Source organism: Vicugna pacos, unplaced genomic scaffold (genome assembly GCF_048564905.1).
Source record: "Vicugna pacos unplaced genomic scaffold, VicPac4 scaffold_19, whole genome shotgun sequence".
Classification (NCBI taxonomy): domain Eukaryota; kingdom Metazoa; phylum Chordata; class Mammalia; order Artiodactyla; family Camelidae; genus Vicugna; species Vicugna pacos.
In genome coordinates, this window is record NW_027328740.1 from 24,925,816 (window position 1) to 24,997,904 (window position 72,089).

General features: G+C 41.6%; 1 protein-coding gene across 1 annotated transcript; it reads left to right on the forward strand.

The window, feature by feature from the left end:
* Positions 1–17,330: 17,330 nt before the first annotated feature.
* On the forward strand, positions 17,331–52,037 carry LOC140693366 (uncharacterized). Its single transcript, XM_072957273.1, has 5 exons — positions 17,331–17,344; positions 21,465–22,751; positions 27,171–27,380; positions 28,766–28,935; positions 51,775–52,037. The coding sequence occupies exons 1-2, from the start codon at positions 17,331–17,333 to the stop codon at positions 22,663–22,665; spliced, it is 1,215 nt and encodes a 404-aa protein (XP_072813374.1). The 3' UTR covers positions 22,666–22,751; positions 27,171–27,380; positions 28,766–28,935; positions 51,775–52,037.
* The last annotated feature ends 20,052 nt before the right edge of the window (positions 52,038–72,089 follow it).

Sequence of the window (72,089 nt, forward strand, 5' to 3'; positions counted from 1 at the left end):
GGGGAGACGGAAGTCATACAGTGGCCCGAGCAGCCTTGTTTCTAAGAGACTGGAGGGAAAACATGCTGAAAAGGCAGGCTAGGTACAGACCCTGTGGTGAGTCATGAGTGACAATAAAGGACTGTTCAGGCAGGCACGAGAGAACTCTGTGGGCGTCCCAGCTGGGGCGTCACGCTGGAGGGAGGAGCAGAGTTATAGACTTTGTCACTTATTATCTGTGTGACTTTGAGCAATATCACCCTACCTCTCTCTATATATATCTTCATCTCTAAAGATGACACAGTGACAAGCTCGTGTCATCAGAAGGCTTAGTTTAGCTCTGATCCTCTGTGTCCTGTCTTGTCAGTGCTGCCCTGCAAGGTTCTGCAGCGGCTGCTCTTACCCTGAGATGGGAGGGCGTAGAAGGAAACTGTAGCACCCGAGGGCAAAAGGAGTTGCTTTAAAAACAGACATGCAGCCGCCTGCAGCAGCAGACCTACAGGCAGTTTGGCTGATGGTCGTGGAGAGGTCTTTGGAGGCCTTAGCATCATCTTAAGACTTGTTTTCCCTTGGGGACCGGAATTGTCTTCGCAGATTAATGCTGAAGATTTGGGCTTCTGGCAAAGCTGTTTTCAGAGATGGGTATATACGTAACACAGCGTATAAAATAAAATGTTTTTATTTAATATGTGAGGCTTTGCAGCTGTTGGGAACAGCTCTGTTGGCCTGGTCTCCTCGGTGGACACTAGGGGTCAGCAGAGCGTGCGGGAGGGCAGGCAGCCAGCCCTGCTTCTGCGGGGGGTTCTCCCCAGCAGGGCACTCTGCAGAGTTGACTCTTGTCTGAGTTTTGTTCCCAGATGAGCAAACAGCAAAATAATGAGTTCTGGTGGGATTGTATAATGACAGGAAGAAAGAGGGAGCCGTAGATTTTCGTGACTAATACACGCTTTTGGTTCCTGTGTGTCCCTTTACAGAATTGACGATTTGTGTCTATTCTGGGACTTGATTGAAATAAACATGCAGCCTAAAATTTAAGAGTTATGTTTTATTTGTCGGGAGGACTCGAGCCAGGATGACCGCCTCTCAGAACACTCTGAGAGACTGCTCCCAAGAGTAGGGGAGAAGCTAGGATTACATAGGAGCTTTACAACAAAGACCAGGTAGTTGGAACAATAAAAGATTGCTTGTTATCTAAAGAAAGCCAGGTATCTCAAGTTCAAGTGTTTAGTGCTTAGCCATGTATGGGATAAAGCAATCATTTGGGTCTTTGAATCCACACATTTGACAAGCACCTAGCTGTCTAGGGCCAGTATCCTGTTGTTTCTTATTTGAGTCCACTCAGAGGGCACCACTGTGAGTGGCTGAGAGGCTGGGCTGCAATCCTGTCCTCACTGGGGCTGGCAGCACCCGCTGATGACTTGGTTTCAGCATTCTTTGTTTACAGACATGGTTGCAGTATTTTCATTCACATTGTAGTATTTTCATTCACAGTGCTCCCCCATGGTCCTAAATTCGACCAATATTTTGAGAGACATTTCATGACCAATTTTGTCCCACGGTGCTAGGATGGCTCATTCCTAGTTCAGGTGAAGAATCTTCGGAGCTGCCATTCAAGGTGTTTGGTTTTTTTTTCAGGCCCTGTTGATACTGAAAGTTCTCTGGATCGCCTGTCTTACTAGTCTATTTTGATCCAGGAAATGTTTGCCCTTCGTTGCTTATTCCCATACCTAGAATCACACTATTAAATTTATTTTATGCAGGGTTCTAAGTTTAATCTATTTCTTCAAGATGCTTAGCCATCATCAATCTTGTAGGCCTAGTTACGCATTGGGAAATGTAAGAGACAACAATTTTATAAAATAGACAGTATATAAGTAATACAGCTAGTAACGTTAATAATGTCACGAGTAAGAATTTAATACTCGAGAAGTTATATTTTGGGTTAAAATTTTGCTTGTGTTTCTGATTGAGTCTGAATGATCTTATGAGGAAGTTCATATTTATGATCAGGCTCAGGGAAGTTATTAATTGGCCAGGTGATGTCTCCCACCATGTAAGATGAACAGTGGCCTAAATAGAACTATAATTTCTTTTTAGAATAACGTTTCTCAGGGCTATCTAGTTAGATACCTGGAGTAGGGAAACCCACCAAGGTAAAACAGAAGTAATAGACATAGTTAATTTACCATAAACTTAACAATTGTTGTAGTTCATAATCAAAGGTTGGAGAAATTGTCAAAGTAATTAGTATACAGGCCTGGTCCAATGTCTTGGGTTAGCTGTCTACCTCAGATGTCGTCTTCTCATCCTGACATGGTAGCTTTTTCTCCAGTTGGGCATTGCTTTAAGGTGGGCAGTGCTCTATAGGCCATTGCACTGCAGGGAATGTTTCTTATAGGAAATGAATCTGAAAGTCCGTTTCCTTCAGCTTTGCTGTGTATGGTCTAGTTAAGCATACATGATAAAGGGTCCTTCCATTCAGGTTGGAGACAGTTCTTTAAGTCATGCCTGTTCCAGGATGTATAATCCCCTGGCTGTAGGTCATGGGGCATTGGAACTTTACCCAAAGTTAGATTACTGAGGTTCAGAAACAAAGCTAGGGTATCCTTTTAATAATTCAATTAAACTTTTCAGCAATTTCACATAACAGAAAGGAATGATCTGGGAAGTGTCTTACTAAATAAAGACTTCAATTAACAAAACTAGAATTTAATATCCACTAAAATATAAACTTTTTTCTCTATAAAGTTACCCTCATTTTTCTCAAATATAGCCAAATAAAGATTTATTTGTTTACAAGTTAATTATGATTATTTGATCATATAGGCTTTTTTAAATTGGCTGTGTTGGAACTTTAAATAAGGAGTCTCAGGGTAGAATGTTAATAAGGTTTTCTAAGGCCAGGAAAGCCACGTCAAGGGCTTGACATGGATTTCTGCCGTACAGATTTAGGTAAATTATTTTCTAGTTAAATTCCTTAAAGTGCATTGAGATTCCTATATCTGTTAGGAGATGATCTTCCTAATTTGTCTGATAGAGCCACTGGGGACCTAAGAGTTTTTAGTCTCTTGAGGGATCAGATAGAAAATATAACTGTTCCAAGGCTGCTTACATAGGTATAATTTATCAAATTGCTGTGAATCATAACTAGCTTAAGGAGAAGAGATTCTTTATGTCTGGGAAACAGGTTTAAAGCGAGTAGTATTTCAGACAAAATCAAAAATTATAACCATATTCATCAGTTTACTCAGTCCCATGTAACTAATTCTTTTAATCAGAGTTTTCTTTAGACCTTTAAAATTTCTTCCCCAGTTTAGTTCAGTGGTATAGTTTGAAGTTTATTCGAAACCAGTAAATCTTCTTGAAGAGCAAGCATTTTGCAAAATCATCAGAAGAAAACAATTAACTGTCTATAAGTGACAAAAGATTTAAAAGCATGGTAAAACACCATTACACTATAATTGGTAATGTAACCTGGTCACAATAACCAGAATTATGACTGGTAACATTTCAGATATACCAGAATTTTAGGGAGTCCATAAAATTTCTGTAATATCTATATTAATATTTTCTCATACAATATAACCTAGGAAGACTTATTATTCATTTGACAATACCATGTTATTTAACATGCCAAATGAAATTTACTAGTTTAAAATCTCTCTTTGGGATGTTTCAGGGGCCCTCTGTAGCATCCCAAACTTAACTGGAGATTAAAAGAACTTTAATTAAAAATTGATATTTGGGGAGCTTTTTGAAAGATTTCAAACACTTGGTCAGATAAACATATAGATCACTGTAAAGTAGTACTTATTCATTAACAAGATAATTCGTCAAAGGTAAAGGCAGAACAGATCAGTTAAGTGGTATAAGAAGTTTTACAATTTGTTTCTGAGGGTGGATTATCATTTTAAGAAAATTTCGTCCTCTTAACAGCGAGAAAACCAATTCTATTCTTGTACCAGCTTACCTCTGAGATTCATTTACATTGACCAAGTTGATTCTAAACTTAGCCAATTTCGACCACGTACAAAACCCTTTCCTCAGGTTTCCTCTTCCACAAGCCTTCCACAGCTTTCTATATTCATATTAGTGTGTCCCTTATTTTCTCTTCCATTCAGAAGTAACCAGCTTCAGTACAATGTCACTATTTTTCATTAACAAAATATAATTCCATTTCTTGTATCTTCCCTTACAGATTTATCTTACTTTCCTAGGATAATGAGATCTTTCCCTTAATAATAGAGACTATTTCAGTGTGGCACCAACCATTTATTAATATTTCTAAACACCTTTAGTTTCTCTGTAAGAGGAAGTTAAATGTTATGTAATTCATATTTCAATCTTATTTTATCTGAAAATGGCATATCTATTTAATAAAATCCTATCATTTAACTTAATTTAGCACAACTCTAGAATTTAAAGATACCAAAGATTTAGAGATTATCTTATGCATACATTTTAAAAATGTATTTGAAAGAATTTACCCAAAGTTCTCATCTCATTTGCATTAAATTTACTTAAAATTTTACCACACCATATTAATACTTTTTTTGACAAATCTGCAATGAATGTAACAGGATCTTATTTGACTTTCATTAAACCTAGGTACAGTAAAGGTATTATACATAATATTGATGACTTTAAAGATGTCTATATTAATTAGAACATACTTAAACAAAACAATATCAAATATTATCTTAATATTGAATATTTTCCAGTTCACGTGAACCTTAAGGTAAATTTGGTCAGTTTTTATTTTAAAAATACTTAAATTGTAACCTCTTAGTTTTTACATCAATTAAGCAGAGCTCTTTGACTTTGTGTTTTTTTTTTTTTAGCTATAGAAATATCTCACATATATAATGTGTACGCCAGCTTATAAAGAGACAAAAGCTAGAGATCTCATACCTTGACTTTAAAACTTACCTATGAGATAGGGATAATAATAGTTGGAGTAAGCTGAATTTGCTTGCTCAGATCACTAAGGCTTACTATGTATGAAACAGACATTAAAGATTTCTTGACAATGTATGAAGGACCCGTCAGAGTTCTCAGTTTTAAAATGCGAAAAATTTCTTTGGCCTAAAGTTTTATCTCGTTGAGCTAATTAGGCTCACCCCTAGGTCACTGCTGTATTTACATTTCTGATATGCAAGACAAAGACACACGCGTCCAGTTCTCCAGACAACTGCTCTGTCACCCAGTCCCAATTGCATCTCCTTAATTTGCTTTTTTGTATCAGTGTGAAGAGCTGTAAACAAAGAATTCCATGTATTAAAACTTTAAAGTTTACTTTATCTTGTCTTCCAAAGCTTGCATAAGGCATTAAGCAAGTTCTCTTTCCCTCGTTATAAGTTAAACTCAGGGTAAAACTCTTATTATATTTTTTATTAGCCACTGAATACTAGTTTTAAATTTTACGTTATATTGGACGGCTCATGTAACTCTATTGGTTTCCTTTACTTTGTACATTCAATATTTTCAGAGGGACAGATATGTGCCCAGCCTTATAATACCAAAAAGGTGAATCGGTTTTCCATTAAAACATAGTTATCCCACAACATAATTAAGTAAAAGGTTTATATAAATCTGATTTAAATATACCAATTTTAGAAACTTTTATCTAAAATTTATTAAAACTTATACCTTTAATTTTAATATTTATTAGGTTTAATGAATAATTTTTATTTCTAGAAGGAGTGCCAGAAGCCTTTCTTTTGTTTGTTTTTGTGCATTGTATCTAATTTTATAGAAAACTCTCTGGGATCCCCAAGTTTGAGCCAAAGAGCTTACACCCTTCCCAATTTTTAATATGATTAATTGGTCTGTTGTCCCAATCATTGATGAAGTATCTCAGTATATAAATATATATATATATATATATATGTATGTATATTTTAGCCCTATACATACATACATATTAAACTGTGGTAAATAAAACAGACTTGTTTGAACTTGAATGTTGGGGGGCAGTAGGTGATCCCTTTGGCCTTTTTTTTAATTTTACGTAGTGTAGTATCAAAATCATGCATCTAAATCCAAAATTGTCCATTTTATTTATCTCATTCAAAATAACAATATAAAAATAATTATCCATTTGGGATAAGCCCCTTAACTTTTTTTTTTCATTAAGAAAAAATCGAAATTTTTACAATCTATTTTCCAGTTATTCAACCTAATTAACATTAATTGTTCAAAGTTTTTATTAGCATCCCTAAAACCATTGATGGGAAAGGAAAAACACAAATGTAGCTTTTCAAACCAGTTTTTTTTTACCTAAGTTCTTAGGTTAACCATTAGATATATTTTTCTATCTTTAAACTTGATTTTAATAGGTACCAAGAAAACAGCTGTTTATATTGAGAGCTCTTTCAACTTTCACCAATTTAAAAGCTTTTCCAAATTAAAGGATCCATCATATGGCCATCAACTTATATATATATATATATATATATCTCTCTAAACCAAAAAGATGAAGAGGATTTTCCACATGAGGGTGGGGGTGTTGCCTAAATAAAATTCAAAAGTTTACTCTGCAGAAGCTAAAGGCCTTTGTGGTCCAGGCTGATGCATAAAAGGTTAAGATGGCAAAATGTCTGAAAAATGGTACAATCAAAGGATTGTTGAGAATCCCAATTTACTTGCATGGCCACCATATGTGCACAATATTTGTACCTTTTGCATGGCAGAGTCCAAGATTTCCTTTAAAAAAAAGGAAACACATACATACATACATACACACACATAAAATACCCAGAGAAATATAAAACGTTTATATTACAAGGACACAGGAAGAGAAATCCAAGTTCCCCCTAAAGGGGATTTTGTTTTTATGAGTTCAGAATTCCAAAAAATGTTTTTATCAGGCCTGGTTAGTTACTTTCACAGTGAGTTTTTTTTTTCTAGTTCCCAATTAAAGTTATAAGTTTTCTACGTATATAAACCTGGCTGGGATAATAGTTGGAGGCTGGCAATCTGTCATTTCTTTTTCTTTTCATTCCTTTTCTTTTTTTTTTGAAAGTTCTATGCCCCATTCTAAGGCAAGGTTGTCATAATAAAATTGCTAGTAAGATTTCCCACAGGGACAACTCTGTGACATGATGTCTTTGCCTCTACCACTCCTTCAAGTTTCTTTCTCACCCAAGAAAGCTGTTATCAGCCAGGAAGAGGGTCCCATTTTTGGAATTGAAAGGTTCTTCATAAGACTTTTACTTTTATACTGAAAAATTCAATGCAGGTAACCAAATTGAAGAAAGCATTAGACCAGCCTCTTACCTAAACACCCAGTCCTGACCCCAGTGTCTTTCAGCTTGGACCCACTCAGGACATCTCCACTGGGTGAGTATTTTCCATGTATATTTCCACCAGCTCCACATCGGGCGTCTCTTCAAGGTGGGTATTTCCTGTTACCTTTCAACAAGGCCCCACCCAGCATGTCTCCACTGGGTGGGTAATTCCCCCCACTCTTTTAACTGGGTGGCCAGGTACCTGGATACACTGCCAAATAAAACTCAGGACCATCAATCAATATGGGAGATCCGAGAACCAGGACAGACTCACACAAATTCATCTGGACTCCCCGAGGAGGCAGATGGGCACAAAGGGCCACTGCTGGTACCAAGGCTCCGGTTACTCGGAGAGTCCAGGTGGAGAGAAGTCTGCTCTGGGTCCCTTCATGGTGGTCAAAACTGTTGACTGAAATACATGTTTAGCCTAAAAGTTTAGAGTTATGTTTTATTTGGCGGGAGGACTCTAGCCGGGATGACAGCCACTCAGATCACTCTGACAGACTGCTCAGAAGAGGTTGAGAAGAGCTAGAATATATAGGAGCTTTACAACAGAGACCAGGTAATTGGAACAATAAAACATTGCTTGTTATCTAAAGAAAGCCAGTTATCTCAAGTTCAAGAATTTAGTGCTTTTCAATATATGGGAGGAAGCAAACATTTGGGCTCACTGAATATATTTTTTAGACAAGCACCTAGATATCTAAGGCCAGTAATCTGTCTTTTCTTATTCTGAGTCTGCTCAGAGGGCACCGTTGTGAGTGGCTGCAGGCCTGTCTTCACTGGGGGGTGGCGGCAGCGCTGATGACTTGGTTTCAGCATTCTTTGTTTAGTGACATGGTTGCAGTATTTTCATTCACATTGTAGTATTTTTTTCACAGGAAATTATGATATTACACTGATTATGGATAATCTGGAAACTTGGAAAGGAACCGAGATGGAATTACTACAGGTACCTTTTACTTTAATAAGACGTGTGCAAACGTAAACACGGAGGAGGCATACAAAAGGATTCAGTGGTGAATGGGAAGGGTTTCTGCACGTTACAGGAGAAGGCAAGGCAGAGTTCCTCTTCTTTGTGGGCAGGGACGTGAGTCCAACTTTTCTTTCTGAAGTGCTTTCTGAGAAGTGTTTATGGTTATTAACCAACATTGACAAACGGTGGCACACATTGCATTTAAGAGCTGGCCGGCTGCAAACTTCGGTATTGGACAGGTGGAATTCATAGGAAAGTGGTCAGGTGGATGGGATAGAGATGGAGCGAAGGCCTGGGCCCAGATTCTGGTTTAAATCGCCATTTCCTCACCATTGGGCCTTGGACTAGAATGTAAACTCTCTTAACCTGTTGGAGAATCTGTGAAATGGGCATGATAATATCCGTTTCTTCCTGGGAATTTTGTATGTTCTAAAGAGTATTATAGCACTCATGAAGCACTTAAAACACTGGAACTTAGCAGTGTACAATTTGTGCTGCCACGACGCTTGGCGTGTGTCAGAGCCGTAAAGGCTGTATTTGTCTGATGAGGATGCACTGGTAGCCCCTTGGCTAGGTTGTGAATTCGGTGATTTACTTTAATCCTTGTAAATCTGTGTGCCATGGACAGTTATTTTCATGGACAGATGAGGAATCTCAGGGTAAAGAAGACTGTGTAATTTGCCCAAAGTCAGACCATAATATTGGGTTCAGGGGCCTCGGTTCAGCATGGTCCCCTGGGCCTTCTGCCCTCTCCGTTCAGCACCAAAGCCAGATGTGGGATCGGCTGTTTCTCAGCCCAGAATATCCGGCAGGCCGCAAGACACACCTGGCCCTGTGCTGCTTGAGGAAAATCTCTGGAGGAAAGGCAGTTACAAAAGGGATAAACATAAAAAGAGACGACTGCAAACTGTGATCAGCTCTGAGAAAGGAAGGAACAGGCCTCGCCGTGTAGAGCTGGGAACTTTCCCTTCGGGGCTACTCTGGGGGCGTTCATCTCAGCTAAACAAGCTCTGCTGCTGCACCAAAGCAGGAAGGCAGGGCGCGTGTGGCCAGGTAGACAGGGCCTCAATGTTCGTACTCATTCCTCATTAAGCGGCAGCTGTCTCGGGCAATTTCCTAGTAAAAAGATGTCGGCCATAATCACCACGCACTTTGCTTGGTAGTTTTATTGGCCCCACCTTTGAGATGAGGTCATTGAAGCTGCGGAGTTTGCTGCATGCCCTTTTATACCATGGAAATACCCCCACTGGTCTTTCAACCTAGATTGGTGTGGCTGTCATACCCAGCCTTGTGAATGGCATCGTGTAGCTTCTCCCAAGTGGCCCAAATGACTGACATTGATATGTTTAATTCGTAGGAAATAGTATGTGACAATAGGAGAAATAGGTAGTAAGAAATTGTTTGGAAAACTAGAAAAAAACCTATTCTTCCCCAGCTGGGGGAGTGTGCCCTGTATCACTCACCCCACTCAATGCCTGTCACCTCCTCCCTGCCGATTCCGTGTCCAGGAGCCACTCTGAGCCTTTGAGGAACATTTTGCCTCATGACACTTTTGACTAGGACCTGCGAATTCTCTGTCCCTGGTTAACTCTCTCTTCAAAGCCATTTAATTTTTTGCAGGCTCCTCCGCTCAGATGTATGAATAACCTCTTTAAACTTCTTGATGCAGCTCCTTAATGAAGATCTTGCGTAGGAAACATATTCAAAACCTGGGAGGTATGCACACAGTGACTGCAAACTCAGCACTTTGTGAAGTTCAGAATCAGAGGGGTGGGTGACTCAGGAAAGGCTTTTTTAAGGTAACAAGGGGAAAGTGAAAGGACGCAGGCTGTGTGAGAAAGAAACATGCCGGTCCCAACCAGCAAGGCACCTTCGTTCAGGATGGAGTTTGGCGAGTGCAGATTTCTCACAAAGAAAGAAGTGGTGAGATGGGAGGGAGGACAGTTGGATACTTTATTGGGGAGGAAAAAAATGGGCTGAACATTTACTGGTTGAACAAGAGGATTCTGACATGATGTGCTTGTATTTTGGAGAGAAGGGTTTTGTGGGGACAGGCCTAGGAGTACGCTGTCAGGCTGGGGAGTCAGCACAACAAAGAAACACAGAGAACCGGGCAGACGCCAAGGCCCATGTTGGGGGAGAGGCTGGCCGCCAGTTGGAGCTCTGGAGGCTGCTTCTGTCCCTTAGCTGGGGCTTCAGACTTCCCTTCACAGCCCAGTCCTGTTGATACAAGAATAAAAAACGTGGGGCATGAGAAGGGCTGTGTCCCATGCTTTGGTTGAGCCCCTGAGATGTGCCCCATCGGATTTTGTTCCTTGGCTTCATGCAGTAAAAATTTCAAGAGCAAGCCAGTGTTGATTAAAGGTAGATTTATTCAGAGAAATACATTGAAATGCAAGAGAAACTTCACGAGGTGTGGGGGTTTGATGCTCAGTTTAAAAGTAGGTACATACACTCCACAGACAGAGTGTGGGTCTTCTCCGAAGAGGGTGAGAGAGTGGTGACCGCGAGGTGGAGCTGTGTTGCTTGTTTTCTTGAGCTTGGTGGTTTCATATGCTAATAAGTAGAAGGACCAGCCTTAGGGCAAGGGGCTGGGATTCCCAGGGAGTTGGCCTTTTCCCACCCTGTGACATTTTGTGGCTAGCCTTTGGACCGCCATGGTGCCTGGGGCATGTTATTCACCATGTTACTATTACAATGGGTGTTTACTGAATCTCAAGCTCTGCTAGAAGTTAAATCTCTTCATCCTGAGCCTCAAGGCCTATTGGGGGTTGAATCCTTCACCATTTTGGTGTTAATTGCTGTGGCCTTACTTAAATGGCTGTGCTCTGCCCCCTTCCATCCTGTCTCACTGTGTTAACACAGAGACAGCAAAGGCCAGTCCCTGCCTGTGCTCCTGCATTTAACAGCAGGATGGGTGGGGTGGGCTTATGATGACTCTGAGTGGTGAGAATGATGTTTCAGATTTTCCCACGTGAGACATGGGGACCTGCCAGCAGCTACCACAGATTTATCTCACGGGCATTATTGCTTGTGTTGTTATGGAAACAACAGGCCAGCCAAGAAACAGGCACCACTCAGAGGGTGGGAGTAATGAGATTTATTACGCTGGCGGGCTCAGAGGGGCTTCTGTTCCGAAGCTCTGAGCACCTCCAAGACCTGCACATGAAGTTTTATAGGGTTAATTACAAGTATGGTGCTCTTAGCCAATAAGGCTCAAACAACAAAAAGGAAGGAATCAGTACACTGAAGCTTATCAACTTGAAAAAGATCACGTTATTGACAATTGTTGACCTTGGATTTACCAGTAAGCTTATTAACCCAGTAAACTGACACTAAACTTCAGGTTTACCAGGTAGCTCAGCAAAACTTAGATCAGTAAACCGACACTTATCACACAGATTTGTGACTTATCTTGTTAGCCCAGCTGGGCTTTTTCTTCACAGTGTCACTTATCTTTTCTATTTTTCTTGTTTACTTTTCTTAAGTATTTAAACCAAATTTAATATCAGGGTTTTTTGGGAAAGAAATTTCTCTTTTTCTTTTCTTTGGGGCTGTTTTGGTGGGGAGTTAATTAGATGTATTTATCTGTTAGTGGAGGCCCTGGGGCTTAAATCCAGCACCCCTTGCACGCTAAGCACACGCTCTACCTCCCGCCCCATCATCTTTTTCTTTTTACTTTAGCTGCCAAGAATCTTACAGCTGAATTCCTAGTCGGCCTTTAACATTTGCCCTGACTTCATGGAATCCATTTTTATGAGTTTATCTCCCCAAGGTTTCATTTAACTATTGAATCTCAATTTTCTCTTCACTCTCAGTTTTGCCTTTTTGTTGTTTTGGTTGTTAAGCTGTGTTTAAAAAAATTGTTTAAATTCTCTTTAAGCAAGAGTCTGAATGTAAATAAATATGTAAACCAACAGCACAATTAAATGCTTTTATATTTTCTAAGCTGTTTAGTAGTTACTTAAAAACCGAATTGAATATTAAAGTGATAACATTTTAAAATTATTTTTTAATTTTTTATAAAGTTATAGCTGAGTTAAAATATGATAGTAGTTTCAGGTGTGCAATAGATGCTCCATTTATGGTTACTCTAAAACATTGCTGTATTCCCTGTGTTGTATGATACATCCCTCTAGCGTGTTTACATTACATGTTGCAGTTTGTATAAGAAATTTGGGTAACGCAGAGTCTGGGACGTGGCTGTGTCTGACCCAGGTTCACGCTCACCCTGCCTGTCAGAGCTCAAGCCCTCACAACTGTCTGCAGGGGAGCGAGTGGAGGCAGCTCTCATCAGCGCTGGCACCACCCTCTGAGTGGCAGTGACAGCAGTGATTGTGTGTGGACATGCAAAGTGTTGTTCCAAGAGGTTTACGTGCGTTTCTGCATTTAATAATTAAAGCCCTCCTGTGAGGAAGCGTTTTAAGTTTTTAAAGTATAATACATTTTATTTTGATATTGATAGATTTCAAACCTCCGGAAAATTTACAGGAGTAGTACAATAAACGCTTAGATACAGTTCACCTTAAAGGTCATTATTTGCCTTTTTGTGTCTGGCTTATTTTAGCATAACGTTTCGAGGTTCTTCCATATTGTAGCCTGAATCAGTACTTTATTCTTTTTGATTGATAGTATCCTTTTTCTTTGTTTTCGTTTTTGGTCTATTTAAATATATTTTCATTGAAGTCTAGTCAGTTTATAATGTTGTGTCAGTTTCTTGTGTACAGCACAACACTTCAGTTAAATAAGAACATACATGAATTCATTTTCATACTCTTTTTAATCATACGTTACTATAAGAAATTAAATATATTCTCCTGTGCTATACAGTATAAACTTGTTGTTTATTCTTTACATACTCAGTATCTGCAAATCTTGAACTCCCAATTTATTCCTTCCCACACCCTCTCCCATCTGGTAACCATTGTTTGGTTTCTATGACTCTGTGTTTGTTTCTGTTCTGTAGATAAGTTTATCTTTTTGTTTCTTTTTTTTTTTTTTAAGATTCCACATATGAGAGATCTCATATGGTATTTTTCTTTCTCTTTCTGGCTTACTTCACTTAGAATGACATTCTCCATGTCCATTGATGTTGCTACAAATGGCATTATTTTATTATTATTTTATGTCTGAATAGTAGTCTATTGGACAAATATGCTACATCCTCTTTATCCAGTCATCTGTCAGTGGACATTTAGGTTGTTTCCATGTCTTGCTATTGTAAATAGTGCTGCTGTGAATATTGGGGTGTAGGTGTCTTTTTGAATTAGGGTTCCTTCTAGATATATGCCCAGGAGTGGGATTGCTGGTTCATATGGGAGGCCAAGTTTTTGCCTTTAGAGGAACCTCTATACAGTTTTCCACAATGGCTCCACCAAACTGCATTCCCACCACAGTGTAGGAGTGTTCACAATTCTCCGCAGCCTCTCCAGTATTTATTGTCAGTGAACTTCTGAATGATGGCTATTCTGACTGGTTAGAGGTGATACTTGATTGCAGTTTTGATTTGCATTTCTCTGAGAATGATATTGAACATTTTTTCATGTGCCTACTGGCCATTTGTACGTCTTCATTGGAGAAATGTTTCTTTAGGACTTCTGCCCATTTTTGAATTGAATTGTTTGTTTTTCTTTCTTATTAATTGTAAAAGCTGTTTACATATTCTGGGAATTAAGCCCCTATCAGTTTCATTTATTGCAACTATTTTCTCCCATTCCATAGGTTGGTTGTCTTTTTGTTTTGCTTACTCTTTCCTTAGCTGTGAAAAAGTTTGTAAGTTTAATTAGATTCCACTTGTATATTTTTGCTTGTATTTCTATTGCTTGAGTAGACTGCTCTAGAACAACATTGCTGAGATATATGTCACATGTTCGCCTATGTTTTCTTCTAAGGGGTTTATAGTCTCTTGTCTACATGTTTAAGTCTTTATCCATTTTGAATTCATATTTGTGTATGCTGTGAGGGAGTAGTCTAACTTCATTGATTTACATGCAGCTGTTCAGTTTTCCCTACACCATTTGCTGAAGAGCCTGCCTTTATTCCATTGTATGTTCTCACCTCCTTTGGCAAAGATTCAATGACCAAAAATTTGTGGGCCTATTCTTGGTAATTTTGTTTATTCGTTCATTGATGGATGGATATTGTTAGTAACTTTTGGCTACTCTGAATGATACTGCTATGAATATTGATGTGAAATTTTTTATGAGAATTTGTTTTCATTCTGTTGGCTGTACATTTGGCCCGCCATACCTGTAGTTTCCACTACATGGATCCAGATGGCTGATTGTAAAGGGACTCGAACATCCTTGGATTATGGTTTCCAGGGTGTGGGGTTCCTGAAACCAACCCCCCGAGGATACTGATGGATGACTCTATATGTAGGAGTGGAATTGCTGAGCCATATAACTCTAAGCTTTTGAGGAAATACCAGACTTCTCCAAAGAAGCTGCACCATTGTCCCTTTCCTCTGGCCGCAAATGCGGTTTCTCTGCCTCCTGAATGACATTTGTTATTGTCCGTGTTTTGGTTATAACCATCCTAGTGGGTGTAAAATGAGATCTCATTTTAATTTTGATTTGGCTAGTGATGCTGAGCATCATTTCATATGCTTTTTGGCCATTTGTATATCTATTTAAATTCGTGGTAAATTTAAAATTTGGGTCTATTTTCTTGTATTGTTCAGTTGTAAGCATTTGTTATATATCCTGGATGCTGCTCTCTTATTAGATACATGCTTTGCAAAATTTTTCTTCTATTCTGCACATTGTCCTTTCACTATATTTTTTTTAAACTTTAAAACAATTTCTTTACAGGGGTGATAATTAGATGTATTGATTTATTTTATTTTTCTTGCTAAGCACACACTCTATCACTTGAGATACCCATTTCCCCTGTCATTTCACTTTCTTGATGATATCCTTTATAAGAAAAGGGTTTTAATTTTGATGAAGTCCAGTTTACCTGCTTTTTTCTTCTATCACTTGTGCTCTTGGTATTGTATCTAGGAAACCAAAGCCTATCCTAGGACCACAAATATTTATGCTGTGTCTTCTTTCAGAAAGTTTATAGGTTTAACTTTTACATTTCTGCCTGTGATCTATTTTGAATTAGTTTTTGTTTGTTATATAAAATATGGGTGTTCAGATTCCAGATTGATTCTTTTGCCTGCAGATACCCAGTTGTCCCTGCACCATTTGTTGAATAGACTATTCTTTAATGGAGTGTTGTTGGCCCCCTTGTGGAAAACTCTCTGTAAATGTAAGTTTTTTCCCCTTGGGTTTTTATTGTGTCTCATAGATTTATTTATCCAAACTTATGCCAGTACCATACTGACTTAGTACTATAGCATTTTATTACCCTTTAAAGTGAGTCCTCCGACTTACTCTTCATTTTCATGGTTGTTTTGGCTGCCCTTTGCCCCTTGAACGTCCATATGAATTTTGGGATCAGTTTTTCAATTTTTACAAAGAAGTCAGCTGGAATTTTGATAGGAATTCCACTGAATATGTAGATCACTTTGAGGAGTCTTAACATTTTTAATAATATTGTCTATGATTCCATGAAATTGGGATGTCTCCCATATATGTAGATCTTTTAAAATTTATTTTGGTAATACTTCAAATATTTCAATGTACGTATCTTGTAAATTTTTGTTAAATGAATCTCTCATTTTGTTTTTAATGCTGTTGTAAATGGAAAGGCTGAGTTTCTTATGGGTGGGACTATATTATCAATCTTCTTATTTCTAGAATCCCTTTACAGCAAATACCCTAGCTATATACTTGCTACATATATCTATCCACAACTATTCCCTGCATCGTGTTATAAGAAACCAAGACCCAAGTTAAGCTACCTGAACCCCTATGTGGAAGTGAGAAATGAGACCCTTGGGTGGGGCTTTTTGCAGATGATACTGAGAGCTTATTCAGGATGGCTTCTTCTTAATTTCTTTTAAACAACCCTTTCGTTGCATTTAGTCAGATACATTAAGAACATTCCCTTTTGATGTGCAGAGGAGCTAAGACTAAAGTTTTCAAATAATTTCTAGTGAGAATGTTGTACTTGAAACAATTTGCATCAATCTTTGAAGATTTATGTTTCAGGAGCTTTGACTAAAGAACACCTGTCTTTATTCAATAACGACAACTAAATGCTCAAGCAACATGTAAGAGTTTGAGCAAACTGTCCCCGCCCCGTACTGCTGGGTGGCTGCAGCTGTAACTGGATTCCGCGCTTACCTCTCCTAGTACCCTTGTGCTGATCTGCTCAAAGGGGCTCGTCCAACAGTTTATCAGTAGTCGGTTGGACAAATTCATAAAACATTGATTGAAAGTTGCTAGAATGCAATATATTCTTATTAATATTAAGTAAACACATATTGAGTGCTTACTGTATGATGGAATTGTCCCTCAGCCTCACATGAATATTATTTCTCTTAAAACCTCACATATTTCCCTGTTATTCTCACTTTACTGATAAGGAGACTGAGAATTAGGTCTTCTCTCTTTTGGTGGGGGCTCATTATCAATGATAGGAAGTTGTAAGGAAAAAGATATTGATTCATCCTAAGAAAACATTTTTCTGAGTGTCAGCAATGAAGAAGATGAACACTGAAGAAGGTGTTCATTGTTCGAGTGAGACAAGTCCTTGGTTGTACGGAGTCAGCATCCCTGTCCTGGACACGGTACGGGTAGAGCTGCGTGGTGGGTGAGGCGGCGCGGCCGCGCAGGGAACGCGGATGCTGAGCCGTTGGGCTGTGCTCAGGCCAGGTGGGGCTTTCTCCTAAGGGCAGTTGACCGTCATTGACAGATTTTAAGTAGGGGAGTGGGGTGCTCTCGTAGTTCACTTTTGTCTCGTAGAATGCTTGGAAACATTTAGAAGGCTCGGCAGGAGATGATGTGATGAGTCATAGTAGAGTGGCTGCGATGTGTAGCAGTGTTCAATTTTCAAGTGGTTTTCAGGCCCAGGCTTGTGGCTCAGTCGCCGTGTCACTTTGGATGACGCACTCAAGGAAGTGAAACAATTTATCTAATCAATTGAAGCAGTGATGTACCCAATTCCCAGGACTGTTGTGGAGATCCAGTGAGATGACGTGTGCACAGTATGCAGCGTGGTCTCCAGCACAGTGTCAGTGCTGAGTGAGTGCCAGTGAGTACCAGGTAGGTCAGGTGAGGTTGGTGGGACTTGGTGACTGAGGATATCTGGGCCCTGAAGGAGGAGTCCGTTCACATCTGTGAGTGATGGGACTGAGTTGGGAGAGGCAGGGAGATCTTACACCCCGACCAGGTGCCCTGGGTGGGACGGCTATGGGAGGAGCACCATGAAGTCAGCTCTTTGCAGGTGGAGTTGGAGGTGACCTTGAGACATCTAAGTGCATTGTCACGAGCTGAAAGAGGAAGTCTGGGCCCAGGCTGTGCATTTTCCTATAATCTCAACACGTGAGGACGCCGAAGTATTGATCACTGAACATGAAATCATACTTTACAGGAGAAATGAATATTAGTATCACCTCTGTCATCAAAGCTCACGTCTATTTATTCATCAATCACGTTGCTAATTGGGTACTTACAGAGCTCACTTCACCGTCCTCCCCGTTGGCTCAGGTTCCACAGAAAAGTGCTGATGAGTCTCCCTCTTTTCCAGAAGAAGACACATTTAGGTTGTAGGCTTCTGTACCTCGCCAGAATTAAGATATTAGTTTGTTGGTTTAATTGTATTTTCTGTTGGCCATGTCCTGACAGGAGAGAAATTTGACCTCATCGTCATGTTTCAATTAGCTGTTACTGAGAATTGCTGTTCTGATACATAGTGTATGTATTTTATTAACTTTGTAGAGTAGTTATCATTTTTCTGTCTTTGCCCTTTAATTTTGTTTGCCCCTTCAATGTTCTATCCTATTTGGGGCCTTATTTTTTTTTAATTAAAAAATGTCTGTTAACAGTTAAGAAAACAAAAGCAAAGAAAAAATGCATATGAGAGCTAAATTTAGAAAATGTCTAGTGTGTTTTCTGTCTCAGCAATGGAGGGTTCTAGAAACTCGTGGAAACCTTCATTACACAAGTTCCTTAAAATGCTGATTAAGAAATAAAACCTTCCTTCCTCATCTTTCAAGCTGCACAACTAATTGTCAAGAAAGTGATTGGAAATTTTCATAAGCCAAGACAAACGAGAAAGCAGGGATTCTCGGAGATACATGAGCCTTAGAAGCCCTGGGGTGCTGGTTGGCTCCTAAACTGATTTTCAGTTGCCTTGACAGGAGGGCAGGGGGTGAGCCCCAGGCCTCTCACACTAGGAGTTGGATGGGTGATCATATTATGGGCCAAGCCCATCCCGAGAATCTTGCTTTACTAAAGGGTGAAATTGGAAAAAAAATTCCTCAAGGCAAGAAAGTAAGGAAAGTCACTTTTGCTGGAAGAGGGTAAAAATAACAAATCCAAAGTAAGGATATAGGTTAAAGCTGTTCTGGCATGAGAGTGACCACAAACTCCTGGCAGAAATTCACAGCTTCTCCTTGACTGATAAGTTGTGTTTTGAATGAATCAGTGAACAGCCATTCCGAAAAAGGTCTCCAGAGTCTTGTGGATCAAGATACTGGACAGCAAACACCTCTCTTCCAAGGTCTTATTCAAATAACCAGAAAGGTTTTAAAGGAAAGTAGCAATAATCATAGTTCTATTTATTGACATTACTATATGCTAGGAATTCAGAGGTGACTATGCAGTTGTCTCCTCTTTTATGGACCTTACTTTCTCTTTGGGGAGACAAAATGACATAGTTGGTTAGCTTGGTGGAGGGAGGTGTTAGTCTTTTGCAATTAGCCAGGAGAAGAGATTAAGAAAACAGTGAAGGGTGGGTGAACTTTTTAGCTGAGGACAGTCTTGTTCAATTGGCTTTTAATTGCTGGCTCAATGATCTGTCACTGGAGGGAATAGATCTTACGGAGGATGGACTTAGCTCAGGCCTCTTTGGAATGGACAAGTGAACCCGGAGAAAGACAGCCAAATCTGTGCAGACATTAAAGTTCACTTGAACGTGCTCCATCCCTGAGCCAAAGATAGGACAAATATGCAGGACTTCTTGAGGAGAGAGGAGTGGTTTTTAAGGTTCTCCAAGAATAAATCCCAGGGAACAGAGATGGCCAGTTGTCAAACTGAGACTTTGCACTTTGGACGGTGTACTCAGCAAGGGTATTGGCCTTTTATATGTTTCCATTTCTCTTTAATACATGTCTGTTGATGAGGACGTGGGCCCAAGTGTTTGACACCTTGTCGAGGCGACTTTGGATACCTGCCTAGAAGTATGGGCACAGTTGCGGCTGCATCATACATCTTGCAGCCCATCCCTTTCCCCGGCTCCATGATCACGGCAGTGTGATTCCTTGTTGACCTGTCCATCTCCTCTGTGACATCATAACCCATGAAAAGACCAGAGTATATTAACTTGTCTTTGTTAAAATCAAAGGAACAGATCAAATATGGAAACAGATTTGTTCTTTCCTAGTTCAGTAGTGCCATGGAGAAGGCAGTTTTGGCAGCTTTTTGTAGTGTCCTGGAGGCTTTCTCTCTCAGCTTCTGGGCGCCTCTGTTGAAAACCCTTCATAGCTATCTGGCCTGCTGGAAAAGCACTCTGCCTGTTTTGCCCTGAAGATGTGTTCTGTTTATAACACATCTCTACTCCTTGGAAAACAACTCAATAAAAACCCAGTTGGTTTTCCACCAGCCATGGGCAGGGGTGAGGTATACCATGTTATTATTTCATAAAATAAAAGTAATAATAGTAATAGTAATAATAATAATAATAATAATAATAATAATAATAATAATAAAAGAAGTCTTAAAACAGGAATGAGCACATTGGAGAGAGTCAATAAATGCTTTCTGGCTTAAATCAAAAGGGATGACTCAGTGATTCCATGGCTACTGTATTTGCTAAGCTAGTTACTCCTTTGCTCCATTACACATTTTTTTAACTGAAAAAGAAATACAAGCAAATGGTTAAAAAAAAAAACTCAAATAGAGCACAAAAATACACAAGTGAAAGAAGTTTTCCCTCATCCTCTGTTCTTTCAGCCCTCTCTGGAGATGCCACTGTTTACTATCCTTTGGGTGCTTTTCCAGGTATGCTTTGCACATTCCCACCTATGTGTGTAAATTCCTTTAAACTTTTACTTATTTTTAACTTAAAGTGATTTAAATCCTCAAGTGTCTTCTGCCCGGGTAATAAAACAGAACAAATCTGACCCCATATTAGATCTGTTCCTTTGAGTTTAACCCTATGCTCTGTCTCCTAGGCTTCATTTTGCTTCTAAAACAATGTTGCCTAGAGCCTGAAATATACAGGAGAGCCTATTCTGAAGGCTCTGACCTTTAAGGATATTTAACACTTTTTCATTCATTAAAAGATAACAAATTGCAGAAGAGAAAATAAAGTTTGTTTTGTTGGAGGTTGACAGGTATCTGACCCAGGCAGATAGCTGCAAGAACAAAGGATTCTAACAAGAAGGGATTCCTACACTAAGAAGTTTGTAACAACCAAGCACGTAGGAAAGGATCCTGAATTGTGACTTGGGGAGATGGTTTTCCAGGACATTAGTTTGCCGTCTAAGTCTACAGAAACTTGCTGTTCCATGCCCCAACCTCTGGTCTCCCAACTTACTGGCCTGTTCTGCACTGAGGAGAATGAATTTGGACATGGTAACACTCCTATCTACCTTGAAAGCTGGGCACTGGAGCTGAGTGTTATGGAAACAAGCCAGCCAAGAAACAAGCACGAATCGGAGTGTTGGAGTACTCAGAATTATTATGCCGGCGGGCTCAGAGGGGCTTCTGCTCCGAAGTTCTGAGCACCTCCAAGACTTGCACATGAGGTTTTAAAGGCTTAATTACAAGTAAGGGGGTATTAGCCAATAAGGCTCAAACAACAAAAAGCAAGGAATCAGTACACTGGAGCTTATCAATTTGTAATAGATCAAGTTACTGACACTTGTTGAGCTTGGATTTACGAGTTAGGTTGTAAGCCCAATAAACTGACAATAAACTTCAGATTTACGAGTTAACCCAGCAGAATTTAGATCAGTAAACTGACACTTATCACACTTAGATTTGTGACTTAGCTTGTTAGTCCAGCTGGACTTTTCCTTCACATGAGGACAGCTCTCCCACACCCAGGGAACTACTGTGAGCCCTTGATGTTTCCACTAGTGTGGGGTGTGGTTTATCCAGAAGGGATGGGGACTCTGCACCAACACTCAGGCAGTCTGCTCCGTCTGGGGCTCTGATCTTGTACCACCCTGCTCCCCGCCAGCCCAACACCGGGGACAGTGGAGCTAAGGCAGAGATCGTGCCTGCCTGTTTCCCAGCGTGTAAAAGGGGAATATGTACTCTTCCCAAGGTAGTTCTGAGTGACAACACCTGGGGGTGCTTGGTTCCCAGAGCAACAGGAAACCTAGCTCCCCGTGGGGGCAACGGGAGTGATACCCGTAGCTGTTCTGCAGAAGCATCGGATGGAGGGCTGGATCAGGGAGGTAAAACTTCAGCTGCGGGTCTTGAAGGGTTACAGAAGGGTACAGAGGCAGGTTTGCTGCCTCCTTCGGGGTGCCGCAGAGGTAAATCATTTTCTCTCCATCTCCGCTATGACCCTCCCCTCTCCAGAGTCCTCCCTTCTCTCTGCTCCTCCTGTCCATCTGTCTCCCCCCACTGTTACCCTCCTCTCCACCCGCTCTCATCTTCTCCCTCCCTCGCTGTCCAACCTTCTCTCACAGAACCAAGAGCAGATTGCTGGTCCTCCTGCGCATGCGCAGTCGGTGCTATCTGGTCTGCTGGTTGGAAGCTCCATCTCCAAGCCAGGGATCTGCCCAAAGGCTTCTCAGCTGTGTCGCCCGGAAGGCCTTTGTCTCCTGCCTGGGGCCGGGGACTCTTGCTGTGGAACTGCAAGTTGGGGGGCCCCCGGGAAAGGGGTCAGGAGGCTGCGGGAGGGCGGTCCGCCTGTCACAGCCCCCCAGGGCGCCAGTTAGCCTGTGTTCAGCTGAATTGCTCAGGCCAGACCACTTTGCCGGCGCCACCTGCCCCGGCGCCTCGGTCACACCTGTCCAGGTCCAGGTGTGCGCCTGCCACCTCTCACCCAGCCGGGATCCCCTCAGTCCGCGGCTGGCGTCCCCTTCCCCTCTCCCACCCGCGAGTCCTCTCCTCCCGGGCTGCCTCTCCTCGGCCGCCGGCCCGTCCCCGCCCCTGGGCGGGCTGTGTCCCGGGCGGGCGGGGTCTGCGGACCTGGAAGGGAGCGGGCGGCTGGGGCTGGGGCTTGGGCTGGCCTTCGAGCGGGCCTGCAGACAGCGTTTCCACCGCCTCTGCTTTCCCTTTCCCGCTCTCCGAGGACCAGATCAGCGGCGTGGGCGCTGCTCCCTGGGCTGAGAGCCTCAGGCTGTAACGCCCAGCTTCTCCAGTTGGAGTCCGGAAAAGGGAGTGTCAGTGCTGAGCGAGCTTCGGTCTCTTCCCTTAGTGTTTCTGCCCCAGGTAAGTACCTTGAACACTTTCAGGTGTTATGATGGCGGTGCTTGTTGATGTCACGTGTTTTTATATTGCGAGGGTTTACAGTGTTGAAAGCAAGGCTTGGTTCATTTAAAAATGAGCTGAAGGCATGAGGCTGTGACATCCTCCTTCCTTCCCTCTCCCAGGGTGAAACGTGAGACCGTAGATCTTAAAAAGATAGTTACAGTCTCTAACTAGCCCAACCCAGCTAGTGTGTTTTAACAGGAACAGCACCACCAGAGGCATTGGAGACCCAGGGACATTGCAGTCCTAAAGAGCTCCTGGCACAGTTTGTTTTGTTTTGGTTTTTTGTTTTTCTTAAATTGTGAGGCAGACTAGTGGTATAAACAGAAAAATAATTGTCAGGAAATATTTTTTCATATAACAGCGTTATTGTGATATAGTTCACACACCATGAAGTCCATCCATTTAAATGGTACAATTCAGCAGCTTTTAGCATATTCACAGTTGTGCAACCATTATTATTCCAGAACGTTTTCATCACTTCAGAAAGACCAGTGGACATGAATGACCTATCCACCCCTCCCCAGTGGTGTTTCTAAAGAAGTTTCTTGGCTATTCCTGACCATAAACTAACTTGTTATATTCCATGAAAAATCTGGTAGGAATTCTAATCAGAATTGCAATGAATCTGCCTATGAAAACAGGAAGAATTAATGTCTTTATGGAATAAAATTCTTCTACCCATGAATATATCTGGGACCCTATCTTTTCATTTGTCCAGAGCCTGGCCCATGGGAAGTCCTCGCTATTTGTTGGGCTTGTGAATGATGAGATTCTATACATTGTTAGTTGCAACTGTAGCCTTCACAGAAAAGAAAAGTAACCTCAGTGAAGCCAAGTGTCTCGTTGAGGGTCAGAAAGAGTGACAGCCAGTGCTGGAATGATCCAGTGGAGTTGGTGCTTGCAACCAGAATTCTCCACCACCTACAGCTAAGGGGATTAGAGTGTTCTTTTATTTTTTCTTAATGGCGTTGCTTTTATTTTTACTTATTATATAAAATTATTTTTTTTGAAGTGTAGTCAATTTACAATGTTAGTTTCAGATGTACAGCAGAGATTCAGTTATAAACATATGCATATGTATATACATTTGCTTTAGAGTGTTTTTAGTGAAACTCATTACAAGAAATTGAATATAGTTCCCTGTGCAATATAGTAGGTCCTTGTCATTTATTTTATATTTATTAATGTGTATCCATTAATCCTCCCTTTCCTGCCTGCTAACCACAGTTTGCTTTCTATGTCCATGAGTCTATTTCTAGCAGCACCGCTTTTGCTAGTAATATATGCTGGTTGACAGTTTTCAGTTTCAGTAATTCCATCTTATCTGTGGGCACTTTTCTTCTGGTGGCCTTTATGTGGTTTGCACACGTGGTAATAGAGATCTGTATTTGGGAGAACTCCAGGCCTCATGTAGTCCCTGGTACAGAGCGTCCACTGAGTTGATGCTTGAACTGGGGAAAAAGCACAGTAAATGTTGGAATTTCCACTATGGTTGAGAATTCCAGGTTTCTATAACCTGTTTAGCCCACCTTAATATATGGTGCACCCATACTGGGTAATTTGGTGGAATTTCATGGTATGGTGGTGTAGAGACAGGACCTTGTATGCTTCTTCTCTTTCCTATTTCTAACACTCATTCTCCTGGGCCTCCCAGATCCTCCTCCAGAAGTGCCCAGTGCTGGCTTGGTGCTGCAATGAGGCAATATTTGTTAATAAGGCCCTTTCCTCATCTCTTCTGAGCCTCCGTTTCTTTCTCTGCACAATGAGGGCTTAGACTAGATAAGTGCTTTTCAGTTTCTTTTAAAGACATGTTTCCTTTGAGAAACAGAAAATGCAAATCTCTTCTCTCAAACCAACCCTTTAGATTTTGATAATTCCTCCAAGGGGTGACATAGCTCTTTGTGGAAAATTGATGTGATTGTGATTCCAGGTGGCACAGAAAAGACTCTGCAGAGATTTATTGCAGGGAGAGGGCAGGAAAGGGGCAGTATGTCACACTTTCTAGTTTGAGCACTGGAGCAGGGGCTTCGATTTAAATACGGTGTCTGACATGGCCTCTTTCTAATCTTGTACAATGAGATAAAGTTCTCTACCTCTGTTTCTTGATGTGTCAAGTTGGGGTGATAATTTTTTAGGGCTTTTGTGAAACATTATACACATAAGCCATTTGTGTCTTGGTAGAAAAAAGACCTGCTAGGGATTCAGGGATTTGTTTAAAAAAAATAATCTTGTCCATAGCACTCTGTCGGTGTGTATTTTGAAGTTCCTGGAGGGTGAGGGTTGAGTCTAAAGTCCATCGTGGGACAGGTGGCCCATAGTTCTCCGTGCCTGAGATTGCCCCCTCCTCCACAGTCCTCTTCCTCAGTCCAGGATGAAGTTCCCTAGTAGATTTACACAGAGATCTTGTGGAAATGGCTTTTCATTTTATTGTTTCACCAAGAAGGGCTGCCATCATGTTCTCTGTGGTCAGGTTTTGAAGGGCTGCAATCATGATATCTGGTCAGGTGAAGGCTATGCAATTGGGAGTTTCTATTTAATAAAAAAAATTACAAATAGAAAATTAGAACAAGGGTGGTGACAGGGGCTCTTGGTAGTGGGCACCATTAGCTTTCTTAGCTTCAGGTGCAGTGGCCTATTGCCACGAGGACCCGTCCTTGTGCTCTGAGGTTGAAGGGACCAGTGGGTTCAGTGGGAATGTTAACCGAGTGTATCTCATGGGCTGGGCATTGTCCTATTTGTACTGTGTGTTCATTTTTTGAGACAGTGAGCTCACTTAACCTCAATAACCTCTTTAAAAAATTATACTTTTTATTTGAGATGTAATGTAGATTCCCATGTGATTCTAAGAGATTATATGAAAAGGGCCTATGGACACTTTGCCCAGTTTTCTTAATGGTTCCATCTTGCAGTGTTGGGGTACAATTCATTACTGACTCAGTAACAATTTGAGGTTTGTGTTATTGCCCTCATTTCTATTCACGATTAAACTGGGGCTTAGAGAAACACACAGGGTTAGTGTAGAGTCGGGTGGAACGTGGGCCTGGGATTTCCAGGCAGTACCATTATGATGGTCTGTGGCAGGGAGCAGCATTCACTTTGTTTGTTTATTCATTCATTCAACAAACATTTATTGAGTAGCCTCTGTGTGTCAGATGCTTTCTTAGGGTTATCTGATTCTTCAGCAGTACTGAGAATCAGGTAATGTTTGTTTTTTAATCTGAGAAAATTAACTCTGAGAGGTTATAATCCCCCCAAAAGGAAATATAGCTCATAAAGGAGCGATAGTAAATTTGTACAGTCCCTCCTTTTTATGAAGGTGGTACCCTAGGCATTTTACATTTGCAAACTTGTGTAATCCAGATATATTCTTGTAAGTCAAGGAGTTTTTTTTTAATTGAAGTTTATTCAAGTTTACAATGATGTGTCAATTAAAGGTGTTTTTTGAATTTTTAATTAAAAAATATTTTTTGAGAAGGATAATTAGGTTTATTTATTTGTTTAATTTTTTAAAATGAGGTTCTGGGCTTTGACCCCAGGATCTCGTACATGTTAAGCTTGTGCTCTATCACTGAACTGTACCTTCCTCCCCAAGGAGAGTTTTCTTATCCATTATTCTGCAGCTTAGGAGTTCAAATAAATTGGATAGAAATCCAGATCTTTTGATCTTTATATTTCTTTATATTCTGCTGAAGGGGGTTGGGGAAAGCAGTTCCTTTGTTCATTTATTTATTCAGCATTTTTGAGCAGTGATTTTCCATCAGGGCCTTGCTAGGTGCTTGGAAACAGAAAACAAGAAATGACCCTACACTGCAGGGGCAGGAAGCCTGGACCAAAAGCTGGGTAATGTGATCCGAGCTACGGTAGCCATGTGCAGACTCTGAGGACAAACTGTACCCCCGGATTTGCTTTGGCTTCCCTTGCCTTGTGACTGGTACACACCAGGTCACCGCAATCCAGATGGGCCCACAGCCCACAGCACAGTATGTACCTCGATCTCCTCTCCCCTCTCGGCAGGGCCTGCAACATGAGCATCCCTGACTACGTGCAGTGTGCTGAGGACTATGAGACTCTTCCCGTGGTGGTCCAGCCCGTGGGGATCATCTCAGAGGAGAATTTCTTTTGCATCTATAAGCGAATCTCCTCGGTGAGCCAGACTAGCCCGTTCGGCTCCCAGTGGGCACTCTGTATCCACTACAGGCACCACTATGCGCCCGAGAATGGGTGGAGCGACTTCCAGACCCACTGAAAGGTCGTGGGCCTTGTCACCATTACTGACTGCCTCTCGGCCAAGGGCTTCGAGAAGCTCCACGTGCAGAGGAGCTGAATGACACCACGCTTAATGACTCTCAGCTCTTTGTCTTTGTGTTGCATGGAGAGGTAGCCGAGCAGTCGCTCACCAACATGGCCTTCAATCTACGAGGACTGCAGGGTGGTGGAGAAGAGGATCGAGGACTTCACAGAGTCACTCCTCATCTTGCCCAAGTCCAAGTAGCTGGATGGGGCCCCCGACAAGACTGGGGACAAGATCACCCTCCTCTGCATCCCGTTTGAGAAGGAGGACGTCATGGGACTGAAGACAGACAGCAGGTAAGTTTCCCTGGAGACCAGTCCACCCTGGCTGTGTTCCGGGTTTCTTCCCTACATCCAGAGAGGGATCAGCAAGGAAGAGGACTGTGTTGTAGCTAAGGTGGAGGGAGGTGAAACCCGCCGGTTTACAGACATTTAAAAGTGAATCTGCCTTTGTTTCAGAGAGATCCTTTTAGGGTTAGTGTGGACACTTACTCCCGCTTTTCAGCCAGGACCACTGGTGGGACCCCTGGAGTTGCTGTCCAATAGAGTAGCCACAGTCACTGATGCTAGGAGCACTGGGGAGGAGGCTGGTCTGTGTTGAGATGTGCTGTAGGTCAAATGCACATCAGACGCTGAGGCTTGTCTAGTAAAAGAATATTAACTATCATGTTACTTCCTATATTGATTACATGTCAAAATGTTACTATTTTAAATACAGTAGATTAAGTAAGATCTGTTCTTAAAATCTGTTTCTAGTATTTGTTTTTTGTTTGTTGGTTTGTTTCTTTGTTTACCGTTTTAAATGTGGCAACTAGGAAACTTTCTTTACATGGCTCTCATTTCATTTTTGTTGGGAAGCCTGTCCTGAGACAGTGTCAACCCTTTGTTTATAGATGAGATGCTGAATCCCGAGAGGCAGAACGAGGCGCTGGTTGAGCTGGGGCTGGAGCCAGTGTCTCCTGCCCCCCAGGCCCAGCACCTGTTAGGCTCAGGCCCTCTCTTCCTGCCCGACAGCCACCATGCCAGGTTTGGATATCAGAAACACTGCCAGGGACTTCCGAATTAACTCCTAATGCAGGGAAAGGCGTATCACGGAGTATGGTAGAGAACAGAGAAATGCTCATTCTCACTTTGTCACTGTGATTAAGTCAACGGCCCCACTTTGCCTTGGAAGTGTAGACGAGCTCTTCTGGGCTTCCCACCTTCTGCTCTGTTTCCCCGTGTATCTATCGTGCTGTCCCTCATGCAGAAGAGGGTGAGATGCCTTTGCCGAGAGGTGGTCCCCCTTTGTTGGGGAGAGTGAGCGAAGCTGTGTCCCCCCAGCCTACGGCCTCGGTCCTTGAGTCTGGAAATCGCTCATGGCGGTCCCACAGGTGACGGTCGGAGGACCTGGTACATGCTGCCAGGCCCGCTGTGGAGGCGGTGCTCTGTGATTCTTGAACTTAACTAAGATCAGATTCTACTTTCTGGTTGTTGGTAAGTTGGAGGAGAAGATGCCAGATAATTGATAAAAAGAATGTCGAGACCAGCCCTGTGAGTGATAGGCAGAGGGGACCCGAGTCCCACCTGCGTGAGGTGCCTATTGGGCTCTGGATGAATTTTCTGTTCCTCCCGAACATACCTCTATGGCTTAAGGAAGGGGCAAGTCATTTCGTGTCCATGATCTGTGCTTGTCCTCACAGGGTCCTGTGATCTACATGCCCGCACTCCCCTTCTTCTCCTTGGAGATGAGGTGTCAGGTTTAGGAACCTGGGCACTGCTGAGAGCATAGCTGCCAGCACCATGGTACACCAAGGCTGGCTCCGTTCACCTCACCTGTCACCACCTGCTGAGTCCCAAGGCGTCAGTCAAGGTAGGTGCATCGGTGCAACATAAGCAGGGACCAACTTCTCCCCCTGGACAGACTGGTGGGTGAGCAGTCGAAGCCCGGAGCCCTTCCCCAGCCCCCAGGCCAGTGCCTCCTCTTTTGTCATAGGAGGCACTGGTGACATTTTTGCTCAGCAACTGCTTCGCTCTGAGTCTAAAAACACACCAGAGAATGTCAGCTTGATTTTGACTTTTGAAGTCTGCCCTTGGGATTTGGCGGAGTACCTGGATATGTGCTTAGCCCATAGTGGAAGACACTGTCACCATTGTTTACCCAGAACCTCGTGTACCACGCATGGCTCCAGGCATCAAATACAGCAGCGCATTAAACCTCCCTCCTTGTGGGTCTTTCTGTTCCGGTACCATAAGGGCTCAGCCAGCATCTTAATGTCAATGAGTTAACGCGACCAGTGAGCTCGGGTCAAGCACATTCTATTCCAGTCATTTTATTCCATTGTTGCTTTTTCTATTCCACAGTCATTAATTTATAAAGCAATGCTTTGGTTCAGGAGAAGAGCCTAATTCTCTCCTGCTACTCGTGGTGGAAGTGAGCCTGAAATGTGACCACAATTTGTAGCTCAAAAGCTGCCTAGATGCATGTAGGTGGAGTTTTGGTTAGGGGCACTGACCACACTGGGGTCCCCCGGCAGCGCTGCTCCCCTCAGGCCCCTGCCTCCCCTGGAGCAGGAGGTGAGGGTGGGTCTCACCGTCCCCGCGTCCCTGGCCTCACACACTCTCGTAAATTCATGTACATGCTGTAAAAATCATTTTTCTTCTTGTGTGTTTTTAATTATCTCTTGTTCCTCTTCTCCTTTTTCTTCGTTCATTTTTCTCTTGTACTGCCCAGTGAGCATGTTGTTGCTTCTGAAAATGTGGGCTGTGCACACCCTGCATTGGGAATAGCCAGATCGCCCTCCGTGCTGTCTCCATCGCTTTAAAAAGCAAAAACTTAACAGATGCCTTGATCCGTGTATTATCCTAGTCATCTTTTTAATTTCTAATTTTTTGGAATATTTGCTTTGTTAGCACAACACCCACTGGTGTTTGATACCTGTTAAAATCCTTGCTTTGAGGGACATGTTTGGTCCTCCTTATATTTGGTGACAAATGCGCCCTTATTAAACTTGTTTGATTGTTTTGAAGAAGTGAGATGTGAATTGATTAAGGCGGCTGCTGAGGGATTCTTTTCATGGAGAATTTAAACTTGGAAAGTCAAAGTCTGCAGCACCTTGCTTGATTCCTGCTTTTACACAAACGTGCTCGGCACGCGGTTCCTGGCTGTCGCTGTGACGTGCGTGACGGCGCTTCCTGGCCGGTGGTCACTGATGAGGAAGTGGCAGGCTCGGGATGGAACAGCTGCAGGGGACGCTGTTGGAGGAAGCAGTCAGTATTTTTTTTCCTTTGCATTCAACTTCCCAGTGCCATTTACCTTACTTTGCCTTCATAAAGGGGCAGAAGTGGGTCTAAAATCCATGCCACTCTTTTGTTCCCTTTATGAGGCTGGCTTTTCTGAGTATCAGGACAACATGGCCTTCTCCTAAGTACCTGGCTCACCTGGATCTTTTGGACACAGGGACTGCAAAAAGGGCCGTAGCTTCCTCTCTGCTCCAGCCAGTGGGCATTCACAGCTGGGTCTGTGGTTTGCCTCAGCAGCCGTGCAGACCTCCCTGCTGTGGCCTTTACTTTTAACCCATGTTGGCAGTAAAGAGCTGAATCCTTGTCTGTTGCAGCTGACGTCCACCACTGACGGCTTTGTTAGTTTGTGGTAGTCAGTCTCCAACACCCCAGTCAACCGTGAAGGAAGATGCTTTGGCCGACCTAGGACCTTGGATACTCACCCCCACCATGGTTCTTCTCACCTGGTGGAAGGGTTTGGCCACCGCCATCATGCTGACCATGAGACATTGTTGCTCCTTTCATGCTCTGGTCCAAATGTGGACACTTCATTTTTCACTGAATTTGTCTCGCTTGGGTCAGGACAGAATATCTGAATGAGTCCATCACATTCTGGGTGGGGAACAGAACAGAAGTAAGTGTCGCAAGTAGATGGAGTCTTTGCTGTCCAGGTTGGCAAATGCAGACTGGTATCTGTGATGGCCGGGCTGTACTACCCTGGACACAGGCACTTCCCGTGGCTCCCGAGAGCCCAGGTGTCGCAGTGAGAACAGTCTTGCCTAAGTTCCTGCATCCTCACCTGCTCACTGGCAAATGTGTCTGCTAATTAGGAGCTCCCCCGGACCTCGGGCCCTTCAAAGCTCAGACCACGTGAGAACTTCTCCTGGGCCTCCTTTATGAGAATCCAGTGCCTTCTGAGGTGACCCGTGCCAGGAGATGCCTCCCCCTCCAGGGAGTAACCTACGGAGGACTGTGACTCACTGCACCATGCTGTGAGCTTGTGGGGTTCCGGCCATGGTCCCTGCAGAACTAGACTTGAGATGGGCTTAGTGAAGGAAATTACATGACAGATTCCAGGGCAGGGACGGGGGGAGGGAACAGGGGAAATTGAATGTGACCTCAAACACATAGATGGGTACTGGGGCTGTTACTAAAATGTGGAGTCTGGGAGGTACATGCCAGGAATCGAATTCCAGAGTAAATGGTGGACATGAGGCATTTTTAAGGTGCCATTTGTCATCCAAGTTAGGACTTCAAAGAGACACTGGTGTCTATGAGACTGGGGCTCAGGTGAAGGAGCCGGACTAAAGACACACTTTGGGAGTCGTCATTCTTAGCTGGTGTTCACAGCCTTGCATGTGAATTAGATCATCTCGAGAGGTGCAGAATTAGGCTGTGGGGGGCAGGGCTGTGCCTGGTTTGGAGGAAAGCCCAGACCATGCAGCTTTGCTGTGTCAGTCAGCGGCATTTGCGATTTTTCGACTAATGGCGTTTATCCTTAAGGGGCCGGGCGGTGGGCAGGGCCAGCCAGGAAGAAATCTGAAGGGAGGGTCGTGGCTATGTGTGTGTCTTGGGAAGGTGCAGAGGCTGCAGGGTCCGGGAGGGTAGACTTCTTAGAAGCTGGATTTGGAGTGGGGACAAGGTAGTCACACTCACCTGTGAGGGAGGGAGGGAGGCCTATGGAGTCCCACCCTACCGGACTTGCTTTCCCATGAACAGAAGGCAATCATACAAAGTATCTGAGGTGAGAAGGGATGGGCGCTGTGAGGGGAGCCATCCTGGAGAATGGTGCTTGGAAAGTTCTCGAATACTCTCCCTGCAAAATAGAGTAAAAAATACCCAGACCCTTAAGAACATTGATAGTGTCTTGGGAGGAGGCAGTTGTTTTTCTGACCTCGTAAGGGTAAAGCATGTATCCGGGGATACACAGAAGATACGGGCAGTCTGTACCGGGGGCTTGATCCTTACCGGGGGAACAGTGTAAGTTCAAAGGGGGAGAAGGGCAGCGGAGGGCAACTAGCCAGGCCCCGTGTCAGGTACCAGTCGGCCGCCCTACTTGCATGTTGCATTCACATCCATGCCTCCCAGGTGGGCGGTGGCAGCCCCCTTTTGCGGATTGGGAAGCCTACTCAGAAGGGTTCAGAAATTTGTCCATTTAGTGGCTAGTAAGTGCTGTAGCCGAATTCAAGCATGGCCTTGTCAGACTTCAAGAGCATGTACTCTCTATTAATTCCGGTACCTCCCTGTTGAACCTGGAATGGTGAAGTGGGTCAGTTTTGGAGCCTTTCAGAAAAAGTATGATTTAAGTGCCTCAGGACTGTTTCACAAAGCTCAGTGTTCTCTGTTGGTTCGGAAGCACCGCAGTGCTTTTCTCCCCACAGATGTTAGGTTAGGTCTTACTCCTAGGTCGATGACGTGGTTGCAAATGACCTACAGGTGCAAAACCACACTTAGCAGCTTCTGAAGGGAAACTCTCCAGTTCTCCCTTGATTGGCTTTATTCCACGGGCTGTAGCTGTGCTGCAGCATAAGCCTGAGCTTTACTTATGGAGTGAGGGTTTAATATCCAAATTTAGCATAAAACGATCAGATGAAGAAAATCGACATGACAATCTATTTTTGGGTTTCATTAGTCAAGATATACTATCAGTTAATGGCCCATATAGCAAATGAAATTGAGTACAGGACATTGCATTTCTTCCTTTCTATTTAGTGTTCTCTTACAGCATAAGGCTGCCTGCTTTGGAACATCAGCTCCGCCACCACGGCACCTATCAGTGTGTTGGTGTGATTGCATTTACACAGTGCATGTAATCTGGGCTTCCTCAGCCTCAAAAACTCCAGTGCATAATCACGGGCTGTAGCCATCTCTTAGTCTCGCAAATACTTCTAAAATTATATGATGCCAGAAAAGAAAGAAGAGAGAGAGATTGTCTTTATCAAAGTTCCTTTCAATTCTAACTGCAAACTGTTTTTGAGCAGCTCTGGTTTCCTTTGGATATGAATGTATACATTTCTTTGCATGAAACCTTGGTTCTGGACTAGAACACCAAGTTCTTGCTGTCCACAAGCCACAAAAATATTAGCCAAATTGCACACGTGTGAAATAGTTTATATTTTTTCTGAGAAAGTGTCCTTGAATTTGGGACTTGGGCTGTGATTTTTGCTTTTTGCTTCCCCCAGCCCTCTTGCAATCTCTCACTCCTTCCCACGTGGCCCCCAAGATTTCGTGGTCTCAAAGGAGGGGGCAACTACCCAGTTGGTCACCATGTACTGCTGCTGTAGACGGAGCCCAGCCAAGACCTAAAGGACATTATCAGAGAGGACTTCCTGGAAGAAATGTGCTCTACATTCAGTTGTGATGACAGAGTAAGAATCAGCCAGGAGAAGGAGTCAAGAATGTGGCTCAGGTCGCAGGTGCAGCCCGGGCAGGCGCTTGGAGGCTTTTGGCGTGGGGACCCGGGGAGAGTGCCCTGTGTGGTCCAGAGTGGAGGGTTCCCCTGCTGGGGAGGACACTGGAGAGAGTTTGGGGTGGAGGGCTTTGGAAGAACTTGGGTTTTACTAGAACTGACACAGTATACAGTGAAGGGTGTCATCAGAAAGTGACCCTCAGGAAAGGTACTTCTGGTTTTGCTTCTGATATTCTACAGACAGAAGGGTCGGGACGGGCGAGAGTAGGTATGTCTGTCACTTTGAGACTCACCCCGTCATTTATTTATTCATAACACACGCACTTCTCTGAGTCTAGGGGAGAGAGGATGTAGCCACATTAGTAAGCAAAATGTATTTGCTTCTTGAGAGCTTAGCATTGTCAGAAGTTGACTTAGCCTAGAATGTTCTAGGAACAGAGGAACAAATTGTGGAGGTTGGAGGGAGGGAAGGCTTCCTTGGGAAACAGTCAAAATGAGCCTGGAGGCAAGTGGGAAGTAGGAGCAGGTCAGGGGGCCCCTGAGGTGACTGGGGACCTGGGTACTGAGGTGAGGCTGGGCGAGCAAGGTCTGGGGTGGGGATAGAATTCCACCAGGGAGCCTCTGAATGGTTTGAAGTGGGGTGATGTAATCAAATTTGTGATTTGGGAAGGCTGCCTTGGCTTTGTGTGTGTGTGTAGCGGGGAAGAGGTGGAGGGTGCCACCAACTGGGGGATCATTAGAAGACCATTCACAGGCTCGGAGAAGGGCGTCGGGGCTGCTTGGGGACGGCAGGGGCAGTGTGGATGCCGGATTTCCTTATGGGGGGCCTTGTTAGCGGGGCCACCCTAGAGGCACCTTGTGGCTGCAAGAAAACTGATGGAGGCCGCCAGCTGGACTTCCCTCTTCTCTCTTTCCCTGCCTTGTGTGATGATCTTAGCTCAGCCAACATTTGGAACTGATAATTTCCATTTGGAAATTTGGAAGAGCTAATTTCCAGGGTAGCCCAGGATGCTGTTGAGCTCGTTCGAGTGAGATCTGATAGGATCTAAGTTTGAGTTCAGTTCTGGATGTTCACTTAGCTAGAAACGTCCTGTCATTTTGATTTCCAAAGGGGTTTTTATTCTTGATAAAGATTGCTTGGTGAGAGGAAATTTAATACAGCTGTTGTTTTTTTCAAAAAAAAAACATATCTTTTAAGAAATTTAATATTCAAAAGAATAGGAATATATAAAATTGTTTAAGTAAGTTTTTGGTGTAGTTTCTTTGCTTTCTGAGCTACTGTGGAGTTAGAGCCTTTGCATTACTTAATAGCACATCCTTGTCAGTATTTAAAGAGCTGTTAGTGAGCCCCCCAGGCCTCACCTCTCAAAGAATCGTTAAAGTTTGCTCTGAAATAGTGAGATCATAAAGGTCTTGTTTGCAGAAATCAAACAGTTTGTTTAAAATCCGCAGCATAGCCCCATTTATAAAATAATAGTAAGTTCAAAATTAAGAAAGTGGAGGATAATTGACTTTTTTTAAACCTGAAGCATAAACTTTCTTGTGCTAATTTTGCAACTGGAAATTTTGAAAAGAAAAATCCTACTGCAATATCATCTACGTGAAATACATATATGTTTTTCACTTTTGAATAGTAAATGCGCAGTGGTTTTCGAATTCAGGAGCATTCCAGCTCAGATACTGGCAGTGATGGTTGCTGGTTTTCAATGGAAGAGCCTTAATTTTCCTTCTTACCTTTTTTTTTTTTGTACTGAGAGGGTTGAGTACTGCTTTGCCAGCATGATTTTGGGGCAATTTGAGGGCAGATGTCGTGTACCAGCAGTGAGATATTTCCATGCATTTTATTTTCTGGACATCACCAGGGCACATATGGGGTTTGTGCCTGCATGCTAGAATGCTGCAAGACTCCCTGATCCATCACCGTTATATCCTGGAGCTGCTCTGGTCAGTGAATGATTTTCTGTGGCTTGGAGGTAATGCGGTCTGATGGAGATGTTCAGATGTGCAGTAAATTGCTATTACTTGAAATAAGAGTAACCTAGAAACATTGCTCTAACAATACAGGATGAGGGAGGAGAATTGGTTGAGCTGCTTGCAGTGAGGAGTCTTCTCAGGTGACTCCCACACCGTGATTCCTGCCAATATCCACCCCAGCCCTGCACGGTAGTCCTGCCGAAGCAAGCATGCATTTTGCTCAGAAACGCAGTGAATTTCCTTGTGCCTCTGTTGGTTGGCTTTTTTTTTGAAAGCACATCTTGCCCTTTGCTTAAATGCCATCCCTGCTAGTCACCACTTACACTGATTCTTCTGAACCTCGTCCATACATAGCTGTTGAATGGATGAACAGAATGTAGTATCTCCATGTAGTGGAACATTATTCACACGTAAGAGTGAATAAAAATGAAAAAAAAAGAGGAAAATGAAAAGGGCCACCTGTTTTGGAAAGTCCACCCTGACTGTTCAACCCACCCTTTTCCCTTTGAAACCCAATCACTTATGCTCCACTCTACTCTTTTTGATACTACTTACCACCTTCTAATAATCTTTAACGTTTTCCAAAAAAAAAAAAAAAGAGAGAGATGCTGATACCACTTTAAAATTGACAAGCCTTGATAACAGCACGGTAAGTGAAAGGAACCAGACACAAACGGCCACATACTGTTGAATTCAGTGATCTGAAATGCCCAGAATAGGCACATGCAGAGGCAGAGAGCAGGTTATGGTTGCAAGGGGCTTGGTGGAGGGGGATTAGGGAGTGTCTGCTAGTGAAAGGGGGATTCTTTTGGGGTGATGAAGTGTTCTGGAAATAGATGGTGGTGAGGGCTGCACAACCGTGAGTGTGCAGAAGACTGCTGTGCGCTGTGTCTGGTTGTGCCTGTTGTAGGGCGGCTTTAATTTGTTCTCATCCTGCCATGTCAAGAGTCATCTTGTGCTGTGGCCGTTCTACTCCTGTGAATGTTGAGGGCCAGAGACTTTGTAGAATCATGTTTCATTTTTCCCCCTTGCTGAGTGTAGGCAAAAAAGATTTAAGCCTGAGGAAGTGCTCCATCTGCAGAAATGTCTTTTAGTTTTGCATGGTGTAAAAATCTTGACAGCTTTTAATCGTTGAGGCCAGTGTGTGGGGGGAAATAGCCCGTGAATCCTGGGTGAGACCGGGAAGAGCCGCGCTTCCCTCCCGGACACGGGTGGGGATTTCACCCCCGTTCAGACAGTGAAGGGCCCAGACCCATGAGCGGAGTTGACAGTCGTGAATATTTACGTGTATCCGCTGCTTCATCTTGGATATTAATTTCTAGCTGAGTCATTTTGTGGCGGCAGCCTCATCCTACATCAGGAATTTATAGCATCTGCTCTTTGAGGTGAAGACCTGACAGACTTGATTATTTAACAGTCTCCCTTGAATTGATATCTCAGGTTCCTTTGTCAAAAGCAAAACAGCAGAAATACAGACGTCCTTCAATGCCAATGTGACCTGGAACGGGTTTAGTCTCTGTGCCTCAGTGGCCTTGTATGCGGGTGGGGAAGATGATAACAGTGCTTCCCTCAGAGGGGGTGGTGAGGGGAGAGTGAGAAACGCAAATGGAGGACTTACACGAGATGCTCATAAATGACCGAATTTAGTGCTCTCAGCCTGGTGAGGCCTCAGGGGCAGAGATGTCAGAACAGAGCAGTCCTAGCAGGAGCTCGATCCGCATTGGCAGCTTTTATGATCAGTATCACCACTGTGGGTTATCAGGTAGTTTTAAGACTTGATAATATGAATTCATGAATAATGTTAGAAGACTAGACATCTCAGATCCAGGTTACATAGTTCTCAAGATTTCTTCTGAGAAATGGATGGTTTCTTCCCAATCTAAAATCTGAGATGAGTCTCTAAAAATTCTGTAATCCTCCATCTTTTTGCTTTAATTCTCCATTTCTTAAAAAACTTAGTTTTTAAATGGAGTTAATGGGGACTGATCTGAGGGCCTCATGCATGCTAAGCACATACTCTCCAAAATGAGGTATAATCTCCCCCGTAATGTTTTTTAAACTTTATTGTCTTAGTATTCAGAGGTTAGAGGCCTCTAATTCTTTTTCTGGGGACTTGTCATGAACCTGTAAATCTATAATTAATGGACAAAACTTGTTTTATTAAAAAAATCAATAGAATATTCTGCAATCCATCCAAAAAGAAATGCTCATTGACATAAAATGTTTCTCCTTTAAGGTGATTTCTCCTTTTTGGCCTAGCTTAATTTACTAACAGCCATCCTCATCATCATAATGACCAAACTCGCTCTGAGTGGACACCTACCTAAGTCTAAAATGCTTTCCTCGTGTTTTACTTCATAGCAGGTGTTTGACGGTAGGTATCAGTGTCTCCTTTTTTGCAGCTGAGGGATTGAGAGATGGAGCAGTTTGTCCCGAATCATGCGCAGCTGGCGGTGGCTAGCTCGGTGCTGGAATCCAGGCTACACACTATGCATTCTCAACTGCTCCTCTAATCAGCCTCCCATTAAGTGGTTACCCTTATTCCTGTGGCTCCATAAATGGCCGATTTTAGTTATCTTAGCCAGTTGAGGACTTCAAAGGAGAGACAACATTGAGAATGTGAGACAGAGTGGCATAAATTAAAATTGTACATTTTCACAAATGTTTAGTTCTCAGGTAAGTATATAAAAAGTTAATTATTTTTTATTTTAGTGCTCTGTAAGCACTAAAAACCCAACATTAAAAATACTTATATTGCAAAAGAGAAGAGGGCTTTGAAAGTCCAACCAGTGCTAAGGATGTTACTTGTTTTTCTCTAGTGGCCCTTATTGACAGAAATACTTACAAAGACTGAGTTGCTTTATGTAGTCTTAATATGGAAGAAAAGATTGTCAGTGAATATTGTAAGTAAAATCTTTACTCTTCTCTTTCCTGTTGATGAAAATGTAAATTGTTTTCATGGCTTAAGTACATTTCCTCATTTGTGAAATTTGAGTAATATCTTTTAAATTGTCTGACTGTGAGAGTTAGGAGCCTTGTATACAAAGAACCTAAGAGGTGATTAATAAAAGTGTGCTGTCACAATGACAGATATTTTAGAAGGATCAACTCTGAATACTAAAGAGTTTTCCTTATTTCTGATGCATATTCAATATGTATATATGATATATTTGAATATGGTTTAAAGTAACAAGGATTCAGTTTTTTTTAGTGTAGTATGAAGTTTTAATGAAATTTGTATCATTCTAGTGAGACAGGGACTAGTTAAATTGCCTTAATCAGATGACCTTGAAGACTAATTACACAGAATATGTATTGTTACAACTGAGAAATTATGTTGCCGTGTAACCATCCACTCAGACATTTAAATTCGTGGGATTCTGACCAGATCCATTAAGTTTAGTAAAATCCACATTGATCATTTTTAGGGAATAAGCTTCTCTCTTTTGCGATTAAATTTTGATTTTATTTCCTGCACTCTTAACAGGTTTAAAATATCAACATATTGATTTGACATGTCACTTTTCTAATAGAGAGAATAAAGCTCATGCTGTTTTATTATGCAAATAAATGTTTCTGTATGTCAATAAACTTGTATGATATCCTGGCTCTTTCAGAAGTGTTTTGCAAAATACTTAGATAACCTACTGTTGGAAAAATACAAACGTGACTTATGAATATAGTGCCTAGTACAGTGCTTTTGCTACAGTGCAAGACATGAGGCCTAGGAGAGCTTTGCTGCCGATTGCCAGGAGGACAGATCCCATGTCTCAGTTTCCCCTCCTGTAAAATGAAGTGGCTGGACTGGATTCTTTCCTTTTCTAAGATGGGTTTCCATGAGCCTATGTCTTTTGTTTATATTCAGGAGTATTAGCAATATCAGATTAAATACTGAATACCCCTCTCTTCCCCGGAAGCAAAGTGCAGTATGTGCTACATAAGCTTTTAGTTATCTGATTCTCGTTTCTGATCCTACAGGCAATTTTTTTGTTGCATCTTTCCCGGCAACCTGGAAGGTCTTTGTAGCCATAGGTGGCGCTGTTGCACTTTCTTACAGTCTTGATTTTCCTGTTTGTAAAAGAAGGCTTAAACAACATTATTTTATTTTGATTTCTTTGCTTAATGTTTCAGAATAGCCCAATGTCCATTATGTCTGTCTACCTGGAAAAATTATTCTGCTTATATCTTAGTTTTATTCTGTCATGTCACTGTGAACATTTCAGACATGCTTTGCAAACAATGGCAAAATTCGTCTTGTCTTCCAGTGTTAGAAACCAGTGAGCTGGGATTTTGTAAAACAGCTAGAAGTGGCCTCTGGAGCACCTTAAAGCTGAAAAGTGTACTGAGTTCCCTGAGTATTGACTCCGCCCCTGTGTGTTAATTGGTGGTAGGAGATTTGGTGCATTTACGAAGGGGTGTAGTTTTTGACTTGGGTTTGCGTGCACGCGCTGCCACTGAGCCACGTGAGCCTGAGTCAGTTCGTTTTGAGATTTTCCCTCATCTGTGAGATGGGGACATTCGTATCTGCTTTGTAGAATTGTGAGAATTAGAAATTTTGTAAAGTGTTTACCACAGTTGGTATGTCAAGAGGGCTCAAAAACTTTAGCTGCTGTTTTGTGTGAAGCCATCATTTGAGAGTCTTTGGCAATTACTAAGAAACAGGAAAATAAGAAAAGCTGGTTTTATGATGAGAGATATTTGAGGAGGTTCCATAGTTCCTATACCCATAATTAAGCATCAGCAGAGTAAGAAATGTTACACAGTCGTCCTGAGCCAACGTTAAGCCACAGAATTATTTGTTACTTCATATATGTTGGGGCCTAAGGAGATCCAATACTTATACACATGTTGTTTCCAGCAGCCAACTGAGAGATGACACAAAAAAGTAGGCATGCTATAAATGTCTTCTTTGTTACTGATGAAGCCACATTCTCCATGAACTTCAGGGCTGTGGGAAATGCATGTCATGACACTGTGTCCCAGAATTAGAAACTCACGCTGTCCCAGATATCTCTGGGCCACAGCGAGCCTTCCCTTGAGAGGACCTGCCCCTTCATGCACAGGGCTTTACTGCCATGGAACTGAGCATCCCGGGTGCTTCCCAATGGTAACAAACACTGGAGGGAAAGGAAGGGTTTCAAATGCTCTGCTTGTCTTCCCAGACTCACACCTCACTCTGTTACTGTGATGAAGGCTAGCTGTGGGCCAGGGGCCAGGGGTGTGAAGGGAGAAGCACTCTCCATGGCCCAGAGGAGTGGTTAGGAGGCATCCCCTCACGCGGTTTTAACAGGTGGTGAGATAGAAGAAAAAGGTGCTCCCCAAGAGTTTATAAAAGTAGAAATAAGGATTTTCTTTGTGACTTAGACTAACCAGGAAACACATAAATGATTAGAAGTGAGACTGGTAAATCACTTTGATATTAATTTAACATTTGTTGAGCACCAAAAGTGTGCCACATTCTTTTCTGAGAGTTTTACAGAAATGAATCCTTCAATCTTCTCAACAAGCGAGTAAGGAAGATTTGATTGTTGTCCCAGGTTTACAATGTGAAAATTGAGGCATACAGAGGGTAAGTAAGTTGGCCAAAGTCACAGAACTAGTAAGTGGCAGAGCTGGTATTCAAACCCTGGCTGTCTTGTTTTGAGGCTACCAGAGATGGGCTTTGGGTGTTTAGCGTTATCTGTATCCCTGAATCTATGTACCCCTGTGCATAAGTTAGCCCAGAAAGGACAGGGAAAGGAGAGTTACACAGGTGCTCATAGTCGTATCTTGGCCACTGTCCACGGAAAGTGCACTGTGATTAGCGTTAATTGTTTTCCAGGCAGTATATCAGTTCTTATAACAGAAATCTAGTCCATTGAGTTAATCTAGAATCCCTTCCTGCTCTGCTTCTGTCCATGTTTGCCATGTGACTGCCTGCCCGTGATTGGGCGGTGGAGGAGAAAATGTACTCATGGTTGAACTCTGATATTTCAGTCTGGTTCATAGTTTCACATCTTCTGTTACATTAGTAATTTAAGTTTCTGGTTTTCTTTCATCAGTGTGTAATGGGTTTGGTTAATGTGAAATCAGTCCATGGGAGCCCAGGGGTGCTGACGGTATAATTTCTGAGCATGTGTGTCACTTCAACTCGAGCAGACCTGGCTGGAAGATTTCCACCAACCGCACTGATTTCCCCCAACAGCGGGGTCCTCTCCCACCCCCGGATGTGAGGCTGGGAGCTCTCTGAGTAAGCCAGTCAGAGGCCAAGTCCACCAATCAGAAAATGATGAAGTACCTAGAAGTGGGTTTAATAGAAGAAAAGGGCTTCCAGGTTGTCTGATGGGATGTTCGAGTCCGTTTGGTGAAAAGCTGTCCACTGTCTGTGGTTGAGCTGCTTCTTTGCTGTTGAAAACTCTCGATTAGATGAAGGGATTTTAAAAAGCAGAAAGGAGTGATTTCAGGTCTTACGTCCACACAGGTGAGAAGTGCTGGATGACCGCCTGTGTGAGGCATAGACAGAGTCTTACAAACTTCATAAAATAACTTTAAAAGCTCTTCTATCTGAGTGCACTTCATATGGGGTCCAGTTCATCACTTGTGATGCTGAGAGGGCAAATAATTGATGATGGCAGAAAGGACACGGAGGCATCAAAAAGGTCTCAGTCATTTTCCCTTTTTAAAGGATGCGGCACAGTGTAATATATTTGAGCTGGTTTTCCACTGAACAATTTTTAGTGTTTTCTGGGGCTCCCCAGTGCCCCAAACTTCCGTGCAGCTTGGTGTCCCCTCAGAGCAGCTCTGTCAGCGCTTGCCCTGGGCTGACGCGGTGTCACGGGGAGCAGGACGGTCAGCGTCCCCGGCTCCTCCGAGCTCCGTCTCCTCATCCGCGGAGCCGGGTTCCTCATCCGTGTCTACTTAGTAGGGTTGCTGAGAATCACACGTGATGGTGGTCAGGTGTGATATGTGGTTGTCTCTGTGATTGGCATATAGTCAATATTTGATACAAACACTTTTTTTGTATAATTGTAGCCCATAGATTGCAGTGGTTTTTAGTCTGCATTTTTTATAACTTTATTATTTTTAAATATGCACTTATTTTTATTTATTTTTTGGAGGTAATGCAGAATGAAGCCAGGACATTGTGCATGCTAAGCAGGTGTTTTACAACTGAGTAATACACACCCTCCTTGTCTGCACTTGAAAATAACTATTGCAATAAACAAAATAGCTCTTAAACACCATCAAGGTACCTAGTCTCGGTATAGACAATTGAACATGTATGCTATTTTAATAAGAATAATTGTTGTTGAGAAATAATTTCTGAATCTGTTAATGTGCTTAAAAACGATCATAGGTAGTGATAAACACGAATCTTTGATCCAGTACTTCTTAGGGTCTGTTTTGCCATCAAGGGAAATTACATTCTACAGAGAAGGCTAGTTGGGTCTCTTTGGTATTTGGATGGCTTAGCAGATGATCAAGTCTTTCAAAAGCTGACAGTTTTGTATTTTAAACTAACTAAAAAGTTATCTTCTAGAAGTTGTAAGTACTAAGCTTGTGAAGTGCCCAGTAATCCAGGGGTAAGTGTCTGTGTCTGTGTGAACGTTTGTGTGTGTGATTTCAGGAAGGTAGAAATAAGTTCCATATAGGCTTCGGATACCTTTCTCCTTCAGTTCAAGGTTTAGGCATATATATACACAAATAAATTGATATTGTTTGTCATTTGGCATATTGTTGGGAATAAGAGCTTCTCATACTTGTTTCAGAATGTTTGGGGAGAATGAGCTTAGAAAATGGGAGGAGAAAGAGTCAAGGAGGCATTACACACTTTGTGCAGGATATGAGAAACAGTAGCTTTTCATTTCTCTTTTCTTCTAAAGCAAATTGGTACTGAATTGTAACCTAGTATTACTCAGAATTGCTTTTCTGATCAGATACAAGTGCCTCAGATTTTTCAAGGCAACATGAATGATGAAATGTGTTTTAGCAGTTATCTTTAAAAGTAGTTTTATTTTTCAAGTAAAAGGCTATTGCCTGTTCTTTCTTCCAGCAGCACAAGAAATTCTCATTGATCTATGTACATGATCTATGTGCTTAGTTTCTATGGCTTTTTTTTTAAGGGCTTGTTTCATTGTGGTTTGAATGAATGTTTAAAATTTCTGGATTTTGATCTTTAGAACATGCTGATTTATCAGAACTGTTAAAAACCTGATTGTTATTTGGTCCTTGTTTGTTGGGGCAACCTATTGATTTCTTTTGTCTGTTAAAGAGGGAAATTCTTCCTCTAGCCTGCAGATCATTAAGTGAATGGTTAGCAGTGTGCCTTTAATATTATTTGAATGCATTGAGCATGTTTGTCCAGTGAATTTTGAATTGACTCATTATAATGACTTTGCTTTGGTCCTGTGACTTTTGCTCCTCTCCACAAGAATTTGAATTCTCTGTTGTATTTTGTATACGTGTTCTTAAGGGAAGAAATTTTGCATTTTTTACAGAGGTGGGTTTTCCTACCCCTCTGAATGCCTTCTTTAATTTATACAATAAATGTCTGTTATTGCATTGCATAATTATTTCATAAACTATTTTTTGGCATAATCAGAAGCAATGACAAAGAATTATAATAAAAAATACGAAAACCTTCCTTCCTTTGAAGAATAGAAATCAGGTGGTCAGGCTCCCGCATGCTTTGTGCCTGACACACTTACTCTCATGTCATTGTGTATCATGATTCGGAGATGGGGTTGCTTCATGTTTATAGATTTTTGTTTTAACATTTGTGTTTAATTATTTCTCCAAGCTAATGTTTCCTGTTGGGTTTGTGGAAAGAGTAGAAGGGAAAAAAATTCTTTGTTATGTTTTCAGGAGGCCTGAGTTGATGAGAAAAGAGTTGAGGGTGGGCTGAGGAAGAGAGTGACACTTCCTCTCCTCCCGGCTGAAATTGATAAACAAAGAAATCAATTACGTTTATCGGAATTTGACTAATAGGAGTTAGCGAGCCCAAGCTGGCTAGATTTGCCCAATGGGAATTACTGAATTCACCTGCAGAATTAGGTGCTTTACTAAGTAGAAACAGCTTAGAGCAATCAGAAAAATCAGTAATATGATGAGATATAATGGGATTATAATAACTTTCATTTCTGAAACTTTTCTTCGGTAAGTTGTGTAGAGCTACTATTAAGTTTCAAGCACCAGGAGTTAAGAGTGTGGGTGGTTATGTAGGATCGTTTTTCACGGATGTGTCTAGTCCCTGCTAGAGTGGCTGCAGCTGGCAGAAAAAGACTGACAGCCAGGATTTGTCATCCTAGGCTGTCCTCCATAATGGTTCCATGTGAGAGCCCATGATTGCGTTAACAAATTGTAACACACCCCAGCCGCCTGTGAACTTTAAGAAGAGAAAAGTATGCTTAGAAACTGCTTAGTAAGCAAGTACCTGTGCATCCTCACTCCAGTCTCCTTGCCTTAAAAAGCAGAGACAATGCTTTGCTTGAATAGCTGAGGTTTTAGATAGCACTCTGCTGGTTGCAAAGCAAGGACCGAGGCCCTCAGCTATAAATGCTGGGCTTGTGTGCTGTTAGAAAGTCAATTATCCCCAAAACAAGGACCTGGCTGGTCTGGTGGTCTGCTTTGTAATTCACATATCTAAAAATGTATCTTGTTCCCTTCACCCCATTACTTCCTTAAAATTAAACTAATCCTTTGTACTCATTGTGTATTCTACAATCTCTGCCTCACCCTGTCTTTCCCGAAGTTCCTCCTTACTATCACACAACTGCTAATGAATTTTCCTTTGATTATACACAATAAATATGGGAGCATTTGAGAGTCTCTTGGAGTTGACTCCCTACTCCCTCTCGATTTCTTGACTTTTTCCACAGAGTCTTGAATAATCATTCCATATCGGTAAGACTTCTGCCAGCCAGAACCCACAGTTCCAGGTGAGAACGATGCAGGCTTTATCTCTCCTACCAGATGAAGACAGAGAAGAGAATTGAGATCTGTTCCCTCGTGGTCCCTTCCTGCCCCAGGGCCACTGCAGTTCACCTTCAGCCTTCTGGCCTCTGCTCAGAGGGCCTCTGTCCCAGGACTGACTGCAGCCTTTTCTTCCCTTTTCAACATTTCCTGTGCCTTTCAGAAGTTGGTCTCTTCTCTGTAATACAACGCTGGCAGATTTGATGGTGGTCAGCGTGCTGATGGGCAGTCCTTTGGGGACTCCCAGGAGCCATGCTGATTTTCCTGAGTCTTTCAATCGGGGTTACAGAAGAGTCTAGCACCAGAGGAAGCCCATTCACGTGAGGTCAACAGAGCATTTCATCAGTTTCATTTTATTTTTAAATTTTCAGTGGAGAAATTATTTGTAGCAAACTGTTCCAGATTTTCGGCCACCTGCTTTCCTCACCACGATTTCCTTGATGGCTCTGGTGCTTGTTTTAAGAACCAAGTTTCTTCTCTGTACTTTTGTAGCTGCTGGGCTTGCCCAATACTTGATCTGCATTTGAAGCAGAATGTTTCTTCGTAATGTCAAACTGATTTTCGTATTTCTGAATATTTCATGTACACTCAGCTACTGTTTCAAGTGAAATGCTCTTGTCCAACTCCGGTTAACTCACATTTGCTGATCTCCTGCTATCATGCTGAGGACAGTTTCTTCTTCCTCTAACAAAAGTTAGCAATTTGCATTTACTATGGAAGGTACTGGCCCGAGGTGCTTTTTTTCTTAACAGTTTTAATACAATTCACCCATTAAAATGTACAGCGGTTTTTACTCTATGCCCAGAATTGTGTATCGCAGTCAATCTTAGAACATTTTCATCTCCCCAACAGGAAGCCCCGTATGCATAAGCAGACATTCCCATCTTCCCCATCCTCCCCCAGCCCCAAGGAGCCACTCTTCTCTCTCTGTGGGTTTGCCTGAGCTGGACATTTCATGTAAATCGAGTCACTTCTTGTAAGTGGAGCCGTCTATTGTGACTGACTTCTTTCACACTGAGTAGCGTTTTCAATGTTTGTCCAGGTTGTGGCCTGGGTCAGTGCTCTATGCTTCGCTATTGCTGAATAATATTCCACTGTATGGCTGGGCACCACTGTTTACCCATTCATCACGTGATAGGCATTTGGGTTGTTGCTGCTTTTTGGCTGTGATGAGTAGTGTTGCCGTTAACATTCCTTTAGGAGTTTTTATGTCGACATTTGTTTTCAGTTCTCTTACGTGTGTGCCCAGACATCAGAATTCTGGTTCATTCAGAAACCAAATGTTCAACTCTCTGAGGACCTGCCAGGCTGTTTTCTAAAGTGGCCACGCTGTGTTACATCCTCACCAGCAAGGGCTGCGCGTTCTGCTTCCTCTGTGTCCTCATTGGTGCTTGTTATATTTTTTTTATTATAACCTATTGTAGTGAGTGTGAAGCGGTTTCTCCTAGTGGTTTTGACTTCATTTCCTTTATAGCTAATGATATTGAATATCGTTTCATTGTGCTTATTGAACATTTGTATATTTTCCTTGAAAAATACCTTTTCAGATCCTTTATTCACATTTGAATTGAGTTGCCTTTTTAGTGTTGAGTTGTAGGAGTTTTTTTTTTTTCCTTACATTTGGAGATACAAATTCCTAATCAGATAAATGATTTGAAAAAGTTTTCTCCTGTGTGTTGTTTTTTCACTTTCTGGATGGTGCCCTTTGAAGCAAAGTTCTAAATTTTGATGAACTCCAATTTATCTCTGTTTTCTTTGTTCCTTGTGCTTTTGGGGTATTATTTAAAATCTGAATTATTTTATTTAAACTTGTATATCTAAAATGACTTAATTCGTAGGACCGTTCTAGGAGATGGGTGTGGTTGTTCTCCCCAGTCTATGGATAGAAGACTGAGATGCAGAAAATTTCACTGAAATATCAGTGTCACAGCTACCCAGTGCTGTGGGAGTTCAGACCCTCATGTTTGTCCCCAGCAACTGTGCTCTTCACCACCATGCTCCACTACTGCCTGGAATCGTGAATGAAAACGTCTTTCCTTTTTTGATTTCTTGTTAGTTTGTTTTCTCATTGGGGACCTCATCTCCTCATTTTCCTTTCGGAAACCAGTGTAGGTTTATTTTAGGTCTCATGTAGGCAGAAGCATTGCTATCAGTTAACTTCTTTATTATTCACTCTCCAGTGATGATTGTTGCTAGTTGATCTAATCAAGTCATGCTCAAGTCTTTCCTGCTCATGACACTAAAAACAGTCATGACTTACAGAATGCTCAAAGAAGGAAGTATTTGATTGATTTTATTTTGCTACCCAATCAAACCAATCAAATAAAAACCCCGGTGTTGACACAGATTATAAGCCCTCCAGAATAGGGTCACTGTCTTCCTTGTGTTTCATTGGTTCGGTCACAGTGTCTGGATAGTGCATTTCAGTCCAGCAATTTTGTGAGGATACGGTGCTCGTGAATCATTGTAAGGACAGAATTTTGACAATAGACTGTGTTGTTTATTTTGTAAGGGAATAGATAATATAGAAATACTGCTCAGATCTATTTTAAAATTAAGCTTGGAATTTTGAGAAGAATTCAAGGAACCATACAAAGATCTTTTTCAATAATTTTAGATCTATCTTAGACATTTTGTGGTTATATAGCAGAATAACTTATCAAGTAGATTTGACAAGAGGAATGTAGTATTGATTATTTGTTTTAGTTGAAATATTCCAACTGGGATAAATTAATCAGTGCCTATAAATGAACAAATATGTTTGTATTTCTATGCAACATGAGAGAAGGCTTCATATGTTTGTATGTAATATATATGATTGTGTGTTTTAATCTGTCTGACAGTGTTTTTAAAGTTTTTAAGCAATGTTGTAACTTTAGAATTCTCCTAAGAAATACACTCCCCTAATACAGCAGTTTGTACTGTGTATCCTGCCTTATGCATGGGATTCCACTGTCCCCTCAGTGAGGAATTTCCTCTCCTATTCAGTTAGTAGCAGAGTTAAAGGAGCTGTGATTTCTAGGCCTTTGCTCTCCATGTGTTTGCAGTTGGCTGCCAATTAGGATTTTGCCTTTCTTGAGATTTCATTGTTCAATTAGAATTTTTGAAAATAACTATTAGTATGTTTCACTGGTCTCCCTAGAAACTTGATGTGTTTGTGCTTTTCAGTTTTCAAATTATGAAAATTGTATATGCACACTAGTTTTTAAGTAGTCCTTTTTCACTTGATATTTATTTACCTCTTTATAGTTAAAATAATTTTTTTCCCAATGAATCAATTGTTGTGCATGTTTTAAAATATATCTTACTTTTTATTTTTCTTATTCTAACAGGTATATTCATGGTACAGAATTTAGAAAATAAGGATAAACACAGTAATAACTTAAAAATGGCCTCTAATCTCACCTGGAGATACAGTTGTAAGGTTTGAAATTGAGAATTACAAGTCCTCTCACTTTGTTCTTGTTTTTCAAGTACGTTTTTGTTACTGAGACCCTCGAATTCCCATATGAATTGTAGCAGCAGCTAGTCATTTACTGCAGAGGAGCCCGCTGGGATTGTGGTCGAGACCACGTTGAGTATACGGATCTTTCTGGGGAGCACTGCCATGCCAAGAGCTCTGTCATTTGATCCATGAATGTGTGTGGTGTGTCTGTGCAGGTATTTAGGTCTTCTTTAATTTTGTTTCAAAAATGCGTAGAGTTTACATAGTATTATTTTACTTTATTTTTTTGCCTTTATACTGAGTACAAGTGTGCAAGGTACCGGGATCAGAATTGTATTATTGTCCCACCACTTGCTGCCACCATGGACGCTGCGGTCTTTCTTTGCCGTCTGTAAAATCTTGCACAAAATAGGATGTCAGTAACTCTCTCTTGAATGAATGATTATATGATTGTTGGATGATGCTTGAGAGTCCTTGTGATGATGTCTTTTTCCCAAAATTTCCCCTCTTCTTATCTATGCCCTTTATCTTCCTTTCCTCCAGCCTGGGTTTCAGCCTGCCTGTGGCATTGATTTTCCCTGCCTGAGGACTCTTCCTTTCACTAGTTCACGATAATGTTACATGTGGGCTGTGGAAATATTTAGATATCAAGAAAGAGCAAATACATTGCATGCTAGTATTTTTAGAATTTGGTATTCTTTTATCGAATGAAATTAAATAAACCTGACCCCCTGAGCCCTCCCCTGAGCTCTTTTTGCCTTCCTACAGATGATACTGCTCTGGTTGCTGCATGTGCCTTTCCCCAGCCTTCATTTTCGAGTTGAGTATGTCACCATCACTGGAGCCCTCTCTTTAAAATGAAGAGAATACTTGCTCCTTCTCCAAGGTTGGGGACTTGGATGAGATGAGGTAACAGATAAAGAATGGAGCCCAAACTCATTCTGACACGTGCTCTTTCCGTTCTTTCTCCAGGGGAAAAGAGTACAGTTCAAAAATATAATGATTGTGAGCTAATGAGATAGACAAAACAACCGAACATTTATTACATATCCTTTCGTGCCAGAAACAAATGTATTATACACACAAAAAGGACATAATGTACGGTAGTACTGTGGATACAAATGTGGGTCCGAGTTCTAGTCCTGCTCTGAATTGACCAGTCCTGTGAGATGGAGAACTGGTAGGTCGGCTTAGCCTCTCACGGACTTGTTTTCTGTCCTGCAGAGACGGGGCCCGCTAGGCGTCCCCCCCACCCCCGTAGAGGTGCTGTGTGGGATAAATAACGCGCGTTGGCAGCCCAAGCACACCTGCTCGTTCCTCGTAAGTGCAGGATAGCATAGCTTTTGTGGTGACGGCTTTGTGACCGTCCTGTGTTGACTCTCTGCTCCAAAGGGATGCCTTGTGGTTTGGATATGGGATTCCCATTTCTGTGAATACCCAATGATTGTGTTATTGGGCTCTGCTGATTTTAATCTATTCATTATAAAGTACATATTGTAGATATATTTTTCAACCATGCATGCTATTTTTCTTTTATTATTTATAATTCTACCCTCTCATCTCTTGGTGTGACTTTTCATGGAATCCAGGAAACAGTCCTAAGCTACCTGCCTCTTCACAATTCTCCGTGGTGGTTTCCTTCCCTGACTAGAAGAGGGTTTTGCATAGGAAATTTTCTTTGTTCCCCTTTCCTTTCTTCTTTCTGTTGACCTTTCCTTCAGTCCATTTACCTACCCACTGATTCTTCTGACTTGTTCCAAAACGCATTTCAGGCAGCTTACAGAAAAACAGATACCAAAATAAACAGGTGAAAAAATGTGGCCAAGTTCAGACAGTGAGGCTAGGAGGCGAGCCTGTGTGAGGGTTGCAGGCATGAGACACTCGCCTCTGCCCTGTGACTTATAAGATTGACAGCAGCAGTGTGCCTCAGGCTCCCAGAAGACACAGGGAAACAGGGTTTGTGGGAGATGCTCACTGGCTGTGAAATTAATAAGTGGCTGAGGAGAAGCCCAGCCTTTCCATCTACTAAGGCTTAGGAGAATATTTTGAGTGTGTTCCAATACCAGAGTATTGCATCTTTTCTTTTGTGAGAGTTCTATGTATAGTTGGTTACATTCTATACCTGGAAATTTCTCCAAAACTGCTTCCCACGTGAGTCCCATGGCTCAGGAATGGGGTGGTTCTGCTCATTGACGGGTGTTGGCCAGAAGCAGAAAATGACACCCTCCAAGGAGCCTGGGATTTGTCAGTTATGTTTTGTCAGTGCTGTAGATTTCAGAAAATGCTTTCACCGTTTCTCTCCATCTGAGGAGGCAGCGTGCTCTCTTACCAGCATCAGGAGCTCAGGGCCACGGGATGATGGGGGATGCCTGCACTGCCGTCAAGACAGCTGAGCTAGTCACTGCAGGCGCGGTGGTTTTACATAGTGCATTTCATGTTCTTTAATGGGTTTCAACAGGTAGTTAATTAACTGAGTTAATTAACATTTAATAAATATGATGCTTTGTTGAAAAGACAGTTTAAAAACTGTTTCATTACTGAAATTTCAGTAGGGAAGATTCTTTATCTTATTTAAGCCTCTCTTTTAAAGTAACAAAGAAACAAGACAGGAAAAGCAGAGGATGATTTCTGTTCTTCCTCTCGGCTTGAAGGTGCCCTCACCTCCAGTGGCATCCATCCAGATACCAGCACTGACACTGGCCGTGCTCAGAACTGCCTCAGCCCTGAAGACACAACTGACAACTAGAAGGGGGCCACGCCCTGTTACAGCAGGTGCTCTCACTTTGTGGGTCCTTATGTAACTGCGTGGTGTTATTCAGGATCGCTCGTCCTACATTGTGTGACGCTGCTGTGGTGTCTCCTAGTTATTTGTTTCCGTAAGTACTCGTGCATGTTTATCAATGTGTTTTACTAGACATCTAAAAATGCTTTTTTCAGATGAAAAATAATGTGTATTTAATATAAAAGTCTGAAAAAAGGGGCAAAAGTGTCTATCCTGGTCCCACTACTCAGAGATAATAATTAACAGTTTAACATCTATTTTCTGTTCTTTTCATCAATGTATAATACCTCTGTCATAAAAACCAGCGAGCACTCTATGCCTGATTACTATGTGGAGACCTCCGTTTTCCATTCGGCTTATTACACGTTTTTCTACAATATTCTATCTCCCCTGGCATGATTTTTAATGACAAGTATAGCATTCTGTCTTGTGGAGGCATCATCCATTTTACTTCGGACTTAAATAAACTTTTAAATTCCAAGTATACTTAACTGAAATTCTGAAAAGAGATCTGTTGTGGTACCGAAAGGCCCCTACATCCCTTCCCCTTTTTTCCTGAGAGTAAAAACTGCTGACAATGTGGAGTATATATTTCATGACCTTTATGCCAATGTCATATATATATACACATACATACAGACACGTATATGAGAAATCTATGTATATGTGTGTGTATATATACTTTATTGAAAAATAAAGCCATACTATATGTTTTCTGAAGCTCGGTTTATTCACTCAGGTGTATATCATAAACGTCCTCCCACTCCAGACTCACCCGGTCCTTTCAGATAGAGGGGTCTCCTGATGTACAGGTTTGGTCTCTTCTGCAAGGACAACTTTGGTGGGAGAGTGCTGTGGACAAGGCCTTGGGCCACGCCGAAACGCCGGCCCCTTAGTGCCCACAGCTCGCCTTTATTTGCCACATGATTTTCTTGATGGTGGACACTTAAGGTTTCTCCAATTTCCACTGTCAGAAAGTATGTTTGACTGGCATCATTCTCGTACAAACTTTCCTGTGATATTGTATGAGTATTCGTTTAGTTAAGGATTCTGAAAATTTAGTCCCTGGATGTGACAATTACATACATCACAGGCTTCTTTCAAGTGACTCTAGAAATTCCTTCTCCAGTGGGGAATGAAAAGATGTAAAATAACTTATGTAACCAATTCTCTATTGCTGGATATGATTTCACTTCAGCTTTTCTTCCCACCATTGTATACAGTGCTGTGTAAATGCTCTGATGAGTACATATTTTGAACTGATTTTTTTCTAAACGAAACGATTCCTAAAAGTGGAGTTGTGTCTGTGTGTACACACTTTTTTCAGAGTTTACATATCCATTGACATGTCATCCTCCAAAAAGATCTCACACAGTTTTTTCTCCCACAGATGGACACTAGCTAGAATATGTTTGAAAAATGTTTGGCAATATGGTGAGCCAAAGTGCTTTTTCATTGATTTAGTTTGCATTTGATGACCAGTGAAGTATTGAGCATTTTTCACTCATTAGCCTTCTGACTTTTAAAAAGTGAATGATCCCTTTTGTCCTTTGCAAACATTTAAGTGAGGGAGCTTCTGGTTGCTTTGTGACAGCTCTTTGTATGTTATCAACATTAACCACTTGTCTTCATCAACATGTATCACAGAGCTTTTTCTTGTCATTTCTTGCCTTTCATTTTGTTCAGTAGGTTTATTTCTGTTGTGGCCCAAAATAATCTTAAGCTAGTAAATGTCTTCTTTTTGGTTTTATCCATGATAGTATTCTTAGAAATACTTTCTAATATTTACATCAATATCTGTAATTTTTCTAGTGGTCATTATGACTGGAATAGAATTTGCTTTTTCCAGGTGATTCTCTGATTGTCCCAAGACAATTATTGAATTCATACTTTGCTCTTTGATTTGAAATCCCACCTGTAAAAAATACTTATGCATACTACAGTCTCTTTTTGAGCTCATGGTTTATTTCTGTCAATCTTACTTTCTTACTCCAGTTTTATATCTCACATATTGTAAAAATTTATTTAATATCTGACAGTGTGATTTTTTTTGATTCTTTCTTCCATCCCTAATTTTCTTGGCTAGTATTATGACTTTATTATTCCTGAAGAATTCTAAAATACTTTTTTCAAGCTAAAAAAAAAGATAAGGGTTATCATAGGATATTTTAGTAAGTTTTGAATTATCTTTAGGAGAACTTACATCTTTACAAAACTGCTTTCCTCCATAAAATATGTTGTTGTCTCTAAATTCACACATCTTTCTTTACCCCGCAGTACAGTCCTGTACTTTCTCCATGTACAACATGGGCATTGTTTTTGGGTGTATTCCAGATTATTGTTGATGTTTTTGTTAATTTTGTAAGTGAGAATTTTTTGCTATTATATTTTGTAAATGTTAAAACTGACACATAGAAAGGCAGAATCGGTTTGTAAATACTCACTTTGTAACTTGTACTTTAAAATTGCAAATATTAAGTAATTGTTACAGAATCCTTTCTTTTCTGTTTTTAAAAATTTGTTTCCAAGATTCTCAAAATGGTCATAGCTAAGTAGTATAGGTGGGGAAACAGATGGAGCGAGGTAGTGGGGCTCATGTACAAACTGTGAGCAGTTTTATGGCTGTCTTTTCGCTGGAAAAGCCACGGAAGATCCCAGGTCAGACCAGGCGCGGTTTTGTATGCACTTGAAAGCCAGCTTTCCTGCATGTATGGTGAAGCCTGGTGGGCGAGGCTGGTAGATGATCAAGGTCGAATGGAGGTTATTGGCTGCAAAATGTGCTGTGTCTGAGAACTGGAGACCATCGCCATGGGAAATGCTTGGTGCTGGAAACAATGCAGGGGAGCTGGGGAGCCTGTGTGTTAAGGATTTTCGAGCCCTGGGAGTGGGAAGTTCAGATTCTGCATTCAGATCTGAGTATGAATTCATCCTCTTTAGTTTACTGGTCCTCTGACTTTTGTCAAGTTATATACCCTCTTTCAATTCCTGTTTTCTTGTCTCTCAAAATAGGAGAATTACCGCCTGCTGCTAAAGTGTTTGATCAGGGTAAATAATTTGTGTCTATAAGATGCCACGTACAGTCACAATCTAAGTGAGAAATGGGCTGTCGCCTCTTCTTCTGCAAGTTAGTGCTTGACAAGACATGGGGGAAGCCAGCCCCTAATTTTTGTGTGATGCAAGTAGGAACAAAATTAACGTCTTGCCTTTCCCTAGCAATATTCTTACTCCTTTGCTTCATTTACCTCTTTCCTTTTTTCCTTTCCCCGTTCCCCTCCTCCACCAAAAGAGAATGAGACTCTCAGAACACTAGATTCAAATTACTTTAAATGTTGGCTCATCCCCATGAAATAACAGTGACATTAAAAAAACCTGTACACATCCCAGACTTGATTGTATTTGATTTACACACACACACACACACACACACACACACACACACACACACACAATCAGGCTACATCCCACTTGCAGAGGGAGAAGGACTACTTTTTCTGAGTTTTCATTCACTGAGCGTGAGGACAAAGTCTCTTATGCAGACATTCACCAGGCTCCGTGCATGGTGTTTTTAATTGGATTTCTGCTTTGTCGCCATAGATATAGTCTCCTAATAGAAGAGAGAAAGTGGAGACATAGAGATTCTGGTGAGATATTGGTGTCATCATATTTGAGTTGGAAAGGATTTAAGAGAGCATGGAGTCATAACTATTTATGGGTGAGTATCCACGATGGTGTAACTTTGACAAGAATTTGGGTCTTCTGCCATTGTGTCCACATAGTTGAAGAGGCAACTGGGCAGGGGATGGCAGGGTTCCTTCTTGCTTGAGTTCCAGGGTCATGCTACTTTTTATTGCTCAGCTGCCTTTAGTTTATGTCCATGAGGCCTCTCATGGGAAGGTCACTCTGTCCTGATAGAATGAGTTTGTTATCAACAAAAAGCTCTGGACCCACTCATATTTCCCAGAGTTTTCTGCTGACCTGCTGACACTTTAAATAAATGAGAACTAAGAAACTACTGAATATAAAATCCTTATTGTTATCATTTGCTCTCGAGTTCCATAGGAATGAGGTGCTGTCTTAGGCTGTCTAAAGCTAGATCTGAACAAAGATAGGGTGATAGGCTGTGCTGCTGGACCTCTCCAGTCGAAGGGTTTTCCACCTTAGTTTTTAGAATCAGGCAGATGAGCTCAAATCTTGCCTTTACCAGTTATTATCTTTGTGACGTGGGGGAGAAACTGTTCTTTTTTGTGTCCAATTTTCTTTATCTGTAAATAAGTTCTGTATGTATTTTAAGGTTTCTCGTTTAGAATTGAATGAGCTAATTCCCTCATTTATACCTGAAATAGTGATCGTGTGGTTCTATGCTGGTGATTTGGTAGTTGATTACTAAGGGACTCGGCAGTGAGAATGGGGGTGGGGGACCCCTGGATAATAGAGCTTATATTCCAGAATATGCTTGTAAAAGACTGGATGTGCAGTGGATTTTTAGTAAATATCCACTCATTTCCTAGTCTGCATTGATTGTGTATATATCTTTATACTAATATATGAACAATTTTTATTGTAATTTAAACCTTATCAGTATTTAAATATGTAGCTATAAAAATATGTGAAATAAAATGATTTGTCTTTTATTTTCTTTTCAATAAGCAACAAAATAAAATAGAAAAAATTAGTTTTGAAGGAGTAGAAATAATTTTATTTCCGTGGAATCAATTCCGTATAATAGGTTTTTTGGTCGTGTTGTTAAACAGCATGTAAAATTGATAGGGTGTGACATACTGGAAATGAGGAAACAATGGAGACATACTACCTCCAATGCAGTCATTTTGTTACCAAGTCCAAACTCGTTCTGCTTGCTGCATGACAGGCCAATAAATCGGGAGTTAAGATGTTGGAGTTAGGAATAGTGACTTTATTTGAAAAGCTGGCAGACCCAGAAAATGGCATACTGATATCCAGGAGAACTCTCTTCCCCAAGTCAGAATTCAGTCTCATTTTATAGTAAAAAGCAGCGGGGTTGTGGTCGGTTGTTGCAAACTTCTTGCTGTACCAATTGTTTGTCCTTGAAATCCTTTGATCTTGCAGCTGTCCATGTGGGTCAAATCATGGTGTCCCCGTATTACCTCTAAAAAAAAAATAGGTTATTCTCTATTTTGCAACTTTTCATCTCTACGTAAGTGTAGAAGAGCTAACATCCTTAAAGATCAGAGCCCGGAGAATAGGCTCCCCTGGATATTTCAGGCTAAAGGCAACTATCTTTTACAAAAGGTTCAGAGATAGCAAGTCTGAGCCTAGAAAACAGGGTACAGGTCTAAAGCCAAACGAACATATCTAACATGGAGTCAAATTTGTTCTTTTGTATTACAACTTCTTTTTCCACCTCATAAATAATTTTAGTAAGAAACATGAGCAATTTTTTTGTTTTTGTTACTTAATTACGGATATGTGGGCCAACTAAAGTTTTATGAGCAGGGATTCTGTGCGTGCCTTGGGGTCACAGCAAACTCTTCTTGGGGGTGGCCTACCCTGCAACATGTCTGATGCCCGATGAGTGTTGGTGAGGGTCCCCCTAGCCAGGGGCTCTCTTCAGGTACCAGCATATGGGCATTGCCCTCTGGAGACCTCTTTTTCAGCTGCAGGAAATTTTTTCAGATATTGTGATGGAAAAATCACTCCAGCTGGGGATAATCAGGGGAAAAAGGAAGAGGAAAAGGGCTGGGAGTAGAGTAGATGAGAAAGACAGAAGATCAGGGAGCCTGGGGACCTGGGAGCGGGGCCTCGGGAGAGAGAGGAGCATAGGTGGGGAGGGGCCCGGCTCCGGAACCAGCTCCTGCACCTGTCCCCGCACCCAAACCACACAGGCATTAATTGGGCCCAAGACTCTCTCCCGGTCTGGATGTCACCCTGGGCAGAACCTTGAGAATCGAAGGTAAGGCGTGAGAGGCACTCATCTAGGGGGTCACTGAGGACTTTGGTCAAGTCCACAGTGCCTTTTCTAGTCATGTGCCTTCACCGGTTCTTTATCTCAGCATCTGAGAAGCAGGAACAAGGAACTCATGGAGAGATCTAGGAAGACATCTGACTGTGTTAAGAGACGACAGTCACAGCGACACGGGGAGTGAAGACACTTGCAGCAAACTAAAATAACTTCACAAATATTGCATCACAGCTGCAGGTGTGAGAGAGCCTAAGCCTGTCTCAGAGTGCAGGGGACAAGAGGAAAGGAATGGTAAAATTAACACTGACAATTGAAATTTTGTTTAATAGCCTGCTACTGTTAATTGTATCACTTGATTGTATGCAGGTGTATTTCAATGTGCATTTATATGTTCACACAACCACACCAGCCCCTGTTGCTCCCATCGGAGATGGGATTTCTCAAACACAGTGCCCCTCCTGCTTGGGTGGGCCAGGCTGCGGGTCCTCGCCTGGTGCCAGGCTGCTACAGGGCACTGACTCCCCGAGGCACGGCCTGGGAGACATGACAGGAACATCTCTGCTGTTGAATGGGGGCCTCCTTTTCCCCCTGCAGTGCAAGAATGCCGGTGAGTCAGTTAGAAGCATGCATCCAAGCCGTCCTACCATGTCATCACCATCTTGAAGTGGTGACAGAATCTTTTGAATTTCTCCAGAATGTGGTTTACAATCACCTTCGTCAAGTGAGTGTGTGTCCCCTTACAAGTAGAGGAATTACTGCCGTTTCCCTGGAAAATACTCACCACTAGTCCTTCTGATTTTTCTGTGCTGGGATTCAGTATGGCATGCTAAAAATTCTTCAGTCAGATCTTGAAACCCTGATGAAGAGGATTATTTATTTCATGTCTTTATATGATAGAATTTTACTTTCAAAATTCAGAGTTTTCGGTTCTTGGAGGAATTTTTTCGGGGGTTGGAGAAACAACTTTTTTCTTACCATGTTTGTTACCTGTTTCTGTATGCCTCTCACCTGTCTTCCGTCACTTGTGAGGCTGTTCTATTTGTGACCCTGTCCTGGATGTTCATGTTATAAAACATAAAGTTTGTAAAAGTACATTCCCTTTACTTGGAAGATATTCCACAAATACTACCTAAATCTGGGTGTGGTTTTAAGAAGACAGAATCATTAGAACATGTCCTTGCAGGTTGCTAGTGCAAAATCCTCAAATCAATAGTCTAGCTCAACATCTAAAATCTTTCTAATCTACCTTGGATTTGTATGGATAAGTGAAGCAGTTTGCTAAGAACTCAAAACCAGGTTTAGAATACAGGCAGGTGTAGCTCAGCAGGTCCTCCCAAGCTGATGTTCTGCCAGAGGGTGGGTCCGAGGGAAGAGGGTGTGTCCTGCCCTCCCTGAGCTGACAGTTTCATAGCAAAGACCTTCACCAGGTAAAGAAATTGGAGTTTCTTCTAAGAAGAGTGGGTTTGGAAAGACACCAAAAAGCGCGGGAGTGACACAATCCCATTTATGTCAAGTAGGGGAGAGTGGCTGTGGGGCCACTTGGGAGACTCGTGAGTCCAGGTGGGCAGTGTTGGTGGCTTCCACTACAGTGGTGGGATGGTCAGTGGGTAAAAGCGAACAGATTGAAGGCATGTTTAGATGGTAAAAAGGAAAGAATGAATGCTGCGTCTGAAGGTAGGATGGAGTAAGACCCAGGTTTCTGGGTGGATTAATGAGGTAAATGATGGTCCTGCTGTGCTCTGAGGAGGGAAAACTGCAGAGGGATTTCTGGGGGAAAACTGATGAGTTCAGCTGTGGGTAAAGTGAAAGGTTGTTAGATGTGTGGTCTGGGATCTCAGGTGAGAGCCAGTAGTGAGTAGGGGGAGGGGAGAGAGACCTTCAAATCATTTTGTCTTGTGAACATACAAATAAGGATGAGTAATGACACACTTAACATTTCTATATTTTGGATTAAAACCCAGTAACATTTTGCTATATTGACTGCAGAGGTTCTTAATTATTTTTTAATAGAAATAAAATAAATAGAAACAAAATAGTGGATTTAATGAACATCTTAGAGTTGATGTGTGTCCTTATATTTATTTTGATACCTCATCTGTTTATAACCATAATCTACAAAAAGTTACCTTGCTTATCATAAGTGTTAAACAGAGGGAAGTGACACACACTGTTGGGGGTTGAAGCTGATCTTCTTGGGCAAATTATGTAGCCTCTCTGTGCCTTAGTTGCATCTTCTGTGACTGCCCCAGGCCCCCTCATCACAGCTGATTTCCTAGACTAGATGTTGGGAGGGAGGCTGCTGAAGGGAGTAAGAATAGGTAACTGCTAGGGATACTGAAGAGAGAGACAAAAACAGATTAAAGCCGATAAACTGAGTACAAATACCCTCAAAAAAGAAAACATCCTGCAGTGCTTTGAGCCACTTACCGTTAGGGAAACAAAATCACGTGGACGCAAATCTCTTGAGCATGTGAATATTGTGGGTGGGAGGATGTCATTAGAAAAGTGTTGAGAAAAGGACTTTTGGTTTCCCTCGATGTTTCCAGTAAGGATGGGGAGCAGAAGCGAAAACCCCCGGTTCACAGTAGAAGGTGCTGTTTTTTGCAAAACTGACCAAAGTTTGGAGACCAGTCATCAGCGGTGCTGGCAAATGAAGAGGCTTCTGATTGGGTGGGGCACTTGCTGTGACTTCTAGGTGACCTGCTGGCTGGGGGCTGTGAGGCGGGCAGTAGGTTTGAACGGTGGCCCGGGCATAATCCCTGGGTCTGAGGCTGCTGGTCTGACTAGCAGACCTGGGCACCCGCAGTCCTAATGGGGCAGCTCGGGATGTGGCGTGGGACACCTGCCCTGCTGTGGGCGAGAAGAGGGCTTCCCTGAGGGGGTGTCCCTGCAGAGAGTGGAAACGTCCCCCTGCAGGGGAGGAAGAGACTCTGAGCAGGAGGCCGGATGCACAGGCAAGACCAGCCTGAGCACAGAGGTTTTGGGAAGTCGGAAGTCATACAGTGGCCCGAGCAGCCTTCTTCCTGCCAGACTGGAGGGAAAAGGTGCCGAAAAGTCAGGCTAGGATCAGACACTGTGGTGGGTTATGAGTGACAGGGAAGGACTGGTCAGGCAGGCAGGAGATAAATCTGTAGGCCTCCCAGCTGGGGCATCACGCCAGAGGGAGGAGCAGAGTTATAAACTTTGCCAATTATTAGCTGTGTGACTTTGAGCAATATCACCGTCACCCCACATCTCTATATATATATCTTCATCTGTAAAGTGATAGAGTGACAAGCTCATGTCATCAGAGGCTTAGTTTAGCTATGATCCTTTTGTCTAGTCCCATCAGTGCTGCCCTGCAAGGTTCTGCTGCGGCTGCTCTTACCCTGAGATGGGAGGGCGTAGAGGGACATTATAGCACCTGAGGGCAGGGGGGGTGCTTTAAAAATGGACATGTAACCGCCTGCATCTGCAGACCTGCAGTCAGTTTTGTTGACGGTCGTGGAGAGGACATTGGAGGCCTTAGCATCGTCTTAAGACTTGTTTTCCCTTGGGGACCTGATTTGACTTTGCAGATTAATGTTGAAGATTTGGGCTTCTGGCAAGGCTGTTTTCCGAAATGAGTATATACGTAACATAGTATAAAATAAAATGTTTTTATTTAATGTGTGGGGCTTTGCAGCTGTTGGAGCAATTCTGTTGGCCTGGTCTCCACGGAGGACACTAGGGGTCAGCAGAGCGTGCGGGAGGCAGGCAGCCAGCCGTGCTGCTGCGGGGGGTTCTTCCCAGCAGGGCGCTCTGTTGAGTTGACTCTTCTCTGAGTTTGGTTGCCAGAGGAGCAGACAGCAAAGTAATGAGTTCTGGTGGGATTGTATACTGACAGGAAGAAAGAGGAAACCGTAGTTTTTCTGGACTAGAACACGCGTTTGGTTCTTCATTCAGTGCGTTCCATTACAGAATTGCTGAGTTGTGTCTATTCTGGCAGTTCATTGAAATAATCTTTCAGACTAAAATTGAATAGTTATGTTTTATTTGGCGGGAGGGCTCGAGCCTGGAAGGCAGCCCCTCAGATCACTCTGGGGGAATGCTCCAAGAGGTATGGGAGGAGCTAGGATAAATAGTAGCTTTACAACAAAGACCAGGTACTTCGAACAATAAAAGATTGCTTGTTATCTAAAGAAAGCCAGATATCTCAAGTTCAAGTATTTAGTGCTTTTCTATGTATGGGATGAAGCAAACATATGGGTCATTGAATTCATTTCTTTGGCAAGCACCTAGCTGTCTAGGGACATTATCCTGTCCTTCCTTATTCTGAGTCCACTCAGAGGGCACCACTGTGAGTTGTTGAGAGGCTGGGCTGCAGGCGTGTCCTCGCTGCGGGTTGACAGCAGCCGCTGATGACTTGGTTTCAGCATTCTTTGTTTACTGACATTGTTGTAGTACTTTCATTCACATTGTAGTATTTTCATTCACAGTGCTCCCCCTTTTTCCTAAATTCGACCAATATTTTGAGAGACATTTCATGACGAATTTTGTCCCACAGTGCTAGGATGGCTCATTCCTAGTTCAGGTGAAGAATTTTCTGAGCTGCCATTCAAGGTGTTAGGTTTTTTATCAGGCCCTGTTGATACTAAAAGTTCTCTGGATCGCCTGTCTTACTAGTCTCTTCTGATCCAGGAAATGTTTACCCTTTGTTGCTAATTCCCATACCCAGAATCACACTATTACTGTTATTTTATGCAGGGTTATAAATTTTATCTATTTCTTCAAGATGTTTAGCCATCATCAATCTTGTAGGCCTAGTTACACATTGGGAAATGTAAGAGACAACAATTTTATAAAATAGACAGGATATAAGTAATACAGGTAGTAACGTTAATGAAGTCACGAGTAAGAATTTAATAGTCTAGAAGCTATATTTTTGGGTTAAAATTTTGCTTGTATTTCTGATTGAGTTTGAGTGCTCTTATGAGAAATTTCATATTTATGGTCAGGGTCAGAGCAGGTATTAATTGGCCAGATGAGGTCTCTCACCTTGTAAGATCAACAGTTGCCTAAACATAACTATAATTTCTTTTAAAATAACGTTTCTGAGGGCTATCTAGTTGGAGCGCTGGAGTAAGGAAACCCACCAAGGTAACACAGAAGTACTATACATAGGTAATTTACCATAAACTTAACAATTGGAGTAGTTCATAAACAAACTTAGGAGAAATTGTCAAAGTAATTGTTATACAAACTTGGTCTGGTGTCTTGGGTCAGCTTTCTACCTCAGATCTCGTCTCCTACTGATCCTGGCCTGGTAGCTTTTTCTCCATTTGGGCATTGTTTTAAGGTGAGCAGTGCTCTATAGGCCAGTGCACTGCAGGGGCTGTTTCTGATAGGAAATGAATCCGAAAGTCCGTTTCCTTCAGCTTTGGTGTGTATGGTCTAGTTAAGAGTACCTGAAAAAGTGTCCTTCCGTTTAGGTTGGAGACAGTTCTTTAAGTCATGCCTGTTCCAGTGTGTATAATCCCCTGGCTGCAGGTCATGGGGCATTGGAACTTAACCCAAGGATAGATTACTGAGCTTCAGAAACAAACCTAGTGTATCCTTTTCATAATTCAATTAAACTGTACAGCAATGTGACATAACAGCAAGGAATGATTTGGGAAGTGTCTTAGTAAATATAGACCTCGATTAACAGAACTAGAATTTAATATTCACTAAAATAAAGTCTTTTTCTCTCTCTAAAGTTACACTCATTTTTCTCAAATACAGCTAAATCAAGATTAATTTCTTTACATGTAAAGTCTGATTATTTGATCATATAGGGTTTTTAAAATTGGCTGTGTTGGAAGTTTTAATACGGTGTCTCAGGGTAGAATGTTAATAAGATTTGCTAAGGCCAGGAAAGCCATGTCAAGTGCTTGTCATGGATTTCTGCCTTACAGATTTAGGTAAATTCTTTCCTCTTTAAAATCCTTAAAATAACTTGAGATTCCTATATCTGTTAGGAGATGATCTTCCTCATTTGTCTCATAGAGCCACTGGGGACCTAAGAGTTTTTAGTCTCTTGAGGGATCATATAGAGAGAAAAGATAACTGTTTCAAGTCTGCTTACATAGGTATAATTTATCAAATTTCTGTGATTCATAACTAGCCTAAGAGGAAGAGTTTCTTTATGAATGGGAAACAGGTTAAAACCAGTAGTATTTCAAACAAAATCAAAAACTGTAACCATATTCATCAGTTTACTCAGTCCCACAAAAGTAATCCTTTTAATCATAGTTTTCATTGCATATTAAAAATTTCTTACCCTGTTTAGTTCAGTGCTATAGTTTGAAATTTATTAGAAATCAGTAAATCTCCATGAAGAGCAACCATTTTCAAAATCATGAGAAGAAAACAATTAGCTGTCTATATATGACAAAAGATTTAAAAGCATGGTTAAACACCATTACACAATAATCTATAAAGAAACCTCGTCACTATACCCAGAAATATCACTTTTAACATTTCAGATATACCTGAATTTTAGGGAGTCCATATAATTTCTACAGTATTTATATTAATAATATTTTCTCATTCAATATAACCTTAGAAGATTTATGATTCATTTGACAATACCATGATATTTAACATGGCAAATGAAACTTACTAGTTCAAAATCTCTCCTTGGGATGTTTCAGGGGCCCTCTGTAGCATCCCAAACTTAACTGGAGATTAAAAGAACTTTAATTAGAAATTGATACTTGGGGATCTTTTTAAAAACTTCAGAACACTTGGTCAGATAAACATATAGATCACTGTAAAGTAGTACTTATTCATTAACAAGAAAATACGTCAAAGATAAAGGCAGAACATACCAGCTAAGTGGTATAAGAAGTTTTACAATCTGTTATTGAAGGTGGATTAACATTTTAAGAAAAATTTTTCCTCTTAACAGAGAGAAAACCAAATCTATTCTTGTACCAGCTTACTTCTAAGATTCATTTACTTTGCCCAATTTGATTCTAAACTTAGCCAATTCTAACCACGTACAAAACTCTTTCCTCAGGTTTCCTCTTCCACAAGCCTTCCACAGATTTCTATACTCATATTAGTGTGTCCCTTATTTTCTCTTCCATTCAGAAATAACCAGCTTCAGGAGAAATTCACTATGTTTCATTAACAAAATATAATTCCATTGTTATGTCTTCCTTTACACATTTATATTACTTTGGTAGGAAACTGAGATCATTCCCTTACTAATAGAGACTATTTCAGGGTGGCACCAACCATTTATTAATATTTCTAAACACCTTTAATTTCACTGTAAGAGGAAGTTAAATGTTAAGTAATTCATCTTTCAATTTTATTTTATCTGAAAATGGCATAGCTATTTAATAAAATCCTATCATTTAACTTAATTTAGCACAAATCTAGAATTTAAAGATACCAAACATTTACAGATTATCTTAAGCATACATTTTAATGATATATTTTAAAAATTTACCCAAAACTCTCATCTCATTTGCATTTAATTTCCTTAAAATTTTACCAAACCCCATTACTGTTATTTTTTTTTGACAAATCTGCAACAGATATAACAGGATCTTATTTGACTTTCATTTAACCTAGGTACAGTAAAGTTATTATACTTAATATTGATGACTTTAAAGATGTCTATATTAATTAGAACATACTTAAACTAAACAATATTAAATATTACCTTAATATTGAATATTTTCCATTTCACGTGATGCTGAAAGTGAATTTGTTCAGTTTTTATTTTAAAAATACTTAATTTTTAAGCTCTTATTTTTTACATCAATTAAGCAGAGCTCTTTGACTTTGATTTTTCTTTTTTAGCAGTAGAAATATCTCACATCTATAATGTGTACACAGGCTTATAAACAGACAAAAGCAAGAGATCTCATAGCTTAACTATTAAACTTACTTATAAGATAGGTGTAATAATAGTTGGAGTAAGCTGAATTTGCTGGCTCAAATCACTAAGGCTTACTATTTATGAAATAGACAGTTAAGATTGCTTCACAAAGTCTGAAGGACCCGTCAGAGTTCTGAGTTCTCAAATGCCAAAAGTTTCTTGGCCTTAAGTTTTATTTTGTTGAGCTAATTAGGCTCAATCCTAGGTCACTGTTTGTCGTATTTATATTTCTGATCTGCAAGACAAAGACACACGCGTCCAGGTCCCCAGAGAACTGCTGTCACCCATACCCAATTTTATCTCCTTAATTGGCATTTTAGTATCAGTGAGAAGAGCAGTAAACGAAGAATTCCATGTTTTAAAACTTTAAGGTTTACTTTATCATGTCTTCCAAAGCTTGCATAAGGCATTTAGTAAGGTCTCTTTTCCTTGAGTTATAAGTTAAACCCAGGTTAAAACATTTATTATATTTTTTATTAGCCACTGAATATTAGATTTCAGTTTTACGTTATATTGAATGGCTCATGTAACTCTACTGGTTTCCTTTACTTTGTTCAATTAATATTTTCTGAGGGACAGGTATGTGCCCAGCCTTATAATACCAAGAAGGGGAGGCATATTTCCATTGAAATATATCTATCCCACAACATAATTAAGCAAAAGTTTTATATAAAGACCGTTTAAATATACCAATTGTACAAAATTTATCTCAATTTTATTAAATCTTATACCTTTAATTTTTATATTTATTAGGTTTAATCAATAATTCTTATTTCTAGATGGAGTGCCAGAAGCATTTTTTTTTTGTGCATTGTATCTAATTTTATAGAACAGTCTCTAGGATGCCCAAGTTTCAGCCAAAGAGCTTAGGCCCTTCTCACTTTTTAATTTGATTAATTGGTCTGTTGTCCCAATCATTGATCAAGTATGTCAGTCTATATATACATATATTTTAAACTGTGGTAAATAAAACGGACTTGTTTAAACTTTAATGTTGGGGGGCAGTAGTTGATCTCTTTGTCCCTTTTTTTTTTAGCTTTAAATAGTGTAGTATCAAAACTTTGTATCTAAATCCAAAAATATGCAATTTATTTACCTCATTCAAAGTAACCATATAAAAATATTTATCCATTTGGGATAAGCCCTGTTCTTTTTTTTTTTCAAAATTTTTACGATCCTTTTTCCAGTTATTCAAACTAATTAACATTAATTATTCTAAGTTTTTATTAGCATCTCTAGAACCATTTATCGGAAAGGAAAAACATAAATGTAGCTTTTCAAACCAGGTTTATTTTTTTAACTAAGTTCTTAGGTTAACCATTAGATATAATTTTCTACCTTTAAACTTGATTTAATAGGTACCAATAAAACAGCTGTTTATAATGAGATCTCATTTCAACTTTCACAAATTGAAAAGTTTTTCCAAATTAAAGGATCATCATATGGCCATCAATTTATATATATATAATATATATATAAATATTTATATATATATTTTTTTTTTCTATATATATAGAATATATATATGTAGTGATTGTTTTAAAATCAGTTGAAGAGGCCCTTCCACATGAGAGTGGGGTGTTGCCTAAATAAATTTCAAAGGTTTACTCTCCAAAAGCTAAAGGCCTTTGTGGTCCAGGCTGATGCAACAAAGTTTAAGATGGTAAAATATCTGAATATTGGTACAAAGAATTGCTTAGAATCCAATTTATTTGCGTGGCCACCATATGTACAATATACTTCTACGTTTTGTATGGCAGAGTCCAAGGTTTCCTTTAAAAAAAAAGTACACATATATACACATACATACACACACTTAAAACACCCAGAGAAAGATACAACATTTACATTTCAAGGACACAGGAAGAGAAATCCAAGTTCCCCCTAAAGGGGATTTTGTTTTTATAAGTTCAGAATTGCGAAAAATGTTTTTATCGGGCCTGGTTAGGTACATTCAGAGTGAGTTTTTATTTTTTCTAATTCCCAATTAATGTTGTAAGTTTTGTACGTATATAAACCTGGCTGGGGTAACAGTTGGAGCCTGGCAATCTGTCATTTCTTTTAATTACTTTTCTGTTCTTCTTTTTTTTTTCTTTTTGAATGTTCTATTCCCCATTGTAAGGTCGGGTTCTCAGAATAAATTTGCTAGTAAGATTTCCCACAGGGACAACTCTAATGGCATGAAGTCTTTGCATATACCACTCCTGCAAGGTTCTCTGTCACCCGAGAAAGCTGTTACCAGCCAGGAGGAGGGCCTCATTTTTGGAGTTGAAATGTTCCTCATAAGAGTTTTACTTTTATCCTGAAAAATTCAATGGATGTAACCAAATTGAGGAAAACATTAGACCAGGCTCTTACCTGACCACTCAGTCCTGAACCCAGTGTCTTTCAACTTGGACCCACTCGGGATGTCTCCACTTGGTGAGTATTTTCCTCATATGTTTCCAAAACCCCACTTCGGACGTCTCCTCAAGGTGGGTTTTTCCCGTTATTGTACAACCAGGGCCCACCCAGTATGTCTCCACTGGGTGGGTAATTCACCCCAGTTTCTTTCAACTGGAGGGCCATGTACCTGGATACACCGCCAGATGAAACTCAGGATCATCAGCCAGTATGTGAGATCTGAGAAACAGGAGAGACTCACCCAAATTCATCTGGACTCCCCGAGGAGGCTGATGGGCACAAAGGGCCACTGCTGGTACCAAGGCTTCAGTTACTCGGAGAGTCCAGGTGGAGAGAAGTCTGCCGTGGGTCCCTTCATGGTGTCCAAAACTGTTGACTGAAATACATGTGCAGCCTAAAAGTTAAGAGTTATGTTTTATTTGGTGGGAGGACTCGAGACGGGATGACAGCCTGTCAGATCTCTCTGAGGGACTACTCCAAATGGGTTGCGGAGGAGCTAGAATATATAGGGGCTTTACAACAAAGACCAGGTTGTTGGAACAATAAAAGATTGCTTGTTATCTAAAGAAAGCCAGGTATCTCAAGTTCAGGACTTTAGTGCTTTTCTATGTATGGGAGGAAGCAAATATTTTGGACTCACTGAATTCATACTTTAGACGAGCACCTAGCTATCTAGGGCAAGTATCCTGTCCTTTCTTATTCTGAGTCTGCCCAGAGGGCACCATTGTGAGTGGCTGAGAGGCTGGGCTGCAGGCCTGTCCTCGTTGGGGGTGGTGGCAGCCGCTAATGAGTTGGTTTCAGCATTCTTTGTTTACTGACATGGTTGCAGTATTTTCATTCACATTGTGGTATTTTCGTTCACAGGCTGATTATGGATAATCTGCAAACTTGGAAAGCAACCGAGATGGAATTACTGCAGGTACCTTCTACTTTAGTAAGCCGTGTGCATACATAAACATGGAGGAAGCATACAAAAGGATTTAGTGGTGTAGGGAAGGGTTTCTGCACATTACAGGAGAACGCAATGCAGAATTCCTTAAGTCCACCTTTCTTTTCTGTAGTGGTTTCTGAGAACAGTTTATGGTAATTAACCAACATTGAGAAACGTTGGCACACATTGCATTTAAGAGCTGGCCGGCTTCAAACTTGTGTGTTGGACAGGTGGAATTCATAGGCAAGTGGTCAGGTGGATGGGAGAGAGTTGGAGCCAAGGCCTGGGCCCAGATTCCGGTTTAAATCGCCATTTCACCAACATAGGGCCTTGGACTAGAATGTAACCTCTCTTAACCTGTTGGTGAATATGTGAAATGGGCGTGATAATATTCGTTTCTTCCTGGGATTGTTGTAAATTCTAAAGAGTATTATAGCACACATGAAGCACTTAACAAACTGGCACTTAGCAGTGTTTACTGTGTGCGGCCGCCACGTTTGGCGTGTGTCAGAGCCGAAAGGCAGCATTTGTCTTTTGAGGACGCACTGGCAGCCCCTTGGCTAGGTTGTGAATTTGGTGATTTCCTTTAATCCTTGAAACTCTACGTGCCATGGGCAGTTATTTTCATGGACTGATGAGGAATCTCAGGGTAAAAACACTGTAGTATTTGTCCAAAGTCAGACCATAATTTTGGGTGCAGGGGCCTCAGTTCAGCATGGGTCCCTGGGCCTTCTGCCCTCTCCGTTCAGCACCAGAGCCAGATGTGGGTTCAGCTGTCTCCCAGCCCAGAATATCCGGCAGGTCGCAAGAAACACCTTGCCCTGCTCTGTTTGAGCAAAAACTCCGGAGGAGAGGCAGTTAGAAAAGGGATTAACATAAAAACAGACGACTGCAAACTGTGATCAACTCTGAGAAGGAAAGAAACAGGCCTTGCCGTGCAGAGCTGGGGGTTTTCCCGTCAGGGCTGCTCTGGGGGCGTTCATCTCAGCTAAACAAGTTCTGCTGCTGCACCAAGGCAGGAAGGCAGGGCGCATGTGGCCAGGTAGACAGGGCCTTGTTAATCATAATCACTCCCCATTCAGCTGCAGCTGTCACGGGCAATTACCTAGTAAACACATGTCGGCCATAATCATCACGCACTTTGCTTGGTTGTTTTATTGGCCCCACTTTTGAGATGAGGTAATTGAAAATGGGGAGTTTGCTGCATGCCCGTGATTTCCTTGGAAATACCCCACTGGTCTTTCCACCTAGACTGGTGTGGCTGTCATATCCCAGCCATGTGAATGGCATCGTGTAGCTTCTCCGAAGCGGCCCAAATGACTGACATTGATATTCTTAATTCGTAGGAAATGGTATGTGACAATAAGAGAAAAAGGTAGTAAGAAATTGTTTTGAAAGCTAGAAAAAAATCCAATTCTTCCCCAGCTAGGGGAGCTTACCCTGTGTCCCTCACCCCACTCACTTCCTGGCATCTCCTCCCTGCCAACTCTGCATTCAGAAACCACTCTGAGCGTTTGAAGAACATTTTGCCTCATGACACTGTTGACAACGACCTGCGACCTCTCTGTTCCTGGTTAACTCTCTCTTCAAAGCCATTTTAATTTTATGCAGGCTCCTCCGCTCAGATGTAAGACTAGCCTCTTTAAACTTCTTCATGCAGCTCCTTAATGAAGATCTTGGGAAGGAAACCCAGCCAAAACCTGGGAGGTATTTACAAAGTGACTGCAACCTCAGTATTTTGTGAAAGTCAAATCAGAGGAGTGGGTGACTCAGGAAAGGCTTTTTTAAGGTAGAATGTTGAAAGTGAAAGGACACAGGGTGTGTGAGAATGAAGCATCTCGGGTCCAGCTAGCAAGGCACCTGCGTTCAGGATGGTGTTTGGAGAGTGCAGAATTCTCACAAAGAAAGAAGTGGTGGAATGGGAGGGAGGACAGTTGGGTACTTTACTGGGGAGGGAAAAAGTGGGTTGAACATTTCCTGGTTGAACAAAAGGATTGTGACATGATATGCTTGTATTTTGGAGAGAAGGGTTTTGTGAGAACAGGCCTAGGAGAACGCTCTCTGGCTGGGGTGTCATCACAACAAACACAGAGAACCGGGCCGACCCCCAAGTCCCCTGCTGGGGGAGAGGCTTCCCGCCAATTGGAGCCCTGTTGGCTGCTTCTGTCCCTTAGCTGGGGCCTGAGAGCTCCCTTCACAACCCAGTCCTTTTGATACAAGAAAAAAAAGTAGGGCATGAGAAGGGCTGTGTCCCAGGCTTTGATTGAGCCCCTGGGATGTGCCCAACCAGATTTTGTTCCTTGGCTTCATGCAGTTAAGTATTCAAGAGCAAGCCAGTGTTGAGTAAAGGTAGATTTATTCAGAGAGATACATTGAAATGCAAGAGAAACGTCACGACGTGTGGGGGTTTGATGCTCAGATTAAAAGTGTGTACACACTCCACAGACTGAGTGTGGGCCTTCTCCGAAGAGGGAGAGAGATGGGTGCTCACGAGGTGGCGCTGTGTTGCTCATTTTCTTGGGCTTGGTGGCTTCATATGCTAATAAGTAGAAGGACCAGCCTTAGGGCAAGGGGCCGGGATTCCCAGTGAGTGAGCCATTTCCCACCCTGTGACCTTTTGTGGCTAGCCTTGCAATTGCCCTGGTGCCTGGGGCCGGGTTATTCACAATGTTACTATTACAATGGGTGTTTAATGAAGCTCAAGCTCTGCTAGAAGTTAAATCTCTTCATCCTGAGCCTCAAGGCCTATTGGGGGTTGAATCCTTCACCATTTTGTTGTTAATTGCTGTGGCCTTCCTTGAATGGCTGTTCTCTGCCCCCTTCCATCCTGTCTCACTGTGATGACACAGAGAGAGCAAAGTCCGGGCCCTCACTGTTCTCCTGCATTTAACAGTTGGAGGTGTGGGGTTGGCTTATGATGACTCTGAGTGGTGAGAAGGATGTTTCAGATTTTCCCACGTGAGACATGGGGACCTGCCAGCAGCCACCGCAGATTTATGTCACGGGCATTATCGCTTG